This window comes from Oryctolagus cuniculus, chromosome 7 (genome assembly GCF_051225735.1).
Source record: "Oryctolagus cuniculus isolate XC-2025 breed Fujian yellow rabbit chromosome 7, ASM5122573v1, whole genome shotgun sequence".
NCBI lineage: Eukaryota > Metazoa > Chordata > Mammalia > Lagomorpha > Leporidae > Oryctolagus > Oryctolagus cuniculus.
The window spans coordinates 49,299,810-49,363,029 of record NC_142873.1 but is presented as its reverse complement, the minus strand read 5'-3'; the positions used below and the strand labels follow the sequence as shown (position 1 = coordinate 49,363,029).

The 63,220-nt window shown below is 49.8% G+C and overlaps 2 long non-coding RNA genes, 11 other non-coding genes and 1 pseudogene across 14 annotated transcripts; 6 read left to right on the top strand and 8 right to left on the bottom strand.

Moving 5' to 3' along the window:
• Nucleotides 1-9,504: 9,504 nt before the first annotated feature.
• Nucleotides 9,505-11,136, bottom strand: LOC149125546 (uncharacterized). Its single transcript, XR_016237091.1, has 2 exons — nucleotides 10,894-11,136; nucleotides 9,505-10,588 (listed from the first exon to the last, which is right to left on the bottom strand). It is a non-coding gene; the product is annotated as an uncharacterized LOC149125546 (long non-coding RNA).
• Nucleotides 11,091-11,162, top strand: TRNAH-GUG (transfer RNA histidin (anticodon GUG)). Its single transcript has one exon. It is a non-coding gene; the product is annotated as a tRNA-His (tRNA).
• Nucleotides 11,163-16,002: 4,840 nt separating this feature from the next.
• On the bottom strand, nucleotides 16,003-18,362 carry LOC138850406 (uncharacterized). 2 transcript variants are annotated; one of them, XR_016237090.1, is made up of 3 exons: nucleotides 18,125-18,359; nucleotides 17,360-17,703; nucleotides 16,003-16,665 (listed from the first exon to the last, which is right to left on the bottom strand). It is a non-coding gene; the product is annotated as an uncharacterized LOC138850406 (long non-coding RNA). The 2 variants fall into 2 exon arrangements; XR_011390125.2 differs by lacking the exon at nucleotides 16,003-16,665 and having other exon boundaries at nucleotides 16,886-17,703; nucleotides 18,125-18,362.
• Nucleotides 18,363-18,962: 600 nt separating this feature from the next.
• On the top strand, nucleotides 18,963-19,035 carry TRNAK-CUU (transfer RNA lysine (anticodon CUU)). The gene has a single exon. It is a non-coding gene; the product is annotated as a tRNA-Lys (tRNA).
• An 8,721-nt stretch (nucleotides 19,036-27,756) lies between these two features.
• Nucleotides 27,757-27,830, bottom strand: TRNAN-GUU (transfer RNA asparagine (anticodon GUU)). Its single transcript has one exon. It is a non-coding gene; the product is annotated as a tRNA-Asn (tRNA).
• Nucleotides 27,831-31,663: 3,833 nt separating this feature from the next.
• Nucleotides 31,664-31,827, bottom strand: LOC127493880 (U1 spliceosomal RNA). The gene has a single exon (XR_007924417.1). It is a non-coding gene; the product is annotated as a U1 spliceosomal RNA (small nuclear RNA).
• A 1,376-nt stretch (nucleotides 31,828-33,203) lies between these two features.
• On the top strand, nucleotides 33,204-33,367 carry LOC127493879 (U1 spliceosomal RNA). The gene has a single exon (XR_007924416.1). It is a non-coding gene; the product is annotated as a U1 spliceosomal RNA (small nuclear RNA).
• Nucleotides 33,368-36,069: 2,702 nt separating this feature from the next.
• TRNAQ-CUG (transfer RNA glutamine (anticodon CUG)) lies at nucleotides 36,070-36,141 on the bottom strand. The gene has a single exon. It is a non-coding gene; the product is annotated as a tRNA-Gln (tRNA).
• Nucleotides 36,142-37,057: 916 nt separating this feature from the next.
• Nucleotides 37,058-38,711, bottom strand: LOC100339494 (tubulin alpha-1C chain pseudogene; annotated as a pseudogene).
• Nucleotides 38,712-39,144: 433 nt separating this feature from the next.
• TRNAH-GUG (transfer RNA histidin (anticodon GUG)) lies at nucleotides 39,145-39,216 on the bottom strand. Its single transcript has one exon. It is a non-coding gene; the product is annotated as a tRNA-His (tRNA).
• Nucleotides 39,217-40,093: 877 nt separating this feature from the next.
• On the top strand, nucleotides 40,094-40,167 carry TRNAN-GUU (transfer RNA asparagine (anticodon GUU)). The gene has a single exon. It is a non-coding gene; the product is annotated as a tRNA-Asn (tRNA).
• Nucleotides 40,168-48,243: 8,076 nt separating this feature from the next.
• TRNAV-CAC (transfer RNA valine (anticodon CAC)) lies at nucleotides 48,244-48,316 on the bottom strand. Its single transcript has one exon. It is a non-coding gene; the product is annotated as a tRNA-Val (tRNA).
• A 4,975-nt stretch (nucleotides 48,317-53,291) lies between these two features.
• On the top strand, nucleotides 53,292-53,365 carry TRNAN-GUU (transfer RNA asparagine (anticodon GUU)). Its single transcript has one exon. It is a non-coding gene; the product is annotated as a tRNA-Asn (tRNA).
• Nucleotides 53,366-59,066: 5,701 nt separating this feature from the next.
• Nucleotides 59,067-59,230, top strand: LOC127493892 (U1 spliceosomal RNA). Its single transcript, XR_007924429.3, has one exon. It is a non-coding gene; the product is annotated as a U1 spliceosomal RNA (small nuclear RNA).
• The last annotated feature ends 3,990 nt before the right edge of the window (nucleotides 59,231-63,220 follow it).

Below are 63,220 nucleotides of genomic sequence, written 5' to 3'. Positions count from 1 at the left end.
ATGAATATACAGGGATTCATTATACTAATCTCTTTATATAAATGTTTGAAACTTTCCATACTAAAATTTGAAATGCAGAAGTTATTTTTGGTTCCTTTGAGATATAGAAGGTACTTCAAAATATTCATGGGAAAAATTAAAAATTAGCTTGGCGGAAGAAATTTGAAATCCCTGCAAAGTTTTTTTAATGTTATTTCTTTATTTTATTTATTTGGAAGGCAGAGGGACAGAAAAGGAGAAGGTGATTTTCATCTGCTTGTTCACTCCCCAGATGCTTGTAATAGCCAGGGCTGGGCCAGGCCAAGCCAAACCCAGCAGACTGGCACTCACCCTGGTCTCCTGTGTGAGTGGCTGGGGCCCAGGCAGCATGCTGGATCAGAAGTGGGGTGGGACTTGAAAGCAGGCACTCTGATGTGGGATGTGATATCCCAATGCCCACTCCTAGAGCTTTTTCATAATGCCATTTGCCATGAACTTTTTAAAGACCCTGTGTATGTATAATATATGCAAATATATTCATATGTATATTTATATTTAATATTCATTTATATAGCACATACTTACATAAATATATATGCACACACATGTATCTTCTTCATGTAGTCAGTTAGTATTAGAGAAATTTGATCATCTTTGTCAAAGCCCGTGGATGAAACACTACTGGAAATAAACCCGTAGTCAAAGAAACTGGGTTTATGTAGTGTGCCGTAGCAACGGAGAGAATGTCAGAACAGAATTTTCAAACAAACCAAAGCTTCAAGGAATTTACCACCAACAGAGCCTCATCAAAAGAACTGTTAAACAATTACTACAGAAAGAATCATTTAGAGCTCATAATGATGGATTAATATGGGAGAAAGAAATAGAAAAAAAATAAAGCATCTTATTTCTGAATCTAAAGAGGAGACAACAGAATTAAAAGAACAAAACAAAAGAAGATGAAAGAAATGAGAGGAAAAAAATTAAAAATGTCAGTTGAAACTCAAATATATTTATCATAATCTAAATTTAAAAAATAGGTCATTCTTACTGCCTTGTGTAGAATGATGTTAGAGATGGGAAGACAGGAAGATTTAGCCATTTAGGACCAGGTGGTATAGCAATGATGAGAAGTGGTGACTCTTGGGATAGATTTTGCAGGAAAAGTCTATAGGATTTGCTGATGCTTAGACTTTTCTCTTGAAGATTTATGAATTTGAAAGACAGAGTTACAAAGAGAGAAGGAGAGACAGAGATTCTTCATCTGCTAGATCACTCCCCAAATGGCTGCAACAACCAGAGCTAGGCCAGACTGAAGCCAGGAGCCGGGAACTCCATCTCGGTCTCCCACACGGGTGGCAGGGACCCAAGTACTTGGAGGCCATCTTCTGCTGCTTTTTCTTGGGTGCGTTCAGTGAGCTGGATCAGAAGTGGAGCATGCAGGACTCAAACCCACACTCATATGGCATCCCTGGCACCAGTGGTGGCTTAACCCTCTGTACCACAAAGCCAATCCCTATTTGTTTTTTGAAGATTTATTTATTTGAAAGGCAGAGTGATGAAAAGCAGAGAGAGAGAGAGAGAGAGAGAGATCTTCTATCCACTGGTTCACTCCCCAAGAGGTCATAGCAGTCAGGTCTGGGTCAGGCCAAAGCCAGGAGCCAGGAACCCCATCTGGGTCTCTGATATGGGTGCAGGGGCCCAAGTACTTGGGCCATCTCTTGCCTTCCCAGCCACAATAGCAGGAAGGTGGATTGTAGCAGAGTAGCAGGAATTCGGCACTCAGATCCCGGCCGCAAGTGATGGCTTAAGCAGCTGCCCCACAACACCGGCCCCTTCGGTTTTTGTTTTTAAAGAGTAACTCTTGGGCCCGCGCCACGGCTCACTAGGCCTGTGGCACTGGCACCCCGGGTTCTAGTCCAGGTTGGGACGCTGGATTCTGTCCTGGTTGCTCCTTTTCCAGTCTAGGTCTCTGCTGTGGCCCGGGAGTGCAGTGGAGGATGGCCCAAGTGCTTGGGCCCTGCACCCGCATGGGAGACCAGGAGGAAGCACCTGGCTCCTGGCCATTTGGGGTGTGAACCAACGGAAGGAAGACCTTTCTCTCTGTCTCTCTGTCTCTCTCTCTCTCACTGTCTAACTCTGCCTGTCCAAAAAAAAAAAAAAAAAAAAAAAAAAAGAGTAACCTTTGCTATGCATATCAGTGTTTGGGGTCTTTTGGTTGTTATTTTTATTAACTTAAATCTTTATTTGAGGAGGGGGAGAAAGAAAGGGAAAATACTCCCATTCTCTGGTTCTCTCTGCAAATGCTGGCAACAGCCAGGGCTGGGCCACATCAAAGCCAAGAATCCGGAAACTCAATCGGGGTCTTTCATGTGGGTGGCAGCGACCCAGGTGCCTGAGCCATCACCTGCTCTGCTACCTCCCAGGGTGTGTGTTAGTAGGAGACTGGAACCAGGAGTGAAACTGGGACACGAACCCTTGGTATGGGATGTTGGTATCCCAGCCCCGCGCTTAACCGCTGGTTTAACCTCTGGGCCAAATATCTGCCCCAGGCATTTTTTTCTCTGGCCTAATTTTTACAAATTTGGACAGCACCTATTTTTTAATAATAGATAACGTCTCTTGTGATTCTTTCTTTTACAAGACCTTACGCTAGTCTTTTTTATATAAGGCTGTGCCCTTTGATAGGAGTTTCTCTACCCCATAGAAGATGATCAGAAATACTTCGTTGGCATCACCCAAGCTGATTTGGAGCCCGAAGCAAGCCCTCTAGATCTTTCCTGTTCCATTTATAGACCTTCTCCCTTACCCCTCCGGAGTTATTTATATTGTAGTTTTAAGTTACTGCGTGCTCACTCAGCATCCCGAAGCTGGAGAGAAGCTGCAACCAGGACAGTTAGTGTAATAAACTCTCCAGTTTACTATATCAGCTCCTCATTTGTATGCCATTTGTAATATAAAATATACCAGTTGTGACTCAAGAGTAGAGTTGCATTTGCAAGTATTGAGGAGCTCAGACAAGGTTAACCCGTAAGAGGAACACAGCAAGAAGGGCCTACGCTGGTTTTTCAGTAAGGGAGAAGTCTTTTTTTTTTATTCTTTTTATTATTTAATAAATGTGAATTTACAAAGTGCAACTTTTGTATTGTTGTGGCTTTCCCCCCCTCAACCTCCCTCCCTCCCGTGGCCCTCCCCTCTCCCATGCCCTCTCCCATCCCTCCCTTCATAGAGTTTCATTTTCAATTACCTTCATATACAGAAGATCCACTTAGTATACACTAAGCAAGGATTTCAACAGGCTGCACTCACACAACCGCACAAGGTATAGGGTATTGTTTGACTAGTAGTATTGTTTTTAAGTTTCATAGTAAAACGCATTAAGGACAGAGATCCTACGTGGGGAGCCTGTACCCAGTGACTCCTGTTGTAGATTTAACAATTGGCACTCTTATTTATGGCGTCAGCAATCACCCGAGGCTCTTGCCATGAGCTGTCTAGGCTATGGAAGCCCCTTGAGTTCACCAACTCTGGACTTGTTTAGTCAAGGCCATATCACAGTGGAGGTTCCTTCCTCCCTTCGGAGAAAGGCGCCTAAGGGAGAAGTCTTAAAAATGGATTGGGAGAATTGTCAAGTGTCACAATAAAGCAGATTTACCTGGCCAAAGGTCATCACAATAGTAGTAGTTTGAATTCTATAACTCATTTTTCTTTCTCTTATTTAAAAAAAATATTTATTGGGACTGGCATTATGGTATAGTGGGTTAAGCCACAGACTGGGATGCTGGCATCCTATATGGGTGACTGTTTGAGTCTGGCTGCTCCACTTCCAGGCCAGCCTCCTACTAATGTGCCTGGGAAAGCAGCAGAAGATGACCCAATTACCCGGGTGTCTGCACTCACGTGGGAGACCCAGGCTCCTGGCTTTGGCCTGGCCCAGTCCTGGCTGTTGCAACCATCTGGGGAGTGAACCAGTGGATGGGAGATGTCTCTGTCTCACCCTCTCTCTGTGCAGCCCTGGCTTTCAAATAACTAAATACATCTTATATATATTTGAGAGGCAGAGACAGAGAGGGAGAGTTTGATTGTCTGTCTGCTAGTTCACTCCCCAAATGCCTGCAACAGCTGGGGCTGGGCCAGGCCAAAGAAGGAGGCTGCAAGGGAATCCAGGTCTCCCAAATGCGTGAGTCATTGGCTACCACCGCCTAGGGTACACACAGCAGAGAGCTGGATTGGAAGCAGCGGTGGGCCTTGAACCCAGGCGCTTGGATATGGGATGTGGACATCTCAAGTTGTGTCATCATCTCTGTAAATGCTGGGCCAAAGGCCCTCCCCCTCTTTTTGCTTTAACTGTCTTGAAATTCAGAGGAAAAGATGAAAGAAGTTTTTGCACAATAGAATGTAAAAAAAAAGTTTATCTTGGCAAATATACATATATGTATGTGTGTGTACATATATATATATATATACTGAAACCCATGTTTTTCATAACATGCATTTTACACAAACTTGTTGAAGGCCCCTTGCATACATGGGTTAAAATTTTTTTTGTACCAGCCCTCGGCATTGTGGCACAGTGGGTTAAACTGTCACCTGAGGTGCCAGGCACCCCTTGTGAGCGCTGGTTTGCATCTTGGCTGCTCCATTCCCGAGATCCAGCTCCCTGCAATGTGCCTGGGAAAGCAGTGGAAGGCAGCTCAAGTGCCTGGGTCCCTGCCAGGCTCCCGGCTTTGGCCTGGCCTAGGCCCAGCCTTTGGTGCCATTTGGGAAGTGAAGATCTGTCTCTCCTCTCTGTGACTCTGTCTTTTAAATATAATAAACCCTAAAAAAAATTGCGGGGGGTCATTTTCCATGAACTTTTTGAGGTGCTGTGTCATGTAGTGATCAGTTATAATATTTATATGAGCTTGGTTTTTGCTACTTATTTTATCTTTTCTGTGGTTTTTGAATTTTCTATTTCTATGTTAGTTGTCATTTGTTGTATTTGTTTTTGGTTACATGTGAGATGTTTATGCATTCTTCTGAAACTCACTTAAAATCCTTTTTTGGAAATGTTATGGTTAAAAGAAAAGCTAATTTGGTATTTCGAGAATGTGACACAAATGTTAAATCTTTTATTGTAATCCCATGAATCCCTGAAACTGCTCATTTTTCCCCCAGTTTATTTTCTGTTTTTGCACTGAGTAATTTGTATTGCTATGTCTCCCACTTCATTGATTCTATCCCATGTCTCTTCCATCCTGCTGTTGAGTCCATCCACTGAGGTACTGTTGTGGGCTACTACAGTTTTCAGCTCTAAAACTTCCATGTGGGGGCAGGCATTGGCACAATGGTCACGATGCCGGCAGTGGAGTGGAGAGTTGGCTCCTGCTTCCCGGTTCGGGGTCCCTGGGTTTCAGTCTATGCTTGGCTTTCTGTCCATATGCCTGCATGCTGGGAGGCAGGAGGTAATGGCTCAAGTGCTTGGGTCTCTTTCTTCCATGTGGGAAACCTGGATTGAGTTCCAGACTGCTGGCTTCAGCCCGGTGCAGCACCTGCTGTTGTGGGCTTTTGGGGAGTGAACCAGAGAGTGGAAGATCTCACTTTCTCTCTCTGCCTTTTAAATAAGTAAGTAAATAAATGCATAAATATTAAGAGAGAGAGAGAGAGAGAGAGAGAGAAGGAAGGAAGGAAGGACGGACGGACACTTGCATCTCGTATCAGAATGCCTGGATCTGAATCCTGGCTGTGCTCCTAATTCCAGCACCGTGGTTACTGTGCACCCTGGGAGGCAGCAGATGGTGGCTGAAGTGTTAGGGTCCCTGACACCCAGGTGGGAGACCCGGATTGAGTTTCCAGCTCCCAGCTGCAGCCTGGTCCAGCCCCAGATGTTGCCAGCATCTGGGGAGTGAACCAGTGGATGGGAGCTCTCCATGTGTCTCTCTCCTTTGTGTCTGTGCTGGGATAATTCTAGCATCCCTGTCAGCCAGGTGCTGTCTGCTTTCATCCAGTTTGGGATCTTCCTCGTAGGTACAGTGACTACTTTCTGATTGAAGCCTGGAGATTTGGGGCATTATGTATTAAGACTGCATCTTATTTGCATCTTCTGTTTAGGTTGGCTTTCCCTGGTACTGCTCTGGCAGTGAAAGAGTGTGCGTGTGGAGTGTGGGATACCTTTGTCACATCCTGAGGGCTTGGGGCAGAGGGAGGGAGCATCTTTCCCTGGTCCTCAGACTTGTTGCTCAATACAGAAATGAAGGACAAGTCCAATGGTGCAAAAGTGAAAGTTTATTTTCCGTAAGAGACGGAAGCTCCCCCAGGCAAAGGAGGAGCCCCAGAAGGTGGTCTCTGATGTTATTTTATGCATTTTTCATCTCAGATGTTGATCCTTTTCCCTGTTTAAGTTTAACGCAGCATGATGGGATGGACTCCCAAACATCGAGAGTTACAGCTTGTGCGGTGCTGTCCGTTGAGTTCTGAGGCCCCTGCTTGTCTGCCTCCTTCCCGCCACACTTCAGGGCCTCACATCTGTGACGTGTGGAATGAATGACCAGGGTTTTTAGCGGAGGAAGAGGCAAAAGTACATCTTCTCATTTTATTTATCATCTGCTGCCTTCCCAGGTGGTTTTCCACTAGATTGTGAGCTCCTTAACTATGTTTTTGTATCTTTAATATCAATTCTGGTGCATGATCTGTAAATGTTTGAATAAAGGAAAAAGGAAAACAGAACACAAAGTGAAGTAGGTGGATCGCACTCCTTCCCTGTCCACCCTCAGCTGTGCGGTGCCAGGTTAATCCCGGCCTGGGGCTTTGGCGAGATTCCTCCGATGCTTTGATACTGGAAAAAGCGGCTCCTCCCAGAGCTCACATGCGCCCTCCTAGCTTCTCGTGTGTTACCAAAATTTACCAGCAGGTGGCAGAATAACCAATGGAAAAGTGCTATTGACCTTTTAACAGGCCTTTTTTTGTCACAGAGAAAGAAATTCTGTAACTTTTATTCATCCACAAATATAATCCCGAGACGTAGCTTTGAAAGTCAGGTACTTTTTCCCCAAACCTTGGAGCACAGGTATCTGTGTAGTGGAAACAGGTTGAATAAAAGGGAGTAGGCTCTATAGGGTCCTTGGTGGACATGACAAAGTTCCGGAATTTTTATGAAAATAAGTCAAGCATTTAGTGACTCTCTAATTTCTAGCACTGAAATCCATGGTAGGGTGGCAGTTGGAGTGGAAAACTAATTCCTTCTATAAACAGTATTTTAATATTGATTCTTCAAAAGCAAAGCAAAACAACAAAATGAACGAATACCCTTCCATCCTTTATCTTACCATCTTTTTTTTGGGGGGTGGGGGTCAGGCCTGCTGACAAGCACATATTATCAATAACTCAATCTTAAAATCCCAATTTTCATTATCACAAATATTTTCTGGTATAAGTGTAAATGGAAAGGGTTGCTTTTAAAGGATTCTACCAGAATTCCTGAACGCGAATTGATGACACTGCCGGCCGGGAGGCTCTGGGTGGTTTTATCCCCCCGCCCCGCCCCCGCCAACGTCTCATCTTAACATTTTTCAAGAGTCCAGAAAAGTTGAAAGCACAATGCAATAAACGTCCAAGCGACTGTCGGCATTTGCCAGATTTGTCTTTCTCGCTCTTATGCAGCGACTTTGCCACACGTCGATGGGGATGTTTCTAAAGGGTTCTTTGGTGCAGCCTGCACGCCACGCACGGCAGGACCCGCCCTCCTGGTCGCCCGGCCGAGCACCCGGCACCGCACGCCCAGGGATTTTCTATGTTGTGGCCTACAGTTTGTAACGACATGCCGGGGGGGGGGGGGGGGGGCGGCTACCAGAGGCCCCGGATCTGCCGGCGGTTCTCGCACGACGCCCTTCGTCTTCCCTCAGGAAAACCTCCCGGGGTTTCGGCCAGGGCAGCCGGGCGCTGTGCTGGGGTCGCGCGAGGGCCGCCTGCGCCCCGAGCCTCTCTCCACGCAGGGGTTTCAGGGCGTGGGACTGTGACCCGTGAGACAACCCTCGCTCGGTTCGGAGAGCCAGCCTGCAGAATTCTTTCTACTCGGAGACACGAGTGGTTCTGGCGTAGAGGAAACCGAGCATTCGAGAGTCTCGAAAGCTCCGCCATCGGTGTGACGTGGTCTCCGGGCAGGGTAAGCAGAAACAGGGTGAGCAAGAATCATAGAGCAAGGACGGGGCAGCACTGTCACCTTCCCTGGTGGTCTAGTGGTTAGGATTCGGCGCTCTCACCGCCGCGGCCCGGGTTCGATTCCCGGTCAGGGAAAAGTTGTTTTTGCCCTTCATCGCAAGGGAAAATCCTTTCACAACTGTAACAACAAAATGAATCTACTGACAGAAGTTAATGAAACAGGAAAACGGAGTTAAGCTCTACGTGCGTTTTTATAAACACCTTTTTAGCGCTTTTCAGTGGAAGTGTTCTTCAGCAATGTATCGTCATTCAATATAATGCTTTAATTTTTGAAAAGTGAATACATTTACATTAGGAGGCAAATTTGCAAAGAGGTATAACTGATGATTGTCTTTCACCCCTACATCGGTTTTCTGTCTAACGAAGTGACTAGTGTTAAGTTTTTTAATTATAAATTATAAAGCTTCATGCAAATGAAAGTACATGCATGTATATATACATATGGATTTAAATATACTCTCTTTGTGCAAATGATGGCAATCTATTTGACTTGTGCACTTGCACAAAATTATTTAGCAACGTGTTTTAGAGTATTTACATGTTATACATGTATACATATATCCTTAGGATACACAGCATTCTATTTGCATGGTTATTCCATGATTAGTTTAGCTAGCTTCCTATTAATGGACATTTAGATTGTTTCTCATCTTTCGCTAACACAAACAACACATATGTGCAAATAATCTTGTACTTGTGTTATTGTGCATGTGTGTGAAATAAATGCTCAGGAATTGAAAAGGTGGTGTTCAAAAGCTATGCGAAATTGTGGATAAATATTACCGGTTTGCCCTTCATAGAATTCCTACCAATTTATACTCCCACCAGCAATGTACAATGTAAATATAACTTAAAAATCAAAATGGATGTAATTAACCCTATCACTGGACTTCTGTCCCCCACTCCCAAATCTTTAATTTCACAAATATGCTAATGACCATTTGCATAGCTATGTGTTTTTTGTACATCACTAGATATTTCCTTAGGATAAATTTTTACCTCATACCACATATCAAATAAAGAATTAAATGCAAGAATTGAAGGTTTTAAAAAGAAAACAGCGATTGTCTTAATTTTTGATTAAGAACAATTTCAACATAAAAGCAGAGAAAGGCATCATAAAAAATAAAAGTGGTATTCTACACAAAAACAGAAAACTTGTGCTCATACAAATCCCATAAGTAATATTAAAAGACAAATGATGAACAAGTAGGGATAATACACCCCGTAGAAAATAGGCAAAGCACGTGTGTTAGTCTCAAAACTTAAACAAATTATTTTAAGCTTATGACAAATGACCAACCTCAATAGTAATAAAATAAATGCAAATTCAAGTGAGACATCATATTTTTATCCTGCATTTTCATAAAGAAAAAAGGCGACAGACAATATCGTTGACCAGGGTAATTAGATAATATTCACTGAATAGTGAAAATCGGTGATCGCTCTCCAAATAGCAATTATTTTATGCATTCAAAACTTAAAAATGTGCACCTCTTTCAGTGCCAACTCTGCATTCGTCCTAAGGAAACACTCTAATGGTGAACGATGTTGTACAGGGAAAACTCCCATGGCAAAGGTTTAACTCGTCCGCTGGATTTCAGAGGCTTCTTTCTTTTTTTTTTCTTTTCTTTTTTTTTTTTTTTTTTTTCAGTATCCGATGGCTTCTTTCAAATAACAGAAGAAACTGGAATTGACTTTCCTTACACCTGTAAAACAAGGAACTACCCCAGACTTTTCTTTTCTTCTTTTTTCTTTTTTGATCAATTTTAATAAGTGAAGGTTTTATTTATTTATTTGAAAGGCAGAGTTACAGAAAGGGAGAGACAGATCTTGCATTCGCCGGTTTACTCTCCAAATGGTCACAACAGCCAGGACTGGGCCAAGTCGAAGCCTGGAGCCGAGCGCTTCGTCTGGGTCTCCCTCGTGGTTAGCAGGGGCCCAATCACTTGGGCCACCCTCTGCTGAGTCCCAGACTTTTCAATAGCTGAACTCTTAGCTTCTCGTTCTGTTCCTACTTCGACTTTGTGGGCTACATTTTGGGTGATATTTAACATGTAGCAAAAATAAATAATAAATGAATAAATAAATAAATTATAGAACATTGTAACCTTGTAAGAAAGCAACACCCCCGTGCGCGTTGGTGGTATAGTGGTGAGCATAGCTGCCTTCCAAGCAGTTGACCCGGGTTCGATTCCCGGCCAACGCAGTACTTCTTCTATTTTTCCTCCCTGCTTTGGTTAACGCCCACAATGCTGGAAGCCCAGAGAGGGGCCCTAAGCCGGCGGGGTCTCTCAGATCCAACCTTTTTTTTTCTTTTTCTGAACGAGCCTTTCAGATCTTTCGTAGTCGCACCCTCCAGCTACGCCGGTCGGCTGTGTTCGCCTGCTGGATTCCATTTGTTTTTCTGGATCTGCGGAGGCGGCTTTGATTTACTGAGGGGACGGGCTCAGGCAGTCCGCGCAAGCGCCTCAGCGCCACAGGGAGAGAGCGGGCGAGACCGAGGCGCCGAGAGGGGAGCAAGGAAAACGGATCAGAAAAACCGCCCTCACCCGCGTCCGCGGCTCGGCGGCTCCGAGCCTCAGTTCCCGAGCACTGGGTGCAGACGCAGAGGAAGCCCTTTCGGGGCCGCCTCCCGCACCCCTGCGCCTGGCAGCTCGCTCGCGTGGAGGGCAGGCGGAGGACGGCCGGGCCCTTGGTCTCCGGCTGTCTACTTACACTCAAACGAGAAAACCTGGGTGTGCCGCCTCCCCGAGCAGGACGACGACCCCGAAAGCCGAGTCCTGGTCGGAGCTTCGGCTCTGCTGAGCGCGGGCTTTCGGGAGTCACGCCATTGGCGCAAAGGCCGCAAGGCAGGCGATCCTGTTACAAAGGCATTGAAATCCAGCCGCTGCGCGTTGCCTTGCGGGTGGCGCGCCGTGATCGTATAGTGGTTAGTACTCTGCGTTGTGGCCGCAGCAACCTCGGTTCGAATCCGAGTCACGGCAGTGTGCAACTGACACCCCTATGGCGTCTGTTTTTGCAACCTTTATAAGTGACCTCAGAAGAGAGAGAAGCGGCTCCCACAATAGCTGCCTCCTCGGGCCAGGCGCAGGCTTCCGGCTGAGCCCGGGGAGACTGGATGGGGATCCTACCGTCGCACCGATCGGTAAAGCAGACGGGAGTGACTACAACAGAATAGCTCGGAAGTGTGCTACCTTAAAGTCAGAATAAACTGACTGCAGTCTGAATGCATTTTAAATTGCGGTCCCATTGTTATATTTTCTTATCCAGCTGCTCCCCATCAGATCTCATTTTTTTATTTTTTGTTTATCTCCAAATTCACTCACATGATCATCTGGGGAGACTTAAATTCTTCCAGCTCTGCACAGTAACTGTTTTTAGAAACTGTAAAGTAGTTACAAGGGAGAAGTTGCCCAGGAGTCAGATTTAAAAAACAAACAAAAGGGATCCATGTTAATTACGTGACCGCCAAGGCTAACCCAGCCAGCCCAGGCGGAGGCCTCGACCCAGGGAGCGGGCACCAAGGGCTTCACCCTGGCACGGGGGAGAAAGAATCCTTCGCTGGAGACTGTGGGTCTGGGAGAGCTGCTCGCCTCCCGAAACCGGGCGCAGGTTCCTGCAGCGCGTGGGGCCGGGCTCGGGGACACTTTGCTGCACCTCGCGACACTGAGGCTCATAGCCGGAAGCAATGTTTTTTCAGGTCGACAGGGCCCTGCTAATTCACCTTCAACAGGCTGGGCTCGGAACAAATCCGGGCGTTGCCTTATGTAACATCCTAGTGTCTTTGTCTCCCTTGTATGGCTACATACATTCTGATAGGAATTCCAAGGTTACCGGGTTGCTCTAGGGTGCGCACATAGCTACCGATTATGCCACCTTCTTCACTTGTTTGTTGTTATTTGTTCTGGAAGGATTCTCAACTTTTCCTTCGATCCAGGAGGACCCCTAACTTTCCCTTTGAAGGCCCCTACCTCATTCCCCTCTTTGATACTCGGACCCTTCATAATCTATAACATCATGACATATGTGACTTTTTTTTTAAATTATGTCCTTCATAATAGTTGTGATAATGTTGCAGGAAAACTCGTGAGAGGAGTCTGAGTTCGTGTCCTGATGTTGATGATGATTTGCGAGTCTGGACACAAAGGTGAGAGTAGAAGTAGAGAAGCTTTATCTAAGTAAGAAGAGAAGTTCCGAACAGTAGGATCAGAGGGGCTGCTGGAAAGTCTGAGACCAAGCTGCTGAGGCCTCGCAGTCTAGTGGTGTTTGTATGTCCTCAACACATTATCTCCAAGGAACAAAGGTAGTGGTTACATGTTAGTTACTGTGATGGTGCGGTTCGGGTGGGAGTCTTAATGGAGCCCTTTCTAGCTTGTTTCTATCTAAACCTAGATCTTGCCATCGCTGATGAGTAATAGTTACAAGGGATCCATCCTGTTCAGTTTGGTGTTGGGAAGGCACTGCAGTTTGTATGTGCTGGCAAGGAGCAGTGGTTTGGCATTAGTCTGGCCTGCTTTTAGTCCTGGGCTCCCTTCATGGTCCTAGTTCCAAGGGAGCCAGGCCCAGCAGAACTAGGCAGGCTTACAGAATCAAGACTACAGTGCCCACCACCAAATAAGTCACCAGGGTTCCAGGCACTTGGAGAAACTTGTCAAGCCTATGGCAAGGACCAGGGCCCTAACTATGACCATAGACAATAACAGAAGGTGATAGTGCATTACAGTAAGAAATATAAGCAATCCATAAGCAGCATAAACTATCAACCATTTTGAATAGGCTATTTATCTTGTGGGTTATGGTGCTGTCAGCTACCCAAGCTTCCACTGTGTGTAGATTGGTCAGCCTCCAGAGTGACCAAAGCAGGGCTGTAGTCTTTGGTGGTCTCTGGGGACAGGCTCAGTGGCTTTGGACAGTCAGTTTCCATGGTGCTGCCTGGTCCAAGAGGCCCTCTCAGTTGTGAGCTGTTGGCTTCACCCTGCTGGGCTGGACCCGGGGGGCCACGCTGGCCACCTTTAACTTAGTTCTTAAATAATATGGCTTAGTTTCTCTTAGAGGCAGTAGCCTGCTGACTCCAGAAGTGGCGTACACCGTGATCTCTATGCACAGTGGTGGACTGCCTGAAAATGAACAACTCCATCCCTACAAGCAGCCGGTTTTAGTTGGCAATGTCTGGATCTGATATCATCATTGAATTTTTTAAAAATCTGAATCAATATTTTTAGTTGTAATCCTTACTTTTCAGGTGAAAAGAGATTGAAGTGCTTTCTTAGCACCTCACTGTGGGTGCTTGTATATAGATTTTAGCATTCGTTATGAGAGTACCAAATATCATCTTTAGCCCCCATCTTTTTTTACTTGGGAGCCCTCTCTGGAGGGTATGGTTCTAGCAGAGTCATTTTGTTACAGTTACTGTCAGCCAATCACATATAAGAACCCCTTTAAGCCGCCTGGTAGCAGCCAAGAGATGTAGGAAGGATTGATCCTTATGTTAATGTCCCTTGAAGTTTAATGTATGACACTGGTGGTGTCAGGACCCCGCTTTCTAGATGTGCGAGTACTCTCATCATGGAGCCAGCGTGGTCAGGAGAAAGCTTAGCTGTGTCTCGGAGCCCTAGAGCTGAGGCATTTATGAGGGCCTGTTTAATTTGCTTGAAAGCCCTGTTACATCCATCCCCAAGACAGGGGCTCCCTTTTCCCCTCTTGGTGGCTTTATAAAAGAGTCTGATGATAATTAGGTGGGTGTTAAGGCCTGGCTGGTGTATGTGAGGACCGGAACTATCTGTCTCTGCACATGGGGTATCAGAAGAGACATCATCAGGGGGTATGAACCTCCTTGGGGAAGACACCTGTTCATTCCCATTACCTGGCTGTCCTGGGAGGAGGGCTGGCTTGAATAGGAGGCTGGTATCCAGTAGATGGCATCTTTAAAAAGGGAGTTACAGTCCTGCCTGCAATGTTACTTACCCCAGGCCATCCCCTCAATGGGGTGTGTGTGTGTGTGTGTGTGTTTACTTTGGAAGCTGGGCAGTGAAGGGCTTTTGTTAGCTTGGAGCCAACCTGGGAGCCCTTCAGCCCCAGGGTTGTTCCATTTTTAGTGACCCAGTTCTTAGTAGAGCTGACAGGGCTCTTTGGAAGCTGGCTTCTGTCACGACAGCTGTTTGCCAAGGTTCTGGCTTTCCACATCAAAAACCGGTGCCATTTGGGGTGGATTGGCCTTGTTGGGTCTTCTTGATGGCAGGTCACTGTGTACTAGCTGACTGGCCGCCCATCTTTACACTGTTCCTATTGTCCAGCTTGTTCCTTTTCCTCCTGGTCCTTGTTAAAGTAGGTCACGGGGCAGCCTTTGGATGTTAGCCAAGGGGGTGCTCAGGCCCATCCCTAATCTTTGGTGGCTTTGGCAAGAAATCTATAGTCAGAGACACGTTTTGACAACGTTTTTTTCCTGTGAGATAAGACAATGCCCATGAGGAGAGTTGTGTCTTCTTAGTTAAGATCAAAACATGATGACCACCTTACCCAACCTGTTTATAAATTTGAAGTCATTAGTAAAGCTTTTTATCTCTCCCTTAGTTTGGTTTGAAAAAGGGAGGTTGCCTGTCTACTGCGTCCATGGCAAAATAAATCTAAGCTATGAGATCATCCTGAAGAGGACAGAAAAGTGAGGCCACAAGTCAGGCCTCCTTAAGATCAAGTGAGCATCTGATAGCAACAACTTATGGAAACGTTTGCAAAGAAGGCCCAAGTCTTTTATACATTTTAAGATAAGAGTACATGTATTGGAAACATTTACCTTTGACATTTACTAACTTATTTATAATTGTAAATTATCTAAGAAATTAAAATATTAGATAAGCACAATTATTACCTTATGTCATGATCTTGCCAAAGAACCACTCTAAAAGCTAAATTGGACATTATGCCCTTACCTAATTAGTTTTTAGGATAATATTATACCTTTATGATTGTTGATTATAAATATCTAGCATAAGTATAACTTGTTTGAATACCATTTTGCTTATTAATATTTTCCAAAATTAATAAGCTTTGCGGGCTCTTGCCACATATTTAGAGAAGAATTCTGAATACTGGCTCAAATAGACCAGACAACATGGTAAGTTTTAAGGATTTTATTCAGTGCCAGAAATGCACAAGAGAGTGAGGGCTTTATTTGGGGGAGAAAGCGAAGTCTAGAGGCTAAGTTGGAGTCCATACTAAGCAGAGAGCAGGCCAGGAGCCAGACACGTGCAGCAAGCACGCAGGCAGGAAGGCAGGCCAGCGGCCACAGGCCCCGAAGGCCTGGGCAGCAAAGGCAACAACAAAGGCAGTTAGGGAGGGGCCCACCCTGCCCCAGGCCTTTCACCCGCTTCCAAAGGGGAGTGGTTACATAGCCTGATTGGCAGGTGGGCGTACAGGTGGGGTCAGGTAGGGGCATGAGATCACCCAGGGAGCATGGTAGAGGGCAGGTCTTCCAGCTCACAGATCTAATCAATTTATCCTATCTGCCTGCCTACATCAGTTTGATCAGCAAACCCAAGCACAAACATGTCAATGTCTTAAAATTTTTTTTTAGGTTTTTTAATCAGTAAATCTAAAACACCCCACCTATCAGAGATTTGTTTGAGTCATGTGAACCAAAAAGGCATTTTGGGTTAAGGCATTTTGGGCTAACTTAACAGTTCCAGTTTCTATGAGAGTTCTTTTTATCTATAAGCCAATGAAAATAGAGTCCTTAGCAGATTTTTTTTCACACAGGCACAACATATAACATGCACACTCATTTAACATGTACATAACATGCATCACAAGACAGGATGATAAAGCAGCTTTTTAAAAAGTCTTTAATTGCTTTTAAAAATCTACCATCAATTGATTAGAATTACTTTCTGTTTTTGGTAAAAGAAAACTGGGGGGAGGAGATAAAAAAAACTAACATTTTTTCTCAGCTGGAACCTGTCGTCCATTGTTAAATGTAGCTTTATCTGCTTACAGGGCTGAATACAATAGAAGTTGCTGAAAAAGTCCTTTGAAAGCAGAAGAGGAAACATCTAAACAAACACAGACCAACAATGTCCTAATTTTTCGTATTTTTCTTTTTCAGAGCTCTTGAATCTCTTAATCAAACTATTGATTTTAAAGTTGTCAGAAAATCTGCATTAAGAACATTTGTTAGAAACTCCCCCTCTTTTAAAATAAATCTGATTGTAAGTGGTTTTAGAGGAGAATACAAAGCTGTGGGCGACAGGAGACTTTATACAGACATGGTTAAATTATAAAACTCATGGGCTAACAAGAAGAGGCGCCTGTTGACACAGAATTTTAGAAAACACCTACAGGATTTTGTAAACATTTATCCTTTGTAGGCCCCTGGGCCTTTTTATTAAGATAGCCATCATGACTGATAACAACACAACTTCTGGACATTTGTATCAGTAGCATTTTGTATTATCATAACTTAAAGTTTAGCACCACTTCATATCTTGACAGTACCTGTAAAATAATCCAAACAGCCTAATTAGTTGGTATTGTCAAGATTAGAGCAGTAGCCTTTGACATTTCCAAGGGCCCAACTGGAAATATCAAAGTCCAAAGAATTCAGAACTTTGATTTTTAGGAAGCTTGTCAAAGATATCAGGAGGGCTTAAAATATCTGGTTAAAATAAGATTTCTTAACATTGTGAAATAATATCCATCTATTTAGTCAGGGTGATTTAACCAGTTATAGATCAGATTTATTCAGTTATAAATAAAGCAATTACTCAGATACTTTAAAATAAGTACATATACAAATAACCTTAACACTTTTAAAACTCAGCTCTTTTCGAACAGAACCAGAAGAGAGCTTTTAGGATCTGACTAGAAAATGACACAGAATAACCAGTTAAGAAGAAAATTACTAAAAAGAGATAGTGCCATTGTTTGCAAAATCGTTTTAAAATTTAAGATCGACAATTTTTAGATTTGTTAACATACTGATATTTTTATACATGTTAAAAGCCTCATCGCTTTAACAGATTAGACTTTAATTTTATGTCACTGTACCTTTGACATTAATGTTCAAAATTAGAAAACTTTGTAAACAATATTTTAAGAATTACAGTTAACTTTATCACACATAAAAGTTTTCTCAACATATTAACTTTTTTCCAAATCTTTTGTGACTTTTACACCTTTTGTAACTTACTTAAATCTTTAGGTATTTTTTGTCTTTCCGTTTTCAGTCCAGAGTAATCTCGCCATTGTACTTTAGGGCGAAAGGGTGTTACAAGCAATGGTTTTGTTTTTCACCCATCAAACATCTTAGGCACAGGGCACCTGGTCAGCCGTGAACTACTTGAGACGTCTCTGGAACAAACACCTGTTCAGGCAGCTGCAAGACAGGTCCCAGGGTTGACAGGTCCCAGGGTTGACAGGGCCCGGGAGACACGCCCACAGGAACGCCCATCGACACGCCCACCGACGGCTCAGCTCACATCCGGGTGACTTGAGTGTCGCCGCCCTGAGGGACAGCTGGCCTTCCTCCGCCCCCTGCCAGAAAAGGAGCCCGGTTAACGTTACTACAAACCAAAGAGAGACGGGGGGGAAGAGTTTAAACTGCCGGGGGCTCTGGTTTAAACCGGAACTAGACTTCGGCCGCTCTCTTCAGGTCGCCATTAACTCTGCCCGGCGCTTTTGCCAGCTCCCTTTTTTCTCCTTCCGCCCCGGGCGCTATTTTTTTCTCCCAGCGCGATGGGGGTGCGGCTCCGTCTCCCGTCCCCGGGACGGACAGTACTCTCCTTCCGCCTCTCAGGGGCAGCCTCACTAAAACCCAAGCCCACGAACTCGGGTCCAACCTCTTCACCTTTTTTACTAATTTATTTATAACCGTTCCGAGGGGCGCGCCCCTCCCTCGGCGGCGCCCTTCCTGCGCGCCTGCTCGGGTCGCTTTGTGCTGCCGGGGTCCGCTCACCCCGGCCCGCCGTCGCCGACGGGTCCATCGGCCCGGGGCGCCAGGCGAGGGCGCTTCTCTCGGCGCCCCGAGTGTCGTGCGCCGGCGACAGGGGAGGCGGAAGCGGCGTCTCCGAGTCCCCGACGCGAGCCCCCCGCCACGTCGCGGGGTTCTCGGGCAGAGACGCGACGCCGAGGCTCAGCTGGAAGCAGCGTTCATCCGGGCCCACCCCGGCCCGGCGAATCAGTCACAAAGCGGGGCATCGCCTTACAGGCGTGTCGAGTCTTTGTGTCCCTTATACGGTTCCGCGCTCTCCGATTGGGCTTTGAAGGCTCCAGGGCTGCCACAGGGTACCTGGGTACGGGTTATGCCACGGTGCTCTTTTCTGACGTTGTTCTGGGAGGGTCTCTACCTTTGAAAGGCCCTACCTCACCACGACCCCCGAGTAATGAACACGGCCCTTCATTCAGGCAACACAAACTTTTATTTAAAAACAAAGTTATTCCGGGAATGAATGGAGAGGCCTTCTTTCCCTCGTCCTCTCCCCTCGCACTCTTCCGCCTTCTCCTCGGCAGTCGGGGTCGGAAAAGCCGGGCTCTCGGAGCTGCTCGGTCCAGAACGAATTTGCAGAAACTTGGGGGTTTCGGCAGTCGTGATGCCGGCTCCTTGGCAAGCCTGCCTGGCTCCGCGCAGAGCCCGTCTCTCTGAACCCGGGCTACTCAGTGTCCGAAGGCTGCCGTTCAAAAGTTTTCTTTCCTCCACAAAATCCTGGATGTTTTCACAGCGAAACGTATGCAATTAAGCGTCGCTCCCCATTGGAACATAATGATATAGATGTAGGAAGGGCCCCATTCCCAAGGCCCGGCTAGCTCAGTCGGTAGAGCATGAGACTCTTAATCTCAGGGTCGTGGGTTCGAGCCCCACGTTGGGCGCTTCCTTTTTTCCCGAACATAATCGTCCATCCACACATTGGGTTTCAACTTTTGGTAAGCGATTCGAGAAATTTACTCCATTTTCCCCAAATTCATCCAAAGAGAGGAATTCGGCGTTTGTGAAGCTCAGGGTGCCTGACTCTCCTGACCTGAGTGACAGAGGCCGCGCAGCCCCGAGAGCTACCGCAGCCTCGCCTCCCGCCCGGACTCGGCTCCAGGACGCGTCCGGGTGGCAAGGCTCGTCCTCTGGTCGGTGGGCCGGGCTTCGAAGGCTCTCGTAGCCAGGAAAAGTGTCTTCCGCAAGGTGCCGAGGAGCCACGTTCCCTGGCCGCAAGGGCTGTTTAGGAAGGGCCTGGGGAAGGGGCTGAGCTGGCAGAGGAAGGTCGCGCGGGGCGCGGCGGGTCTGCGGGCTCAGTCGGGGCTGTCCGCCCAGTCGAGCGCTTTGTCTACCCTTTAGGAAGCCTCAGGTCGCTTGCCCAGCCCTCGTTCCCGCTGTGGGGATGCTGGCGCGGGAAAGTGGATTTTCAGGAACCCGTCGGCGGGTTCCCAGCAGCCGCGCGCGCTTTTCTTTAACGCCGCAAACAGCCCAGCCGCCTCCTCTCCCCAAGGACCACTTACTCGTGCTCTTTTAAAGTTTGTAAATTTACATTAGTCTCGCTTATAGATCCCACCAGCCGGCTGCAAAATGACCAACTCACGCGAGGCCAGCTCAAAATAATGGAATTTAAATTACTGAAATAACATTTTTCACCTAAAAGAATGGTTAAAAAAATTAAATTCAGTGTGTTGGAGAGGTTACTATACATTGTGTAATGAGAAAATAAATCGGTACAAGTTCTGCGGGCTGCTTTTTGAACACTGTGTGTCAAAAATTTAAATAAGCATCTTTTTAACCTCAGCAATCCACAAAAATAAATAAATAGATAGATAGATAGATAGATAAAATCCTGACATTTGCAGCAGAATGGATGCAACTGGAAACCACGATGTTGGGTGAAATTTAACCCAGACACAGGAAGACAAACAGCACATGTTCTCTCTCACATAGGGAAATTTTAAAAATAATAATACAGGCACGGTGGTTGTGCTGCATCAGGTTGGGTTGCACACAGAGTACCTGGGTTCAAGTCTTGGCTCTGCTTCCCATCCAGCGCCTTGTGAGTGCACCTGGGAGGTGGCAATGGGTGATGGCTCAAGCAGCTGGGGTCTTGCGTAGACCTGGGTGGAATTCTTGGCTCCTGGCTTCAGCCTGGTCCAGACCTGGCTGTTGCAGCCATCTTGGGGAGTAAGCCAGCAGCTGGAAGATTCTCTGTCTCTCTCTGTCTCTCTCTCTCTGTCTCTTTTCCAATATGGTACACTATATGTGATAGATTGAAAACAAGATCTTGCAGCTCCCATCAAGAATGCTTCTCCTCTGTTTGAATCTGGGATTGGCCGTGTGACTTGCCTTTGCCAAGTGTTGATGCCTTAGGAAAACTGACACAAGAGAAGCTTGAAAAATGCTTGCGCTTTGGGGCTTGCTGGCTTTGTGCCGCACTTGGAATCTCGAGAATACCCTTAACCTAGTTTGCAGGAAAGATCACAAGGGAAAAAAGATCCATGCATCCAACCTGCTCCTGCCAACCCACCTAGACTCCGGATGTGTATGTGAGGCTGGCCTAGGCCATCCAGCCCCCAAATGAGTCAGCTTGGATCCGAAGAGCTCCATACCACAGCGCTGGGCCCCCATGCATACATTCGTATGATACGCATTTTTTCATGAATTTTTGAAGTACTCCTGTAGAACATATTTCAGAACTTTAGGAACAAATGAAAGATCCTACAAGCTTTTGGAGGGTGAGATAAGGGGACAGTTTAATGCAGATTATTGAGAATCAGAATGGCATATCTTCTCTACAGTATTGCTAGCTTCCAGTCTGTAGCTGTCAAGAAGAACCCCATAAGTCAAAGTTGGGTTCAGTGTGTGTGTGTGTGTGTGTGTGTGCTTATTTTATCGCGGTCAGAGAGTAGCTGTCTTATATTGGTGTTCTGTGACTTTTTTTAGTTTTGGCAGAATATCATGGCTGACGTGGTAAAGTCACAACAGAACTATTTCATTATTTTAACTAAAATGCCTGAAAGGAGCCTCTTAGGAAGGAAGAAATTTTATTTTGTGTCGCTCCCCGTCTTCGTGGAGGAACGACACAGGACCCTGCGCTGTTCTTTCGTCTGCTCGGCCCTTCCCGGGTTTGCTGCTGGTTCTTCCCGGGTTGGCTACCGACCCTTGCACCTCCGTGGAAGGGCGGTTCCCCCTGGCCACTTTCCCCACTTCCGCGGGGGAGCGGCACACCGCCGGCCGGCTCTCTCGGGGGCTGCACAGGTGTTCCTTCAGATAGATGTTCCCCTTAGATGTTCCTGGTGCATGTTGTCTCTCTCCTCCTTTATAGTCCTTTTCCACCAATCCCAACTCTGCTACCCACACGCCGAGTACGCTGCTCTCCTGCAATCAGGAGCAGGTCCTACAGTTTATTGGTTGAACTGGAGGCAGCTGTGTAGAAGCTGTTTCCCTTCTCAGCGCCATATTGTGGGAGAGCAGATGCATAGAATAAGTCTTAATTCCAGTAACTTAGTCTAGTCCGAGTTGCTCCCAGTTGCTCCCCACAATTTTGACTTCCAGTTTGGGGACTTATAGTCTAAGTTTGGGTGGCCCCATTTGTCTGGAGTGTGGTGGAGCTTGGCAATAGCGCGGTGTGTGCAGAGCAGTGATCATGGAGTAATATCTTGACAGTAGGGACTCCATTTTGGAGCCGCTGACTCTTAAGACTCCATCTTGAGAAAGTACTCCCCCCCACCCCCCGTGAGACTCTGGTCTGAAACTATGATGTAAAGCACACAGACAATAGCAGTCCCCTACATCATACTTGGCAACCTGCATCACACTTGGCAAAGCATAGAAACCCCCTAGTATGATCGCTCAAGCTTAAAAACAGATTGGCTGCACCTGGGTTAATGATAAGATTGTAATTTGTCTTGTTGTGTCCGAATTTCCCCATTGAATGCATAAGGCACAGTTGTGGATGCAAAAGCAGAGGTTTATTTGTTACCAGCAGGCTGGGACCCCTACCTGTCACTCCCCCTCTTCATGGAGGAACGACACTAAACCCTGCCTAGGCTTCATATCCGAGTCACGGCACCATTATGTCGCTCCCCCTCTTCATGGAGGAACGACACAGGACCCTGCACTGTTCTTTTGTCTGCTCGGCCCTCCCCGGGATTGCTGCTGGTTCTTCCCGGGTTGGCTACTGTCCCTTCCACCTCCGTGGAAGGGCGGTTCCCCCTGCCACATTCCCCACTTCCGCAGGGGAGTGGCACACCGCCAGCCGGCTCTCTCGGGGGCTGCACAGGTGTTCCCCTTAGATGTTCCTGGTGCATGCCGTCTCTCTCCTCCTTTATAGTCCTCCTCTGCCAATCCTAACTCGGCTGCCCACACGCCGAGCACGCTGCTCTCCTGCAATCAGGAGCAAGTCCTACAGTTTATTGGCTGAACTGGAGGCAGCTGTGTAGAAGCTGTTTTCTTCTCTCCCAGCGCCATATTGTGGGAAAGCAGATGCATAGAATAAGTCTTAATTCCAGTAACTTAGTCTAGTCCGAATTGCTCCCCACACCTACCCACACACAGTCATTTAGCAGTGCACAGGCAAAAGGCCCCCTTCCACATACAAGAGAAGTTTTTATAGCCTTCCATAAACAAGAATGCATGTCACCTTATACATAGGTTACCTTCTTATTCTCTATATGGCAAGGTATTAGGACTTAACATGTTTATTGGTTCATTTAAATGTAAAGGCTATACGTTATGTGGCAGGAACTCCACACAAAGGAGATGGCACAGGGAGGAACTGGCGGGAAGCATTGGGCCATAAATTCCAGGGGAGCTGGGGGCGGGGGGGGGGCAGAAGGTCATAAATCCCAGTGGAGCATACTTTCTTTGTTCTCAAGGACCCGGCCTGCCTCCTTGGCTGGTCCAGGACGAGGCCTATCATGGCATTACAGCAGGCAAGCAAGTAAGAGTATAGAAGCGAAACCTTAGCAAGCTAGGGACTCCAACTCCTACAGTCTATGTTCCACAGAGGATTTAGGCCAATACCTGGATTAATCTCAAGATTATAATTGGAATTGTTAAGATTGTAACTGGTATTGTTAAGATTATATTTGATATTAGTTTTGCATAGGTTTTAGGTCAGCTTGACCCTGGTAACCATGTATTCCCCTCTAATCCTAGCAACCATATATTCCCTTCCCGATTTTGTGGGTTTTGCCTCTCTAAGCCCTGTTGCTTTGGGCTTCGGGGTTCTTTGGGGCAGGAGCCAGCTCTCAGCAATAAAGGGCCCTCAGATTTTATCAGTGTGTGGTTTCCTTCACACCCCCGTGTCTCTCTTTATATATGCTGGGTCTTAGTCCACCCGAACGAGGATGGACTGGGTCCGAAGAAAGGTAAGTGTGCCCCAGCCTCCCGATCCCGGAAACAATCAGACGCAGCGGGGAGTCAAGTCAAGCAAGAACTCCGTTTATTGGCACATGGCAAAGCCTTTTAAAGCACAAGACCGCAGGATTACTGGGGCAGGGCATAAGGACCAACCAATTACTTAAAAGGTCATTTTACGGGGTGACTTTTTACAGGACCAGCCATATGTCTGTACACTTATCATCAGTTGTCACCTCTCCTGATGCTGTGCGGCCAATCAGCTTTGGTGGTAAACGACTTTGGGCACCGCCCACCTGTGGGGAGCAACTGAGACTAGACTAAGTTACTGGAATTAAGACTTATTCTATGCATCTGCTCTCCCACAATATGGCGCTGAGAGAAAGGGACCAAACAACCTCTACGCAGCTGCCTCATCAGTTTGATAAGCTGCAGGAGCTGATCCTGCTCCTGATTGGAGGAGAGCAGCGTGCTCGGCGTGTGGGCAGCAGAGTTGGGATTGGTGGAAGAGGACTATAAAGGAGGAGAGAGACAATACGCACCAGGAACACCTGAGGAACATCTGAGCAGCCCCCAAGAGAGCAGGCCAGCGGTGTGCCGCTCCTCCGCGGAAGCGGGGAAAGCCGCAGGGATAGGGGGTGCCGGGGGGTGCTGCCCCTCCACGGAGGTGGAGGGGCCGGCAGCTAACCCGGGATGGCGTCGTTCCTCCACGAGTGAGGCCGGCAGCTAACCCGGGAAGAGCCGGGCAGAAAGAACAGCGCAGAGTCTGATGTCGTTCCTCCGCGAATGGGGGAGCGACACCCACCTTACTTCCTTTGGGCGCCATCTTTGAATTGCCACCTATGCCTAATTTCCCTTCAGCCACCATCTTTGAATTGCCTCCTGTGCCTAATTTCCCCACAATATAGCCACAGGGACTCCATCCCAGGGTCTCCGTCCTAACACCGTAATCCAGTCTCATCACTTTCCAAGACTACCACTTCAGACCCACAAGAACTCCATTAAAATTTTGTCCTTAATTAATTAACACATGCTTCTGAGGACCAAGACTTTAACATATGGGCCCTTAGGAGACACTCAAATTGTTTTCTAAACCATAACTTTGTTGCATTTTGGTGTCAGGTTTTTCTCTTTTCAACAGTTGTCATCTCCATCTTTTAAAATAAATTTTAATTATAATTTAATTTGAAAAGCAGAGAGAGATGGAGGGAGCCAGAGAGATGTTCTGTCTGCTGGTTCACCCCCTACATACTGCTAACAGCCTGGCTGGGCCGGGCCATAGCCAGGAGCCAGAACTGAATCGAAGTCTCAGGTAGGTGCTAGGGACCCAGATACTTGAGCCGTCACTGCTGTCGGAAGTGGAAGAGGAGCTAGGAATGCGAATGAGCCCTTCCAGTGTGGCAGGTGAGCGTTCCAACTGAGGATTTAGCTACAGCAACAGAGCCTGCCCCAAACAGGATGTTCAGAAAGGTTTTGCATTTCATGGTTTCTTTCATTTGAGAATGATGGTGATCTTTAGACCTGTGTGCTGTCTGAACTGGAGATCTGTATGTTTGTACGTATGTACATATTTGGTTCAATATTTGTTTCCTTGGATCTTCATAAATCCTAGGTTAAACTTTTCATCAATCATTGTTTGCCAGGATCTTTTTTTTTTCTTATTTTCTTGTGAGAGCCTTCCAAGTTCATTAAAACAAAGTTTTGTAACTGGCAGATACTTTTCACATCATAGCTGGGTTCTCTTCCACAGAAATACTGGTCACAGGCCTGAAATCTCCAGTGCAGGATTCTTGAAAGAGTTTCTGTTTTGGTGGGATGGGGGATTAGCAGCTGTGAGCTTCTAAGTCAGGCAGACAAACCGGAGCAAAAACCAAGGGAAGAAGGAAAGGAAAGAAATGCCTGTGGGACTTCTGGCTCGGGGATCTTCAGTCTGCAGGGACTGAGACAACTGGTGCTCTCCGGGGACAGGCTGCGAACGGGTGGTCATGGCCTACCCTGTGGCTTTCTCAGCCCATGGCTGTTTGGATTACAGCAGGAGATTTTAGCCCAATTTGTCACAAGTTTAAATCTCCCACTTATAAAGTGGGTGGTTACTTTGTTATCATACATGTAATGAAGCCGTGCAATAAGCATGACAATTTTCACCTTCTTATACTCCCTAGATTTTCTTCTCTCCCCACCCCCACATTCCAATCCCTCCAGCAGGAAAAGATCAAAGAACCACTTCCGCGTGACTGTCCTCAAGTCTTGGCAATCTGGTCACTAGGAAGGAGGTTTCAGACTCCTGAGGAATATCCATGCTATTACCACTTGCTTGACTGAAAGGTCCATGTGTCCCCTCCCCCACACGCAGTTCACGTTGAAGCCCACACACCCCTGATGACGGCAGTAGGAGTTAGGACTAAGCAGGTTTAGATGAGGGGCGGGAGTGGAACCTCTGATGGGATTAGTGTCCTGAGAAGAGGAAGAGACTCCAGAGCCCCCCCTCTCCACCAGGTGAGGGTGAGTGAGAGGACCCTTGGAGTCCGGAGGAGCCCTCGCCAAGAACTGACTCTGCCAGCACCTTGCTGTTGGCTTCCCCGCCTCCAGGACCGTGAGGAATAAATCTGTTCAGCCAGCTCGTCTGTGGTCTCTGATTATTGTGGCCTCAGCTGGTTAAGACACTATGCAGGCCTCTAAGGGGATCCAAAGAAGACTTGAGTCCACGTCAATCTACTTCAGAATCCATCTCCTATTTATATTTTCTTTTTCTTTCTTTTTTCTAAAGACTATTTAAAGGTGAGTGGGCAAGACAAAAACAGGGTCTTCCAGCAGGGGAGAGATTGGACCCGCAATTTCTATTGTCTGTGATGAATTTTCTTTAGCTTCTTGCTCACCAGACAAGGTGTCATAGCAAATGCCACCTCTCAGATTAGACCAAATAATTCCACAAGAGCAGTAGAATAGCCATAAGTATTAAGTTCACCAAGTAACATCCTGAGAATACAATCTCTCCTCTTTTTGTCACAGGAAAATAAGGAAAAGATCCACTATTTATAAAGTCTCAATTAAAAAAAATTGCAGTCTCCCTTCTCCAATGTTTATTTGGCTCAGGACCCGCTCTGGAGGTCCCACTCTGGAGAGGGAGTTTGGGTTCCTCAGCAGGTACAGCCTGGGCTCTGTTGTCACAGAGGCACCAGGGTGGCCTCTGTCAGCGCCTCTATGGACGGACGGGTGAATCCAACCTGTCTCTCTCATGAATCACCTTCCTAGAATTCTCAGGGCTCAGGAGAAAAGCCACAGAACCAGTTCCTAGAGAGCAGTGTTTGAGACCAATAACATTGGGCAATAGCATTCCCTAAGTAAAAACAAGGGATCTAGATGTACTGCTAGCAAATGTCAGATGATGTTGCCAAGAAAAGAGAACTCTCTTAGAATGTGGGAATTAACTAGATACAGTTTCTCTGGGTGTTATCTAGACGTAAATTCGCAAAATTAGGAATGCACAAATACTTTGATCAGGCCAGCCCACTTCCAGGAATCTTTTTTAGGGAAATCTTTGCCCAGCTGATGAAGGGTCTTTCTCTAAAGATGGTCTCAGGTTTTATTTATAATAACAAACACCAGAAACAATCCCATGCCCATCAGCTAAGGAAAGTTTAACTATATAATGGCTTATCCATACCGTGCAAAGACACACAGTTGTTTAAAAGGCTGCAATAAATAACGAAGATGGTGATGCTGTTGCCAACAACGAGAATGGTGGTTAAAGTTTCATGAGCATTTGTTAAGTGTTCAAGAGTTTTATGTGCGTTTCTCCTTAGATAGGAGATTAACTCATTTGGAACGTCTTCCTGTTAGCTGCCTTTTACAGATGAAGAAATCGAGGCACAGAGAGAATTCAGCGGCTGAGTCAAAGGGAGAGTTTCAACCCAGAGCTTGAGGCTTTGTCCAAGCGAGGACTGGGCTCTTGGGGTCGGACTTCTCAGGATTTTCAGGCTTACAGGAATAGGCATTTGTAGAAGTCACAGTTTTGGGAAGCGAGAGGATATGCAAAGTGGCTCCCTGGTAAGAGGTGAGCTCTGGGGCCCCAGACCTGGACTCTGTTGAAAGCAGCATTGGCTGAAGAATTCCTCTCTTGAGGACTTTCTTCTCCGAGGAACTCGTTTGGGTATGCGATGTAAAGCCGACGGAGGGCCAGAGGGCTCTGAAGATTAAAGTGCTTAAACATATAACCTTGAAGTGACTACAATGGATAATGGACTCCAAATAAAAGGAGCCGTCCCTGGGTGGGCTCGAACCACCAACCTTTCGGTTAACAGCCGAACGCGCTAACCGATTGCGCCACAGAGACTCAACAGCTTTCGGCGCCGGACTCATTTCCTGGTCCCAAAGCAGCTGCTTTCTAACCTCTGGTCTGCTGGCCGGAGACTCGGAGCGCTCCGGACACTCGGAATGCGCGCCACGCGGGGGCCCAGAGTCGTGTGGCTGGGCTCCCGTGGACCTCACATCCCGCTGCAACCAGCCGGGGAGTGCTCAGGGCAACCCCCTGATCCACGGCCCTCCACCCCGCCTGGTCCGCGGCTCCTCGGCGGCTCGCAGCGGACAGAGGGCGCGCGCAGCCGCTCCGGCTGAAGCCGCGCCCCTGGCCCACAACCGCTGTGCCCCGACTGCGCAGCTCTGGGGCCTCCAGGAGCAGGTGGCGCTAGGCAGGGATCTGGGGCTCGCTTGCCGTTGCAACCCCTCGCCCCTCGCACGCCGGGCGTTTAGGAGGCGCGCAATAAATGCTTGGCGAGGAGAGGCGCCGCTGGGTTTAGGCGCGCTCCAGAATGGAACTTCAGGCTTCGGTGGCTGCGAGGAACTCCCGCGTGGAAAGACCGGCGCTGATCCGCAAAGCCTCCGTTCTTGCATTGGCGAAGCTGTTCAGGTTTCCGCACAAGTCCCAACTTTGTATCCCTGCATCCTGGAGCCGGGCTCACATGCCACCCGGCACCGTGCTGCAGCCCCAGCCCAGGGCTTCGGTCCTCAGGCAGGGAGGGAGAAGTAGCAGAAGGTGGGAGTGGGGACCACCGGGTGGGACCGGAAAAAGAGGGGGCTGTGAAGGCCCGCGGACAACGGAGCATGCCTCCAGTCGGTATTCCTTGCATAATTTCGCCACCTCTCCCATGCCTGCTCTTTGTCACGACGCGTCAGTGTGTGCGCGAGGTGCTTCCTCTGGAATCCGAAGACGGTCGTCTCTTAGGAGACGTCACCCTTCGCAGTCGGAGACTTCTGGAGCGCAGACCTCGGAGCAGGCGCGCGGCGCGGGGCGCACAGAGCCTGCTCCTCGCAAGGGGAGGGAGGGCCGGGATCACGGCAAACCGCCACCCCCAAGGGACTCCTGCTGGACGCCGGCCACCCTTCTCACGTCTCCTGCCCCCTGTGACTAACCATTGTAGTTGCACTGTCCGGACAGCGGCAGCAGGTATCGAGAAAGAATCCGAACAAACCGTTGCAGTAATAATACTAGCATACTGGATGCACACTGAGTCATGCTCATTGATCCACACAGGAAAATGCTCACCACACTTGTAGCTTTGATTCTGTGTAGAATAAGAGATTCCCAGGGCGTTGGAGCTGTTCTGCTGATTTGTCAATGAAACTCAGCTGTTTTATTTCTGTATTTGTCAATATTCATGTTCCTTTGGACCTCGATTGCGTATTTTTCCAAGAGCCCTGAGAAGAATAAAGAATGCACTAGGCTGAGGCTCCTGGGCTCGAGGTGAAGAAGGGAGGGGCGGAGACACACACGGAGCCGTTGGCCCCGCCAGGGCTGTCACCTGAGCCCCTGGGGAAATCTCCCACGCCTGTCGTGGGCAGTTGGGAAATTCCGGTGTCAGGACCACGGAGCTGGATCCCGGCAAAGTCTGGGTGGGACCTCTGGAAGTCGGTGGAAAAAGACGTTTATCCACCCTGCCCTTTCTTTCTGGGTAGGAGGAGCAGGGGAGAGGCTGCCCTACGGGGCCCAGGAGAGGGCGTCCAGCCCGGCCCTGCTTTCGCCCCGTAGCCTCTGTCCTCGGCCCGGGTCACTCTAGCGTGCAGACGGAAGGCGATCAGAGGCCTGGACCGTGGCTCAGGGCCGACAGCCCCCGGCGCGAGGAAATCCATCAACCCTTGCAGACCTAGCTCCTCCTCGGCCCCGCGCAGGTTGCCTTGAGCCTCGCTTAGGAAGTTCACATTTGGGCGCCTGGCCTCGTGCTGCTGGGGAGAAGTGGAGCTTCTGGCCCTGCTACACCTTGCGGGCACGGATTACTGCTCGCTCGCTTTCTAAGGCCGCCGTCCTGGACGTCGATGGATTGGCTTTCTCTGGATCCCCGTGGTGGCCACAAGACGGCGCACGATCCTTCCCCTGCTAGCGAGTCCCGTACCCCCTCTCCCCCTCCAGGAGCCAGGATTTGTCTCGGTGTAGCAGGTGAGGAGTGACGACAGCCAGTAGTCCCGGTTTCCCCAGAGGAGCCGAGCACCGGATTTCTTATTTTGCATCACCAGGATTCGAGGTCGTCTTGGGTCCGGGCCCAGGGGCTGGGTCCTGTAACTTGAGCCGCTCAGCTCTGGTTCTGCCTCACTCTTTTCCTTTTCAGACCGCGGGAGGCTCACAAAGTTGGCTGGACCTGAAAGTCATGGATTTCCTTTGTGATTCTGAGGGTTCTGCCAGGGACTTGAACTCCATCATCCCCAGAAGGGTACTCAGGCTTCAGAAGATTGCCAAAGGAGTGGGAGAAAAGAACAGGCATGCATGTGGGACCAGACTGGGCTTTGCAGGCCACTTCCACAGAGCTGAAGAGAAGGGGAGATTTGGAGGGAAGAAAACTCTGCTTGTGGACTTTCAGCATCTTTTCTTCCAGTTACTGATAGCGTAGGGGAGCACAGTTGCCAAAGTGAATTTTGTGGGTTCTTCCCCTTAGTTTAGTATGGAAATAAAAAGCAAGACACAATTTGCAGAGAAGAGGATACTTTTATTTGATTGGCAAGCAACAAAAATCTTCTGATTCAAGAGGAGACCAGGCAGAGTGCCCGAAGGAGACACTGGCTTACAGGAATTGCCCAGGGTTTTTAAAGCATTACTATCTGTTCCTTAGGTCATTCTATGGGGGGTGCCCATTGCATGGGAATTTGGCAGATGGTATGTTGATTGGCTTGGGGCTCATGGAGATAGCGGGGGTCTGTTGGAGACAGCCTAAAACTCATTAGGGGCTCAGCCCCTCCTCTACTAGCTCTGGGTGGAAGATTGCAAGTAACTTAAAAATGTGATTTAAAACTGCAAGGTCACACATGCAGCACAAGGGGATATAGTGGGAGAGATGCCAGCAGGTATGGAAACAAGCTTTTCAGCCACAGCAGGCAGCCTGCTTGTGTGGACTTCAGAAAGCTCACTTCCTCGTCGGGACGCCCTCCACAGCAGTGCTTCTGAGCAGAAACTCCTTTGACAGCTGTGTCGAGCCGAGTGTACTGGTCTTATCTCAAAGTCCCTAGATGGATGGGGCGGTGTGGGATGTCCCTTGGAGGACTGCTTCAGTGCTTTTTGGCTGACAGCATTCTGAAGAGCTAGGTAACGTCTCACACGCTTTGAATGAGCAGGCAGCACAGGTGCGGGTGTTCCTGGGTTGAGGAATCAAGTGGTGCAGGAGAGAACATTTGGCTTCCCTCCCCCAAAGCCCTTCCACCTGCAGCATATGCTATCAAAGGCTGTGCTAAAGTGGACACCGAGACTGCCGTGTGTCCTGTTTGGGCTCCTCGGGACAGGAACCGCTGACTAGGGATGGTTGAGCCTGACAACAAAGAAGAAAGAAAGGCAAAGAAAGCCACCAGCCCCCCGCCTTGGTACTCACAGCCCACTGTGATTAGCACGGTTATAGGGACTGTTGCAGAAAGAACAGCATTCAGCAGCTTTCTTCCTTCATTCGGGAGTGTGTACAGCTGCGCATCCTGTGTATGGATGGCCCATCTACCCCCAGCCAGTGCGGAATGTGATTCAGTTGAGAAAGAAAAACCCACAGTGCCCGGAACCGCAGGAGAGACCTTTACTGCGTCCCGTGGAGAAAGCCAACCTCCCTCCTACGGCTAGTTCCGTACTCGCCAAGCACATGCGGAATGCTCTGCTTACTACCTCACAAGTACACGGAAAACCTGCTTTTGAACATCAAAGATCAGGGGAGAGCGCGAACGCAGTCCCCCACTACCACAAATTATGCAGTCGAGTTTCCCACATTTGGGGAAATCGCAGGGGTCAGCACTCCCGCAGTGCAATGGGAGAGCCTCGCCCTGGGAAAACCACCTGCTTGATCATGGTGTCTCCCCTGCCAGGTAAGTATGAGTTGTTGACATTCCGCCCCAGCACAGCCTCACACGCCCCACACTCTTCACACGCGCTCACTTTGCGCCCCTCAACCTCCCCCGCCCCGGGCCCTCTTCGCCCTCACGCACGCACAGCGCACGTACGTGCCACCAGCGGTCCCGTGCTTTCTCCCACAGCACGGGAAAGCGGTCGTGAATCTGCAGCTGGTCCCGGACCAGCAGCCCCTGCGTTGCTCTATCTGCATAGCCCCGCCCCGTCCGGGACGCCATCGGAGGCGCCCCGCCCTCCCCCGCGCCTTGTCGCCGGCCGACCAGCGCGCCCTCCGCCGGTGCGCAGAGTGACAGCTGTGCCCGCCCCGTCCCTCCCACTCCCACCTGTGCGGGCGCCGACTGCGCCCGTTCTTATCCTGCGTCAGGCCTGGGACCTTTTGTCCGAGGCCCGAGCACCCTCCTCGAAAGCATCGCTCTCGATGCCCGGACATTTAAGGGTCATCCAGGATTATCTTCATGCGGGAACTCCAAATGAAAAGTGGACTTAGTGGATGCCGATCGGACGTCGAAGCCAGCAGCAGACAGAACCCGTCTTTATGAAGCTGGAGAAGACGCCCGGGGGCCTCACACAGTCATCCTGACGAAGCCATATTTTCATGGCATTCCCTAATAAAGATCCCAAGTGAATCGGGTCCATCCTGAGAGCGTTTTGATGGACAGGTAGGGGATACCATTACACTGGGGCTTGCAGGGACTTCCGGATCACAAAGACCTAAACTAGCTACCTACTTACATCATATTAACCCGTGAGCTGAGCCTATAGTTCAATTGGGGACTCCCACCTGGGTGTCGGGGACACAAGTACTTCAGCTTCGCTGCAGCCTCTCAGGGTGCACATTAGCAAATTAGCTGAAGTATAATCCTGGATGACCCTTAAATGTCCGGGCATCGAGAGCGATGCTTTCGAGGAGGGTGCTCGGGCCTCGGACAAAAGGTCCCAGGCCTGACGCAGGATAAGAACGGGCGCAGTCGGCGCCCGCACAGGTGGGAGTGGGAGGGACGGGGCGGGCACAGCTGTCACTCTGCGCACCGGCGGAGGGCGCGCTGGTCGGCCGGCGACAAGGCGCGGGGGAGGGCGGGGCGCCTCCGATGGCGTCCCGGACGGGGCGGGGCTATGCAGATAGAGCAACGCAGGGGCTGCTGGTCCGGGACCAGCTGCAGATTCACGACCGCTTTCCCGTGCTGTGGGAGAAAGCACGGGACCGCTGGTGGCACGTACGTGCGCTGTGCGTGCGTGAGGGCGAAGAGGGCCCGGGGCGGGGGAGGTTGAGGGGCGCAAAGTGAGCGCGTGTGAAGAGTGTGGGGCGTGTGAGGCTGTGCTGGGGCGGAATGTCAACAACTCATACTTACCTGGCAGGGGAGACACCATGATCAAGCAGGTGGTTTTCCCAGGGCGAGGCTCTCCCATTGCACTGCGGGAGTGCTGACCCCTGCGATTTCCCCAAATGTGGGAAACTCGACTGCATAATTTGTGGTAGTGGGGGACTGCGTTCGCGCTCTCCCCTGATCTTTGATGTTCAAAAGCAGGTTTTCCGTGTACTTGTGAGGTAGTAAGCAGAGCATTCCGCATGTGCTTGGCGAGTACGGAACTAGCCGTAGGAGGGAGGTTGGCTTTCTCCACGGGACGCAGTAAAGGTCTCTCCTGCGGTTCCGGGCACTGTGGGTTTTTCTTTCTCAACTGAATCACATTCCGCACTGGCTGGGGGTAGATGGGCCATCCATACACAGGATGCGCAGCTGTACACACTCCCGAATGAAGGAAGAAAGCTGCTGAATGCTGTTCTTTCTGCAACAGTCCCTATAACCGTGCTAATCACAGTGGGCTGTGAGTACCAAGGCGGGGGGCTGGTGGCTTTCTTTGCCTTTCTTTCTTCTTTGTTGTCAGGCTCAACCATCCCTAGTCAGCGGTTCCTGTCCCGAGGAGCCCAAACAGGACACACGGCAGTCTCGGTGTCCACTTTAGCACAGCCTTTGATAGCATATGCTGCAGGTGGAAGGGCTTTGGGGGAGGGAAGCCAAATGTTCTCTCCTGCACCACTTGATTCCTCAACCCAGGAACACCCGCACCTGTGCTGCCTGCTCATTCAAAGCGTGTGAGACGTTACCTAGCTCTTCAGAATGCTGTCAGCCAAAAAGCACTGAAGCAGTCCTCCAAGGGACATCCCACACCGCCCCATCCATCTAGGGACTTTGAGATAAGACCAGTACACTCGGCTCGACACAGCTGTCAAAGGAGTTTCTGCTCAGAAGCACTGCTGTGGAGGGCGTCCCGACGAGGAAGTGAGCTTTCTGAAGTCCACACAAGCAGGCTGCCTGCTGTGGCTGAAAAGCTTGTTTCCATACCTGCTGGCATCTCTCCCACTATATCCCCTTGTGCTGCATGTGTGACCTTGCAGTTTTAAATCACATTTTTAAGTTACTTGCAATCTTCCACCCAGAGCTAGTAGAGGAGGGGCTGAGCCCCTAATGAGTTTTAGGCTGTCTCCAACAGACCCCCGCTATCTCCATGAGCCCCAAGCCAATCAACATACCATCTGCCAAATTCCCATGCAATGGGCACCCCCCATAGAATGACCTAAGGAACAGATAGTAATGCTTTAAAAACCCTGGGCAATTCCTGTAAGCCAGTGTCTCCTTCGGGCACTCTGCCTGGTCTCCTCTTGAATCAGAAGATTTTTGTTGCTTGCCAATCAAATAAAAGTATCCTCTTCTCTGCAAATTGTGTCTTGCTTTTTATTTCCATACTAAACTAAGGGGAAGAACCCACAAAATTCACTTTGGCAACTGTGCTCCCCTACGCTATCAGTAACTGGAAGAAAAGATGCTGAAAGTCCACAAGCAGAGTTTTCTTCCCTCCAAATCTCCCCTTCTCTTCAGCTCTGTGGAAGTGGCCTGCAAAGCCCAGTCTGGTCCCACATGCATGCCTGTTCTTTTCTCCCACTCCTTTGGCAATCTTCTGAAGCCTGAGTACCCTTCTGGGGATGATGGAGTTCAAGTCCCTGGCAGAACCCTCAGAATCACAAAGGAAATCCATGACTTTCAGGTCCAGCCAACTTTGTGAGCCTCCCGCGGTCTGAAAAGGAAAAGAGTGAGGCAGAACCAGAGCTGAGCGGCTCAAGTTACAGGACCCAGCCCCTGGGCCCGGACCCAAGACGACCTCGAATCCTGGTGATGCAAAATAAGAAATCCGGTGCTCGGCTCCTCTGGGGAAACCGGGACTACTGGCTGTCGTCACTCCTCACCTGCTACACCGAGACAAATCCTGGCTCCTGGAGTGGCGGGGGGAGGGGGGGGACTCGCTAGCAGGGGAAGGACCGTGCGCCGCCTCGTGGCCACCACGGGGATCCCGAGAAAACCAACCCAGCGACGAGCGCGCTGTAATCCGAGACCGCAGGGTGCTGTGGGCCACGAGCTCCACTTCTCCCCAGTAGCACGAGGCCAGGCGCCCGAATGTGAACTTCCTAAGCGAGGCTCAAGGCGACCTGCGCGGGGCCGAGGAGGAGCTAGGTCTGCAGGGGTTGATGGATTTCCTCGCGCCGGGGGCTGTCGGCCCTGAGCCACGGTCCAGGCCTCTGACCGTCGTCCGTCTGCACGCTCGAGTGACGTGGGTGGAGGACAGAAGCTGCGGGGCGGAGGCAGGGCCGGGCTGGACGCCCTCTCCTGGGCCCCGTAGGGCAGCCTCTCCCTGCTCCTCCCGCCCAAGAAGAACGCAGAAAGAAAGGGCGACCTGAATAAAAAAGTCTTTCCACCCACTCCAGGAGGTCACGCTCAGACTTTGCTGGGATCCAGGATCCAGCTCCGTGGTCCAGACACCGGGGTTTCCCATCTGTCCCCGATAGCCGTGGGTGATTTCCCCAGGGGCTCAGGTTTCATCCCAGGCGGGCCCAAGGGCACCTGTGTGCCTCCGCCCCTTTGTTCATGGCGAGGGCAGGAGCCCCAGCCTCGCCCAGGACGGAGATTGCCCCAGTCTCGGTCATTTCCCTGGGGACCGGGCCGTTGTAAAGAATCCGTTTCTGGAGCCCAGACTCCTGAGGGGGCGGGAGAGCCTTCGCGGGACGATCCTGGGAGGTCCCAGGTGCAAACCGAGGACAGGAAGCACTGAGGCCCAGAACAGTCTGTTCCCTCCAGAGCCTCCTTCCTGTCTCCTAAAACGAAGCATGGAGGGGATGCCGCACAGTAAAAACGCCATCTCTTTAAGTTAAAGAGAAAGGTCCCACCGAGATTTGAACTCGGATCGCTGGATTCAGAGTCCAGAGTGCTCACCATTACACCATGGAACCAGCTCATGACAGGCTTTTGATCTCTCCTATCCACGTAAATAACAAGTGCAGGTCATCCAAAAATGACATGTTTATTCAGTAATTAGCTTCTCAGAGGAAACACCTGTGAGGTATCCAAGGTAGCGAAGGCAGGCAAGATTTTAAATGGCCAAACGAAGAGGGCTTCTTCCTTCCATTGCTTTCTGACAACTGCACTTTGCCACAAGAATCAGTGACAAGGGTGGGGTGACGTGGGATTTCATCTTAATTGAAGCCCTTGCCTTTTACTTAGAAAGCATTTTAAGTACTGGCACATAGACGGTGCGCAAAACGATCAAGTTTATTTAAATGGTAAATAAACACGCACACATGGACACAGTTGGAGAGGGCCAATGGGAGAAGGGAGTGTGGGAAGGGAAGTGGAGAGAGGGTGCACCCTCAGCTCCTTTTACAACGTGATGTGGTCACCTGGGAGGGTTATGAAGCTCCATAAAATTCCACGTGGAGCTTACTGTATATCTTCATATGGAGACCCTTCCTTGGGTCCCAGATGAAAACAAGGGGTCCTGGGAAAGGGGGCGTTCTGACAGCTTAGAATTACGTGGGGTTTGTGACCTCCAGCTCAGCTAACTACCTTATCCCATATCCGAGTCAGCCCCGGGTGGACGGGCCCTTGCCGGCAGGTGTCCTCCGGAAGCGTGCTCTGGGCGCAGCTGCCCTGGCTTTTCTGCAGGGCTGTGCTCTGGCAGAGCCTGGGTGAGCGTCCATTCTCAGCCGGGGGGTGCACGAGATGCCTGTTCCCATAGTCACCCAGCTGTGCTCATTTATCTTAGGTTTTTTTTTTTTTTTTCATTTAACACGCAAACACCAGTTTTATTGACAGGTTAGGGCCACAATGGACAATCTCAGAACAGGGTGAGCAGTGGCAGCAGACTAGTTAATATTCCTCATCTTCATCCTCTCGCTCAGCACTGTCTGCTCCGGCTTCTTCATAATCCTTCTCCTGGGCAGCCATGTCCTCACGGACCTCAGAACTCTCCTTCCTCCATGCCCTCTCCCATGTACCAGTGAACAAAGCCACACTTGGCATACATCAGGTCAAACTTGTGGTCTAGGTGAGCCCAGGCCTCGGCTATGGCTGTGGTGTTGCTCAGCATGCACACAGCTGGCTGGGCCCTGGCCAGGTCTCCACTGGGCACCAAAGTAAGAAGCTGGTAATCCATGCCAACCTTGCAACCAATGGGGCACCAATCCACAAATGGGATGTTGCACGTGGTCTTGATGGTGGTGATGACAGCACTGACATCTTTGGGAACCACATTGCCAAGGTACAGCAGGCAGCAAGCTGTGGATTTACCATGATGAGAGTCACATTTCACCAGCTGGTTGGCTGGCTCAGAGCAAGTGCTGGTGATCTCTGCTACAAAAAGCGGTTCATGGTAGGCTGCCTCAGTAGAAATGATGGGCAAATGTGGCCAGAGGGAAGTGGATGCGGGGACAGGGCACCAGGCTGGTCTGGAATTCTGTCGGATCAACACTCAGGGCTCTGTCAAACCACAGGGAGCCATGATGGAGGACACAATCTAGCAGATAAGGTGGTTCGGGTCAGTGTGGCTCTTCCTGGAGGCCAGAATCTGAAGCCGCCTCAGCAGACCACATGGCAGGTGGAAGGAAGGAGGGAGAGATCTGCTTGGACTGTGAACCGAGCCTAGGCTTCTCATGTTTGGACCTGCACTATGTTCATGTTGGGAAAAGTCACAAGAAAGATTTGTAAAGGAAGCAAAGGAAGGTCTGAGATCCTCATAGAGCCCCCCCCCTCCCCTCCATCGGAAGACAGCAAAGGATTCACAGAGCAAAGGGTCACACGGGGGATTTAGCTCAGGAAAGATGACAAAGCTTTGGCCTCAAATAAAATTCCTTGCCTTGAAAGAAGGCCTCACTGGAAGTACACTCTATACAATTGAGTGGCAAACCTCTAGAGGGAAGCCTCAGAAATTCATCCTAGTTCTTGGACGTCCATTTGGTGTGAACATAGGGGAAAGTTTGCTTGCTCACTTGCTGAACTACTCTCTTTGCCTCCATCTCTTGAAACCTTTTAAATCCTTTCCCTCAACCTTGGGGCAAAGACACCAGTTCTTTTCCCAAATGGGCGTTCAGATCCCAGGGACCACCGGGGAGCTGGGCCACCAGCCGTGGACCTGGGTTCCTCCAGCAGGGCTGTGTGAGATGTGCTTCCCTCCACTTCCATCACTTTTGAGTCTGAAAAAGGCCAAGGATGGAATTGCATTTTTCAATTCTTAACCCTGACAGTGACCCACATAAGGGAGAATCAATGAAATTTTCCCTCTCAGGTTGCTTCTCTTCACCACCCTGGCATCAGCCAGCCCAGGGGGCCGGTCCAGGACAAACCGTTCACTGGCTTCTAGGTGCTCTGGTGTCTAAGCCTGCGTGCTGCCCTCGGCCTTTGCTCAGGGGCCGCCCTGTTGCCTCTTGCTCTGTGGTTTACAGTTAGCCTGGAACAGCATCGTACTGCTCTGGACATGCAGCCCTCTCCTCTGTAATAAACCACGGTAGCTGGAATTCACCGTCATGTCCAGTCTGAGAGGCTGGAGTCCTCTGTAACTGGAGCCATTGGTGTCAGCTTAGGGATCCCTTCCACCACCTCATTGTATGGAATCTGCATTCAGACTCCTTTGCCGATTGAGTTCTGCATGGAAAGTCTACGACTTAGTAGGTGGTGGGTTCTGTTGCCAAAATCCCCCCAGCTGAGTACTGAAGATTTGTTTGCTTTAGGCTGTGTGGTTTCTGAGTCAGGTCCTACTGCCAACAAAATTGGGGACTGGGAAGGGTCGTGAAGTTTAGACATTCCCGGTTCTATTTTCTTTTACAATCCACAGTTGGAGTGTAATTGTCTCAGATATCTCAGAGCTCCTTTACCCTAAAAGCTGCAAAAGGGATGGATGTGGCCCCACCATGCCCGACCTCTTTGGATGAGCAAAAAGACAATCACCGCCAGCCGCACACTGCCGTGACTCGGATTCGAACCGAGGTTGCTGCGGCCACAACGCAGAGTACTAACCACTATACGATCACGGCACGCCGCTGAAACTGCGGGCAGACGGATAGTTCTTGTTGGGCTTTTAACCCCTACGTGGTGCTGTTCTATTTACGTCCTTGAGCGTCACAGCTGGTTGGGTTTTTCTTCACCTCCTCGCCGTTTTTCCTCTTTCCTCACCCATTCTGCGACCATCATCAACATTTCTTCCTCCAAGATCTACCTGCCCTGTGGGCTGCACAAGTCTCCTGGGAAGTGCCCGCGCTCACGTCCGGGGTCTCGTTCTCTCCCCTTCGTGGTGTCCTGGGCCCCACTCGCGGCCCCACCCGCCGCCCCTACAGCCCCAGAGGAGCATGCGGAAAATCCGCCGGAATTCCGCGATGAAAAGCTGCTCCCTTCGCACGGCCCTTCGGGACTTCCATCCCCGGGGGGCTCCCAAGACCTGAGCGCTGAAGACCCCGCCGCCTGGAGTTCTCGGGTCCCCCGGGGCGCCCTTGACGGCCAAACCCTGTTCCCGGCGAAGGACCCGAGAGCGGCCGTCACCGCGACCCTGTCCCCGGGGAGCCCCGTGCTGGACACGCGAGGCTTCCGAGCGCCCGCGGGCGGCAGGGGCGGTGGGGCCTAGGGTCTTCCCGGCGTGGAGGCGGCGCCGACGCGGGCGCTCCGCGGCCTCGGGCCCACTCGCTCCGGCGGGACGCGGACCCGGGCGTCTGCGGGGAGCGGGCTCCTGCGGCGGGCGGGCGAAGGCCACGCGGCTGCCCGCGACTGCACGACCTCTCTAAGCACAGGTTGCCTGCGTGGTGCCCAGTGCGGCTCCCGCTCGCCTCTCGGGGTGGCCGGGCTCTGGAGCTCGCAGCGTTGTCCCGCCAAGGCCGGCAGCCGCCGGGAAGACACGGTCCCTGTGCGATCGAGAGCCGAGTCTCTGTGGCGCAATCGGTTAGCGCGTTCGGCTGTTAACCGAAAGGTTGGTGGTTCGAGCCCACCCAGGGACGGCCGCCGTTGCTTTTTACCAGGATCACTCGGATGAGGACACTCCTGCCTCTTCTTGTCTATTGTTCCCACAAAGGCCACCTGCCCTTGTCACTCCACTCCTAGACCACCTACTGGGAGCTCAGGAGTCCTGAAACACACCGAGGAGGAACCCAGTCCTGGTGCCATAATAATCCCAAATCTTCCTTTTACGAGCCTGGACGAGAAATCCTCAAGTCTGTCTGTAATACTGCAGCATCAGTAGTATTCCGCTTCCAAGAGTGTGTCTACAATGTGATTGTTTTATCAATGATGTCCCTGGTGGGATCATTATCATAAGCATTCTCCCTGTTCTATTTTTTTTTAAATAAGAGACTGTGCACTATTTATTTAACTCCTCTCAAAAATCTTTTGAAATCTGGTTTCATGAGAACAGTGCTGCAGTTGTCATTGTATTGTGCACATCTTTCACCCTTGTGTGTCCACAGTGTAGCATTGCCTGTGCAATTGCTCCCTTATGCCATATATGCAGTGCTTCGAATATCACAAACTCACCAAACTGATCTCTTACAGGAGTGGCACTAAATCATATTCCAATTGGTATCCCAACTCTATCAATGTCCCTCTTGTAACTTATCTGCCAGCAGGACAAGCTATACAGGGATCTCTGATACTCCAACAAGGGGAGTTCGGCCTCCTCCCTGCTCCATAGCTTAACTAACAAGATGACCCAATAGAAGGACATGGCAGGCACTATACACAGGTGTTCTGTTGCGTGTGTTGACCTGCTAAACCCGTAAGATATCCTAAAGCCCTCCAATAACTAACTGTAGCTGCTGTGTGTACAGGTGACCTAGCCAGGCAGAGCGACCTCATTGAGGGCTTAGCTGTGCTACTCATCCAAGGAGGAGAAAATCTTATACTCTCAGATACCTGTTCTCCTCCTCTTTCCTTTTAATCTTCAGAGATCTTGCTTTGGCTTCCACAGGAAGTGATGAGAAGCCAATGCGTCTTCTCTGCTATACCATGGTCAGTGAGCATGCAGATAACTCTCTCCATAGTATTCCTTGCCAGATGTTTGCTGGGGCTCTGCCCAGCCCATCTGTCCATGTGACACTGGAGCCAAAGGAACCTGCACCCGACAGGCAGACCTGGGCCCTAGTGCTATGGGCTCATGATCCCTTTGTTCTTCTGTTTCTCCCATGCGCAGAAACAGAGCTCTTGACTCCTGCATGCTGAACCTGGGTCCTGGACCAAGGCTTTTGTTCTTTCTTTAATTTTTGCATCGTGATTTCTCCCACCAGGGGCATCGCTAGGGGTTTCTAGGTGTTATGTTTTCAAGTGAACTTCTGGGATGATCTCTGTTAGGTGATGATTGACAGAGATGCATTCTCTGTTTGATGGCGCATGACAGGAAAACTAGTCTGTGAGTCTGTATTTATTGTCTATTATTCTGGAGAGGCTGGTATTTCCTGGCATTTGAGCCTGCAGCAGTGAGAAGATGTTCACATCTCCTCTTTCCAGTGTGTGGTGAAATTATTATGGGCCTATAGCTGTCAAGCCAGAGCTTTTTTTTTTTTTTTTTTAAGATTTACTTATTTATTTGAAAAGCAGAGTTACAGAGACAGAGAGAGGGAGAGAGAGAAAAATCTTCCATCTGCTGATTCTCCCCCTCAAATGACCTCAAGAGCTGGGACTGGGCCAGGCTGAAGCCAGGAGCTTCTTTTGGGTCTCTCACATGGGTGCAGGGGCCCAAGGACCTAGGCCATCCTCCACTGCTTTCCCAGGTGCATTAGCAGAGAGCTGGATTGGAACTGGAGTGACTGGGATTCAAATTGGCACCCATAGGGAACGGGAGCATTGCAGGCAGTGGCTCAGCCTGCTATACCACAATGCCCACCCCTTATTCTGAACAATTATTGGTATCTGTGAATGTACTTGCTCACACCAAGTGTCCATATGAGCCTAATCAAATCTTGCAATGGAGCCATGGAAAGAGACTGTGTGGAAGCCTAGCCTAGTCTCAGGCCCATAAAAGCCAGGTACTCATGCTTCCCAGTCTCAGTGCCCATGAAATGACAGCGTCCAGGGGACCCCTCGTTATCCTGTCCTGCTAACCTCTCTTTCCATTTGCTGTGCCACTAACAAGAATCACTCACATTTGTTTTGTCAAGGTTAAAGTGAGGAAAACAGATTCTCTACTGCATCCAACTGGTAGACCTGCAGCCTATTGCTATTGGCTCATGTTCTGCTACTGAGAGTAGAGAGCTGAATTCCGTCCAGATTAGTGCAGAGGGGACTGGCAGGGCTAAGGGGAGAGTGGGGTTGGGGGGGGGGGGGGGCTGTTCAGCGCCAGCATCTGACTAACCAGGCCAGTGGTGTCTGCTCCCCAGAAAGCCTGGAATTTAGGCTTCTGTCCTCCCAGAGGGGCTGGGAGACGCAGGCTCAGCCCTGAGCCGACTGCATAGTGAAGGAGTGCTTTCAGGTCCTTGAGGAAGGTGCTGCCGAGTCCCTGGTCTTCTGGCCCCTCAGAGAATACAACTGTGCTTTGGAAAAAACAACAGAGTTGGCCTAAACAGACAGCAGTGTTGTTTTCTTGTGCAGGGATTTTAAAGGGACTTTGGGTCAGTCTAGGGACATGGCGTTGGCAGCCAGAAGCCATGTTGGAGATTTGTCATCTCTCAGGCGGAGGTTTGTTCAGAGCCATTGTCTCAGAGCTCAGCAGTTCTCACTTGCCATCCCTCCCTTGTTTGGGCCAGGATTTCCAGCACTCCGTTAGATGTCCAGACTACGGGTCATGTTCAGTGGCCTTAAGCTGCCCAGGCAGCTCTCTCTAGGCCTGAACAAAAGTGCAAAGGCCACCATAAGATTAGGAGTGGGTACCACATTAGGTATCCATTGCCTATTCCAAATGTTTTAGACAAAAATGTTTTAAGAGTTTGTCAAAAAGGAAAGTGACTTGGGGAAGTAGAGTAAAAGTCAAACATGTATTCAGAAAGTATGATGTTTATGGATTTAAAAAAATTCCCCAGGGCTGGTGCTGTGGCATAACAGTAAAGCCACCTTCTGTGGCACTGGCATCCTATATGGGCACCTATTTGTGTCTTGGCTTCTCCACTTCCAAGCCAGCTCCCTGCTAATGTGCCTGGAAAAAGCAGTGGAGGATGGCCCAAGTCCTTGGGTTCCTGTACCTATGTGGGAGACCTGGAAGAAGCTCTTGGTTGCTGGCTTTGGCCTGGGCCAACCCTGACCATGCAGCTATCTGGGGAGTGAACCAGCAGATAGAGGATCTCTCTCTGTCTCTCCCTTTCTCTTTGTAGCTCTGACTTTCAAATAAATAAATAAATCTTTAAAAAAAAAAAGTGTGAATGCAAAAGTCTATAAGTGACCATGACGAGTAGATACTGGGGTGAGAAGTCAAAAGACACAAAGTACCCTTGTGTTAAATGAAGCCACTCCATGTGTCCCTGGGACACGTTTACTGTTGTGGGAAATTTATTAGTGATAGCGATTGAGAGTGTTACTGAAAGTTCTGTGTATGTGTCAGCATGGCTGGGCCAGAGGGAACCTCGATATTGAGTGAAACATTATGCGTGGGTGTTCCTTGGAGGACGTTTCTGACTCAGTAGACAGTAAAGCAGATTCCCCCTCCCCAGTTGTGAGGGAGCCTCACCCAGTTCCTTGAGCGTTTGCCTAGAATAAAAGGCTGAGTTCTCTCTCTTGACTCTGTGAACCGGGACACTGCTCTTGTGCGGCTGAGCTGCCTTGGCCTGGAACTACAGCAGTAGGTTTCCTGGTCTGCAGCTGGTCACGTCAGGCCTCGGTCTGCAGATTCACCTGAGCCCGTGCCTAGAGCAACTCTCCTCCTGTGTGTGTGAGAAATGCACCCCTCTGGATTTGTTCTCTGGGGAACCCAGAACAACACACAGTACAGCAGTTTTGGTTTTGAGTCTTTTCAAAAACGAAGAGGAAAAAGGAAGCTGGAGACGTCTCAAAGAACAGTACAGGATCTGTTCAAGTTTGGATCGGTCAAGAAAGAAGGTTTATTCCAGCTCCCAGTTTTGGAGCTTCAGGACTGACGATCAGGCAGCTCCAGTGAGCTGACATTGGGTGACATTATTCCTGTGGCACAGCGGGGTAAGCTACAGAGCACAGGTTCCAGTCCTGGCTGTGCCACTTCTGACCTGGCTCCCTGCTAATCTGCCTGCAAAAGCCACGCTGTTGGAGACCAGGAAGGAGTTTCCGTCTGCTCCTTGCTTCAGCCTGAACCAGACCTGCAGCCATTTAGAGGGTGAAATCAGTGGATGGAATCTCTCTCCCTTCTCTCTCTCTCTCTCTCTCTCTCTCTCTCTCTCTCTCATACACACACAGTCTCTCTCTAGCTCTGCCTTTCAAAAAAATAAATCTTTTTTTAAAAAAATCAAAGTCCTCTTAGACATAGGACAATTTAAAAATGCACGGTTTTAAGATAAGATGTAAGAACTGTTTTTATTGAAACTGTCTCCAGTAAAATCAGAGATGTTGGGGAAAAACTGTTGCCTTGATGTTTTCTGAACTAAGACAAGGACAGAAAAGGAGAAGTAGGGGCAGTGTTTGGTGCAGAAGCTGAGAAACCACTTGGGATGCCCGCATCCCTCATTGAGTGCCTAGATTTGAGTCCCATCTCCTGGGGTGGAGTCCCACCTCCCCTGGTGTGCCAGTTTCCTGATAATGTTCATTCTTCTGAAGAGCTATAAATTAAACTTCTCAGACTCCCTCTAGATTGATTGCTAGATAGAAATTAGGATCTACAAGCTACATTCACTCAAGAAAACTGGCAGCAGGGAGGAGAGGCAGCTTTCTTACTGCTGTTGCTGCTGGCAAAACTTTGATGAACCATGGATGGTCATTGGCTCTTGTGATTGGCTTCCAGTTACTTTACTGAGGGTAAGAGGCTCCGGCCTTGGTCCCAATTTCCTGAGCTTTTGATGGCAGGAAAAGGAACAAGGTTACCAAATTCCACATAGGGTGCTTGTCTTCCAAGGCTGAAATAAGTATTTTTCCAGTGATGTATTGCATTAATCCATAAATCCCTTTCTATCCAGAACAGAAAGCTGGGTTAAAAGTGGAGCAGCCGGGACTCGAACTGGCACCCAGATGGGATGCCAGCACTGCAAGTGGCGGCTTTACCTGCTACACCACCACACTTGCCCCTCTAAGTTTTTTATCAGTATTATGTCTTCAAAGCAATTCAGATCTTTTTCTATTCAGTGCATAAAAGCATAGCATGATTATACAATCACTTATCTATCTAGTCCATAGTTATAGGAATCTAGACCTCTCCAACCTTGAAGAATGAATGAACAATAGTAAAATGGTTGTATCCATGCAGATATCAATCAGCATAGTAACCTAAAGCCCTCCTTTCTCTCTTGGTCGATGAGGTCCCAGAGCTGTGTTGGAAGGAGGCTCAGAGGCCCCAAAATACAGGAAAATTTGATTCAGTAGATGCTGGACTTGTGTTGACTTTGACGCTCAGGCACTTACTAGTGTGTGAGCCACTGACTGCCTCAGAAATTAGTAAGCAAACCCCGAAAACATGTGACTGTGTTGGATCGGCTGCTGTTCTGGGTTTTCAGTCAATGCAACTTGGCTTTCAAGGCTCCTGCGGGAAGCAGCCCCGAGGAAGCAGAACGTGTTCTTCAGGGGGATTTTCAGCAGTCATGTCTCCAGGACCCCCTAGGAGCACGAAGGCTTCTAGGTTTACAGGGGCACGGGCCAGGGGCAGACTGGGGTTATGGAGCTCCGCTGGAAATGCACACCTTGGGGAGTTGGCTCCAGCTGGCATCTGCTTCCCTCTGAGTCAGAACACCAGAAAAACTATGACCTCTCTGGAACTGGAACGCTCGAATCACTGCTTTCAGGTTGATCCCATCAGTTTCCCTCGCTCCCTCCCTCCCTCCCTCCCTCCCTGCCTTCCTAAGATTTACTTATTTATTTGAAAGGCAGAGTTGCAGAGTGAGCGGGCGAGCCAGAGAGATCTTCAATCTGCTGGTTCACCCCCCAAATGGCACAACAGCCTGCCTGGAACTCTGTCCCAGTGTCCCACATGGGTGGCAGGGGCAAAAGTACTTGGGCCATCATCTGCTGCCCTCTGAGTCACATAGTAGGGATACTGAATTGGAAGTGCAACAGCCAAGACATAAACCTGTGCCCATTTGGGATGCTGGCATCCCAGGCAGTGGCTTAACCCACGGCACCACAACGCCAGCCCCATCAGTTTCCATTTCTACAAAGGATTAAGGAAAACGAACACCAGGCCTAATATAAATGTTGCACATCAGACCCAGAAGTAATGAGTGTATTTAAAGGCTATGTGGGATTTTTTGCACCTAGAAGTATTATTGATTCTGGTAGAATTTTCCCCTCTTCCAAAGGTTCATTTTCTGGTCAAAGCATGTAATTTGCTTTCTTTCCACACTGCAAGCAGTATTTATGACTGCTGCTGGAGTCCATTACTCAGATAATCCTGCTCCCTATGTAGCAATTCATGAGCTAGGAATATACCTATGGTCAGCTAAGGAAATGGGGGAAAGAAAAGTTCCACTTTGCATTTTGGAATAGAAGGTGCTGGCAAATGTGTCTACCAATGCCTGGGTTTACGTTGGGGTCCAGTTAGGATACTGGAGGGAGTAGAGCTTGGCCTAAAGTAAAACTCCCACCCTCCAGATACCCCTGGGGTGGGGGAGCTAAGCCCTTGTGTGTTTCTGCATTATAGAACATCCAGAACTAAAACGTTGTCAGAACACCTGTGCTCTTAGTGAATCCACGAAGTCCCTGTTGATCTGTGATTTCCATGCTGGGCCTTGGGCAAAAGCTTAAACTCCAGGAAAACGTGTAGAGCTGCCCAGGACAGACACCCAAGGGTGCTGCACCTTAAGAGGCCACCACTGTAAGGGTCAGGAAAGGCGAGGCTTAGGGACCAAATCTATACTAACCAGGAAGGAAGCTGTGAGGAGAGGAGGGCCCCTGGGCCTTTGGCTTGGATAAAAGGCAGAGGCCTGGGGATTTGGCCTCCAAGGCTGGCCACCCAAGCCCTTCCAAGCAGCACCATCTAAGACCAGGGCACTAAAGCTCTCCTGGGAGAGAAGGCAAAGCTCTGGCTATGGTGGCTCCACACCAGTGAAGACAGCACCGAGAACTCCAGGGACAAAGTAGAAGAGAGGGTGGGCAAGGGGTTGGGAGCCATCAGGACCCACTCAGCACATGCTGGAGCTCTAGTTATTAAAACTGTTGGCTGCCTGAACCTTCAGAGGGGGTGTGAGACCCTCACAGTGTCCTGAGGATTCTCTGGGGTAGGGGTGGGTTAATGTAAATATATACTTTCAACCAGGGTGCCTGAGGAATATTGACAGTATCAGCTTGGTTTGAGATCCAGATGCTGATTTAAATTCAGTTTTTCTCTACGAATCAGTGGGTTCTGCCGCTGTGTTCCCATAGGATGGGAAGCCAAGCAGGCCCCTCCTCAGCTCCCTTCTGGAGCTCACAAACCAGAAAGCACTGGTTCAGTGTCAGCCTAGGCAGAGGATTGAGGCCTGTGGAGAAGATTCACTGTAAGAAACCCTGAGGGGCCTACACTGTGGCCTGCGGCACTGACAATCCATATAGGCTCTAGTTTGAGTCCAAACTGCTCCACTTTCTATCCAGCTCCCTGCTAGTACGCCTGAGAAAGCAGCGGAGTATGGCCAAGTCCTTGGGCCCCTGCACCCACATGGGAGACCTGGAAAAAGCTCCTGGCTCCTGGCTGTGGATTGGCTCAGCTCCAGCCATTGTGGCCATTTGGGGAATGAACCAGCAGATGGAAGACTTCTCTAAGTGTCTCTACCTCTCTCCAACTCTGTATTTCAAATAAAAATTAAAAAAAAAAAAAACAAAAAACAAAAAACTCTGAAAGCATTTCACTGTTGTAAATCTAAGGAGTTGGGATGGCAGGAAAGGGGTGACAATGGCTACCACCAGCAGAGAAGAGAAATGGTGTCTGGTTGGCGTGAGCTGCCCGTGAGCTGCCCGGAAACAGACACCCTAAGGCCGCCCTTGTTCTCCTGGCTTCAGGAAAAGTCTGTTTCCGCCCGGTTTCGAACCGGGGACCTTTCGCGTGTGAGGCGAACGTGATAACCACTACACTACGGAAACCAATTGCAATGCTAGATGGCAAAATATGTCCCTGAAAGCGATGTAGAAGAAGCGGGAGCCCTGATGGCTTCAGATTAGACAATGTCGTGACTTTTCCGACCCCTTCCCTCCACCTGTCACTTCTCCCATTCACAAGAGATCACAACCCCCGCGCGTTTCCACGAACACGTCAGGGTCCTTGCTGGACGAGAGAGGGGAGTGTCCGTTCTCCTGCAGGAGCAGAACGGGCGCGGCTTCTGGGGAACCCGCACTCCCTGCGGCCCCGCACGCCTGCGCCTCGCAACGCCCCCGCGCATCGCGGAAGGAGCCGCTGGAGCTCCTCCGCGGGACGCCCCGGAAGCTGCCAGGTGCCAGCCACGCCCACAGGAGCCGCGCAGCCAGGGCCCCGCCACGGTCCCTGGGCCCGGGGCAGGCCAGGCAGAGGCTGAAGCGGAGGACAGAGCCGACGGAGGCGCGCAAGGACAGCCCAGTGCCACTCCCGGGGGGCGCGAGGGACATGGGTCTGCTCGCCTTGGTCCGCGCCGCTTACTTGAACTCCGTCACCAGGAGGAAGGAGCGGGTGACAGCAAGGCCGGTCCTGGAGCCACAGGAACACACGCGCTCCTGGCGGGTTAGATGTGGAGTCGAGGAACGCCTCGGCGTCAGAGTCCTCGTGTTTGGGATTGTTCTGAGCGTGGGGAGGATGGGGACCGAGCTCCAGCCGAGATGGAAACACTCAGGGGCGAGAGGGTTTGGGGGATGGGCTCGTGGTGGTCTCTGGGGACCTCAAGGCCTTTCTTGAGAGAGATTCACTCGGGCGTCTGTATCCATGATTGCGTGTGCGTTATCGTCGGAGCTCGTAACAGCTCAACTCTCATTTTCTTGTCGCCCGTGCGCCTCCGGGTCTCGCTCGCTCCGGCCACCCCCGGGTGTACTAGCGGCTGCGCACATATCCCCCGAGGCCCACTGTCTTCTCCCCAAAGCTGCGAAGTTTCTGAGCATAGCCGGGAGGCAGCCCCTGGCTGCACACGCACTTGAGAGCTTTGGCCAGCGTACTGCCTGCGGGGAGGGGCGCTGGTGCGTCAGGTGCGGTTCGCCCTTTGGCGAGAATCTGGAGGAGACGGCCTCCCAGGGCTTCCCAGAAGGGAGAGTAGGCGCAGGAGTGGTTAGGTGCTGTAGCAGCACTTAGATGAGCTTTGCAAATGCCAGGAAACCAATCAAACGAAAGACACAGCTTATCCCTGCTGGTCTTGTGGCTAGCATTTGGCGCTTTCACAGCTGCAGCCTGGGTTCGATTCCCGGATATGGAAACGTTGTTTCGTAATTTCCTGTCGGCTCAGCGGTAGGAGATCAGTCTTCGGACGCCTGAAACTCTCTTGAAGGGGAGTAGTCTGTAGTCTGGACCCTGGCTTGGCTAGGTCACACCGCTCTGCGGGATGCACATCAGCACAGGCTCTCTCTCGACTTGCTGGACACCCATTCTGCACCCCCCCCCCCCCCCCCCCGCCTTTTCGCCTCTACATTTAACTCTCCCGCAGGAGACAGCAGGAAAGTTAATGGAAAATCTTTCTTAAAGGATCTGAAGTTGCTGGGGACTGAACAAAACAGGCAGACTCCTGGAAGAATGGAGCCGCTGTTCCAGTTTCACAGATGTGGCTGAGAGCAGAGCTAGGTTGTCTGCTCATTTCGAGTTGCTGGACAAGGTCGAGGCCACCACAGCAGCTGGAAAGTCAAGGGGGCTGGAGGAAATCTCAGAGAGGAAAAAGACAGGAAGGCAGTTCCAGGCATGTGTGGAGCTTGTGCGAGTTTGGGTGGCTCCAGGCAGTCCTGCTACAGCTAAAGGGACCCAGAGAGACCTCAGCTGCCATCTGCGGAAGGGGAGATGGGCACAAGCACGTGAGCCTCTCCTACCCATGGGGAGACTGGGTTGAGCCAGGTTTTGGCATGGCCCAGCCCCAGCTGTTGTGCCCATTTAAGGAGTGAATTATTGGATAGGAGTCCTCTCTCTATGCCTCTCATTTTCTCTCTGTCTCATTTTCTCTCACCAAGGCACCTCCCACACCAGGGTGTGGGGGAAGTGTCTTCGTGATACCTCCCTGAATCAGCCTGCTAGCCTAGAGGTCTGGTAAGCCTGGGGCTTCCTGTGTTTCAGAGATGTCCAGCTTTATGTTGGATTGCCAAAGACAAGTCAGTGGACAGGAAAAGTTCATCTTTAGAAAAAGAAATCCAACAGCCCTGCTCCCAACTTCTGCTGCAGGTGAGTTAGCCAGACCCCCACCAGCTCCTCCTCAGCCTCAGTTTACCCTCCATGCTGCTCCTCGAGAGAAAATAAAGGTCTTTGTCAGGTCCCGGGATGAGAGCCGTAGCTCAAACATGCACATTCACAGCCTTGTTACAGCAAAGAGAAGACATTTGCAGGAAAATTCTCCTAAATCCATCTCATAGGAGGGTGGGGCCACAGGGAGAGCCCTACAGTGTGAGAGCCACCAGGGTCCTTGGACAATAACAAGACTGTGAGAAGATCATGGTGAAAAGGGGCTAAGGACTAAACCCACATGACCTAGAGGTCAAAAGCCTGAGCTAGACACCAACATGGTTCTGCTACATCACAGATTGTCAGGGAAGACGGAGGGAGGGCTTCCACCTGGAGGAAGCTGGACAAGTTCTACAGGGTGAGCATGACTTTGGCTGGGACAGGAACACGCTTTGCCCGGTGAGTCTTGTCAATGTTCTTGTACACATAGAAGGCCAGGTGGGGGAAAGAAGTGAGCAGAAGCAGAAAGTGGAACCTGCCAACTAAAGAGTAAGGCATAGATCTGGGCTGATGCCCTGTGCCCAGGGGAAAGCAACATTCTGCAGTTATTTCTCCTTAGGGCATTCCAGGGATATCTTCAGGAACTAACCAAAAATTCTTTAATGAAAAGTGAAAAAATGCTCATTTCTCATTCCTTAGGTGTTTCCTGTCAACCAGTCTTCTTAGGGAAGGATTTTGGGTTTGCTTTTGATGTGTTCCATCTGTTGCAGGGGAGGCAAATGCAAACCCAGAAGCTATTCCCTAAAGGTTTGGTTTTCTTGCTGTTGGGTTCTCGTTGGGAGAAGAAGACCTACAAGCTCTCTGTGTAGTTTCTTCTTGAGAAGACTCATTGAAGGCAAAGATTTTCAAGTTGTGATCCTGCTCCAGGCTCGAGTTGTGAAATCAAGACTGTAAGCACTTACTACTGAGATTATACTGAAATAATAGGGCTGGTTGCTTCTAGCAAAGGTTCTTGTTTCTTCGATTTTTTAAAAAAGACTTGCTTATTTTATTTGTGAGGTAGAGCTACAGGGGTGGGGTGGAGGAGGGAGAGACCGTGAGAGAGTTGTTCCATGCCCTGGCTCACTCCCCAAATGGCCACAAAGACCTGAGCTGGTCCAGTCTGAAGCCAGGAGCCAGGAGTTTCCTCTGGGTTGGCCAAGTGGGTGCAGGGGCCCAAGTAATTGGCCATCTTCCACTGCCTTCCCAGGCATATCAGCAGGTAGCTGGACTAGAAGTGCAGTTGCCCATGGTCAAAGCTGCCTTCATATGGGATGTGGGCCCACAACACCAGCCCCTGCGTTTTTACTCAGTTTACTGTCCATGCTACAGGTCACAGAGAATTGTGTGCTTCTCACTACATTTTGAGGACAGAGGTCTAGGAGAAAGTCTGCTCTATCTTTTTCTCTTCTCTTTTTTCCCCCTGCTTACAAATATCATCACTGAAAGAGGAAGAATTCTATCAATGTCTCTTGTTAGGACTCTTCTATGAAGAAGGTTCATGCTTGGGATACTTCTAGGCTGGTGACCTGAGCACATTCACATTCCTTGTCATCTCTAGCCAAAGGCTAGAAGCCCCTGGGTACTTTGAAAACTACTAATGCTCCAAACACACCTGAAGCCACTTCAAACTGAGATTGCTAGGAACAGAAACCAGCCATTCGTGGTGGTTATAGGATCACCACGTGATTACAACATGATAGCACGATTAGAAGCTACTGCATACACCTGGTCTAATTCCCACCCTTCTCTGTTCCTTGTCTCTCCCATGATGGGTGTCTTGCCCATGCAAGCAGAACATCTTTAGTCTTCCTCTGCACAGTCTCACATGTGTCACTCTCTGTCATAATCGGACCTTCTGTGGCAAGGATTTATCCATTTCTATGTAGATCTTTAAAAGGTGGCCCCTGCGTTCCCTTTTCCCCAAGCCTTATTTACTACAAAATCAACTAGCTGGGCTTTCAGATACCTGCACCTGTCAATCATAGGTAAATGCTCTGCACAGGGTTCCTGGGTGCTGTAGGATTGGCAGAAACTCCCAGGGACTTCCAGCTCTCTGAGCCATCAGGCAAAATGACTCCAGTAAGCTGACAATTCTCCCCCTCATTAGGGACTTTGGGAACAAAAACAAACCATGGGCCTGAGAGAGCAAAAGAAAGCCTAGGTGATGGAGGCCTCTACCTAATGGATCTCATGCAGAGCTGGATACTGAGGTGGGCTTGCAACAGCAGGAGTTCAGGAAATGCTGTATCTGGTGCACAAGGGACAGGCTGAAGATAGTTTGAGACTTTTAAATATTTCCACTAAGCTGAAGATATTTTTGTGTTTCATTTTTCTCCTCAGTCAGAGTCTAGCACAATGAGGAGATAGGATATTATAATTTGAATACAGTAAATTTGTATTTTATCAAAGACCAACATGAATCATCCTTGCTTCATCTTTTAGCACATTTTATTCACCAGTTTGGAAAAAAAAAGTATTTTGCTCATTTCTTTCTAAAAGACTACTGACTCCTGAGGCGGTGGTGTGAAGGCCGTGCGGCTGTCCCCGTGGCTGCCCGACCTCCCAACGCACCGCGCGGCTCCGGCTCGCCTCTCCGTGGAGTCCCGGGCGCTGGAACGCGGAGCATCGCTCTGCAAGGCCGGCAGCAGCCCAGGACAGGCGGGCCGGGGAAGGGGCGGTCCATGTGCTTCTGGGCGTGGAGTCTCTGTGGCGCAATCGGTTAGCGCGTTCGGCTGTTAACCGAAAGGTTGGTGGTTCGAGCCCACCCAGGGACGGCTGCCCTCACTTTTAACCCACTTGTTAAATCAGTCAAAATACCCTCATTTCTGACACCTTCAGAGGCGCCCTTCCCCTGCATCCCCAACAGGGCACCAAATATTAGGCAAAGAGGCACAGAATAGAGAGGAGGCAGCCAGACCGAATTTGTTTCAGAGAAAAGAAATCCCAGAGGTCGGTTGGTCGACCAACTGCCTGCAAATACAGGATGGACCACGTGGCAGAAGGCCCCGACCCCCAGGGGCTGGACCTTTTGAAGGAGGACTGGGGCTGGGTGTGGGGGTAGGGAACAGCAAGCAAAGGGGATTCAAGGAACTGGGCGAGGCTTTGGGAACCTGGAAAAGAATGCAGGGTGGAATATGAAGGCAATACGGTGTGAGAACCAATGGAGGTGCCAGGGCAAGAAATACATACCAAAGTTTCTCTCTTTTGGGCAGTGAGGGAGAATGGCTGAGCCTTTATGTCCTTGTTCCATCAGTTGGGCCATGTGGTCACCTGGTTTCCAGCCATGGCGGCGGCTGCGGGGGGGGGGGGGGAAGGGTGGGGCTGGGGCTACCGCCTAGGATGCTGTCCGGGTATAGATCACACCATAGATAAGACTGCGCCATTTTACTAACAGACTGTAGGGCATTGCGGAAAGTTCAGAGTTGCCCTCTATGCACTAAACGTCAACACTTTGAAAGTCACCCACTAAGCTCCTCAGATGCAACTTCCCCGAGGGATTTTGGTCAGACTCGTGTGGTCTTGTGTCTGCCTTTGCGGAATGGAACAGGCGCAGCAATGAACTAAGCCCCGGTGAGGTGAGGAGACGCCCATGAGGAGATGGCAGTGTCCCGCCCCGCGTGTGAGACTGGCCCGGTCCTCTCTGCTTGGGCAGCATAGTTTCGTCTTGGTGGAATTTGAAAATTGTCTTTCTAGCACCAAGTGGGGCTAACACAAACGACAAAATGCGGTAAGCGTGGCTGATGGACAGTCTCCAGGAGGCTCTCGCTGGGTGCACAACTAAGGCTGCTTTGTGCTACTTCACGAACCACCTAAGGTCCCTAGGCGGGACCGAGAGGCCGGAAGCAGGCTATGGGAAGGGCGCGACCCTCGGGGACCCTGAGGGGCGGCGCCCATGCAGATGAGGCCGCGCGGGGGCTGCTGCTCCGGCACCGGCTGCTGATCCACGCACGAGTCCCACGCTGTGGAAATCCTCCTGGCCTGTTGCGGGACCCTCTCTGGGATCTGCGGATCTGCGCAAGGAGAGCCTGGGGAGGAGAGGAAGTCACCGCGTGTGTACACCGCTAGTTGTGCGCAGCTGTGCTGGGGTGGAGCCCATGATCAGGTAGATGTCCTCCCAGAGCACCCCCGGCACTGGACTGCGGCTGTGTTGACCCCTGCGATTTCCCCACCTGTGGGACTGCAGAGTTCGTGGTAGTGGGTTTTGCATGTTTCTTTTCCTAAGGAAGAATAGGTGTACAACATTTCTATAAGTACAGCAGAACTCTTCAAAATCTTGTTCTATGCCAACATGAAAGTTCAACAATAAGTTCTTTAAAATTGAATCCAGCTGATTCAGGCTGCTTGTTAGCTTCCATTAGCCCCAAACAAAGCATGCATTGAGTCCTGTGGAGTGCTTTCCTGTCTTCTCATGCTTTCTGAACCCTGTCTTGTGGCAGCCCAGTTTCTTCTCCCTGTCAGTGATTCCTGCCCTGAGGTGCCCTGAGGTCCCCCACCTGGCCACACCAGTAGTCTCAGTGTCTACTTCAACACACCCGTTATTGAAGGCATTTCTTACTGGTGGCCAAGGGGAGGGCACTTGCAGGAGAGTTGCAGGGGTTCTTTTCCTCAGCTTAGTAGAGAAATAAAAAGCCAAGAAACAGTTGGCAGAGAGCCAGAAACTTTTATTCGAAAAGAAACTTGTATTTCATTGGCAAGTGACAGAGAAGGCCTCTGGTCCGAGAGGAGAGCAGCGGAGTGCCTGAGCTGGACACTGGCTTTGAGGACATGTCCCAAGTTTTAAGCCATTACTGCCTGTTCATTAGGTTATCCTATTGGGGGCGCCCATGGGACAGGGCTTTCACATACTGTATGTTGACTGGCGTGGGGCTCATGAAGATAGCGGGGGTCTCCTGGAGACAGCCAGTCTCTTTAGGGGCCCAGTCCCCTCCTCTGCTAGCTCTGGGTGGAAGACTATAACTATCTTGAAGGTGTGATTTAAAAAGCCAAGGGTCACACAAGATAGCCAGGATCTCCTTAGAGCCAGTCTAACTCTCCCGAGGGGCTCAGTGCCTTCCCCTGCCTGTTCTGGGTGAAAGAGTGCACTCACCCTGGAGGTGTGATTTAAAGCCCCAGGATCACACATGCAGCACAAGCAGCTATCAGTAGGGGAGATGCCGGTTGGTCTGGAGACAACCTTTCCAGCCACAGCTGGCAGCCTGCCTGTGAAGGAGGTTCTAGCTACACCTGAGGGGCCCACAGACCCCAGCCCCACTGGACAGCCTCAGGTTTCAGCCTTACAACCTAAGACTTCTACATCAGTGGAAGCCAAAGTCATGGGGTAGAAGCCATTGCTCACTAGTGAATAGTTGGGGTGGCAGTCACAGGAGACACTCCCATATGCACCACTGCATTCTCCAACCAGGGTGAGTGGCACCAGTATTGGTTGCCACTCAGTGTATGCTCAGGGGAAGTCCCCTGAGGCTTCAAAGTATCACCCGCTTTGCCCAAGCTGCCTTCTCCACTCCTGCCCCGAGTGGCAAATTCTCTACGAAGCAGATAAAACCTGAGTCCCAAACACGCCCTGTGCACAGTCTCTTGGCAAGAACAGTCGCCAACCTTTCTGCTTCCAATAAAGGAACCTGTCTGTTGAGGTTGGTTTCCATCTCGTTTTTCCGTCTCTCCTTTCTGGGAGTCAAAAAGGCCAACACCCCAAGCTATTCCAGACCTAACAACCACAATCTGATATTTAAAATGCTATATAGTTTTTTTCCCTGAATTGTAAATTTTCCCCCTACTGTGGCCCCATTTTTAATAAAGATAATCCCAGTGACAAACTTAGGTTTGGGACAGTGAGTTACAAAAGATGCCGAAGTCCCAGGGGCAATATTATGGCGTCTTTGTTTCTGAAGGCCGGCGGCTGCATGGGGCATGTGTTCTCCAAACCATGCAGCCCTGACTGAGCTCAGGGGTAAGCTTGTAAAGGCAAAAACCACATCTAGTTGGAAATGAATTACAGAACTTGTGTTTTAGCCAAGCAGATGTTACAGAAGCTAGAGAAGCAGGATCCGCTTATCTCGGGGGCATCTCACACATTTCCTGACCTTATGTAACCAAGCCTTACAGATAACATTCTTACAAGATCAGTTTTTCAATAGATGGCAGTCGTGTGCCTGGTTAGGGAAAACAGAGGATACCAAGACAAGGACAAAAAGGAGTGACTCTGGTCAGGCCATGGCTCACTGGCACTTCAACTAGGTCTAGTTTAATGCATGGTCTGGTTATTGAGCGCAGCTAGGATAGCAGTTGGCTATATAAGCTCCTTCTAAGCTGGCCTTGCTGGGACTTTTAATGAGGAGTCTTCTTTAAATGCCTCTCTATGGTGGGAAGACACAGGCAGGTCTGGCTGTGCAAGTCTGCCTTCAACGTCTCTCCTGTTGGCTGAGTTCCTCTCTTCCTGTCGTCCTCACAATGGTTGTATTGGTCCTGGGCCTTCCTGTCACCAGGCTGGGAACCTGTGAGACCCGCGCCAAGGGCAGGGTTCTTCCAGGGGCTTTCTTGGTTCAATCAAGTCAACTTCCGTTCTTCAAAACTGGCCAAGCCTGGGCCCGTGAGCTTTCCTGAATACGACATTCTAGCCAAAGACCAGGTCGAGAAACAGTATTTCCAGTGAGTCTTCTCACAAAGAGAACACATGTCTGCTGACACAGAAACAACGATTTTGGGGCCGCTTGCATTGCCGGCGTCCATATGGGTGCTGGTCTAGGTGCCCTCTGCTCCATTTATGATCCAGGTCTCTACTTGTGGCCTGCGAATAGCAGGGGAAGATTGCCCAAGAACGTGGGCCCAGCCGCCTAGGTCACAACCCATTTGAAGCAGCTATGCCGCATCGTTCCACTCGGGAGAGGAAGGCGCTGACGCGGGCAGGAAGTGGGATGGGCGAAGGGCGCTGCCTGAAAAACGCAGAGGGGACAGCGACCATGCAGCTGGGGCCAGCGGGGTCAGCTGCTCAGGCTCCGGGTAAGGAAGTACGCCCAAGTCCCGGGCGACAAAAAGGTCACATCACAGCCTGTTTCAGGAAACTCGCTGGGATCTGAGGATCAGTGCAAGGAGAGCCCAGGAAGCAGGAGGAACTCACTGTGTGTGTGCACAGAGAGTTGTGTGAGGCTGTGCTGGGACAGAAGGGGCAGAATTCATACTTACCTGGCAGGGGAGACACCATGATCACGCAGGTGGTTCTGTAGGTAGGAAGTCACATATGAGCTTATGTGTGTGTGACAAAGGCCTAAAGAGTTGACATGTAGGTCCAGCATATGCATCTCAAAGTCACCCCAATAACCTGCCAGGGGCAGCCCAGTATTTGCATCCTGCCCTGCTCCCTCTACCCAGTAACCTGCCAGGTGGGGGTCCCCGCCCCTTCTGCCTGATCACCTTCCAGGTGCAGCCCAGTATGTGCACTTCAAACATCCTAGGGATCTTCCAGAGGGTCCCGCCCATCCTTCCTCTAAGCAGGGCAATGGCAGCCAGGCTTCCTGCTGTTTCTGAGAACTTCAGAAGGAAAACTCAGATAGGAACTTTTCGCATTTACATCCAAAAAGTCCTTTGTTCCAGGAAGAGCAGAGGCAGCAAGGCAAGGCCCATCCCCTTCAGAGCCCCTGGCCTCAACCCTCTGCCTGGCAGCTGAGCCACCCGCCTGGCCTGCCCAGGTGTACTCTCTCCACTCAACCATGTAACCTCACTCTCCCCCAGTCTGAGGGACTGACTGGGCTCTCTCTCTCAGGGTCTGTCTGGAGAGGTGCCCATCCATTCTTACTTTGGCCCTGCCCTAATAAACCTTGCTGTTTTGCTTTCCGCTTACTCTCTGTCTCACGCCTGATTTCTTGCTTGGGCCCAGACAAGAAGCCTGCCAATCTCTGGTAACAGTGCTCCCAGGGCGAGGCTCGTCCATTTCACTGCGGCAGTGCTAACCCCTGCGACTTCCCCATATGGGGGAAACTCGACTGCAGAATGTGTGGTAGTGGGGACTGTGTGCTCGCTCTCCCCTGATTTTTCTCCAGTTCAAAGAGTAGATGCTCCTCAGGCTTATCAAAGCAGGTGTAATGCATGGAGAAGGATCGGGTCTCCGCGCGGCGCCCGCATGGGTGGGGGAGGGAGGGACGGGACGGGCACAGCTGTCACTCAGCTGGACGAGGGCGCGTTGGTGGTTCTGCTGCAAGGCGCGGGGTGGGCGGGGCGCCTGCGGTGGCGTCCCGGACGGGGCGGGGCTATGTAGATAGAGCAACGCAACGCAGGGGCTGCTGGTCGGGGACCTGCTGTAGATTCACGACCGCTTTCCCGTGCTGTGGGAGAAAGCACGGGACCGCTGGCGGCACATACGTGCGCTGTGCGTGCATGAGGGCGAAGATGGCCCGGGGCGGGGGAGGTTGAGGGGCGCAAAGTGAGCGCGTGTGGAGAGTGCGGGGCGTGTGATGCTGTGCTGGGGCGGAATGTCAACAACTCATACTTACCTGGCAGGGGGGACACCATGATCCGCCAGGTGGTTTTCCCAGGGCGACGCTCTCCAATTGTACTGCGGAAGTGCTGATTCCTGCAATTTCCCCACATACGGGAAACTCAACTGCAGAATTTGTAGTAGTAGAGTACTGCATTCGCGCTCAGCCCTGGCTGTTCCTCGTTGAAGAGCAGGTGGCTATTAGCTTAGGGGAGTACTGACTGCCATTAATGAGCAAGTACTTGAAACTCTGCTCGGTTCCACAACCCTGCTTATTGCATCTACACTGATAATTTTAATCTAGCCTCATTAACTGGTAAATCTTTTTCCTCTTTGTATCTACTCCCTTTGGACTCATACAGGCAGCCCTCACACTTTCTTTCCACGGAAATTCGCAAAAGCTTGCAGTGCTACTCATTGTATTTTCACTTACTCATAGCTCACTATTCTTTGTACTTTTCCCTCTAGGCCTTGCTGCAATTTACATCTCATTTGCAGCCCAGAGCCATGATCCGTGGTGGTGCCAGGTCCTGAAGGGGAGCAGTAGGCCCCTCTAAGACAATTATTCAGGGGACATCCTTACAGGTTTTACAGGAAAATGCAAATAAACCGCCTCAAACAAGGAAAGAAGGGCTGCTTCTCATGTAACAGGAAGCTCAGTGGTGGTTAGGGTTTCAAAATCTACAGCCTCACCACATTCTCTTCCTATGATCCCATAGGAACATCCCATAGGAGCCACTGCCTCCTGCTTTTGTATACACTTTCAAGACAGTGAACCTCAACCGATCCAGAAACCACAACTACTTTTTATGGATTGGCCTCCTACCCCAAAACTTACCCTGCTTAATATAATCTCTCTCATCTCTTATCTATAACCACTGTAAGTTCAATATAAACAATTTATAGGTTTTCCTTTTCTAATTTTTTCTTTTTCTTTCTTTCTTTCTTTCTTTCTTTTTTTTTTTTTTTTTTACAAAAATGGCTCTTAGTCCAGTGGACTTATTTCCAACGATCAGCCTTAATCCTGGGGGCTGGGGAATTTGTCCAAGGACCCAGTCCTTTTCTTGCTAAGGCTCAAAGAATCCTTGGTCTCAAGTGTTTTGGTCTAACAGTATCACTACAAATATGCTAAAAGTAGAACAATAGCACCATCTCATAAAGACTTAAATCAGTGTACTTTAGCAAACTGGATCTTTGCTACCTTAGTGCTTTCTTGTGTACACACACACACACTGCTCCTTCCTACTCACATATCAGTTCAGGCATTTGCACTGACCTGATTATTCAACCAAAAAAAAAAAAAAAAAAAAAAAAAGACATGACTTGAGCCATCTTGTAGCCCTCAATTTCTGTCCCATTTGCCTCCCTAGCTTTCTACTTCTCCTCCTCAGATTCTTACTTATTCTTGTCCTCCTGGAGGGTGTCCTCTTTCAAGTCCGTGGCCTTGTCTATCAGGGCAAAGGGAAAAACTGAGAATTGTGCTAATATGGACAGTATGACTGCTGATTGAAATCAACTCAAATAATTGAACTGATCGTCTCTCTCAGGGTGTGTTGTGGTAAACTCCTTAGAAAAGTTCATCTTGAACATTTAGCTTTCCTCCAAAGAGAAATCTGAAGTGACAACTTCCAGAGGATGTAGAGTAAGCTCAAAACTGAAGCTCTGGCATTCACCAGGGATGAGGTGAAATAGCAGTAAAAGTTGCTGGGAGCCAGCTTCTAAGTGTGTAAAACAACCAAAGGGAAGTGATGTCTCTGTTGAGTTTGCAGATGGAGTTTACAAAAGCTGGCTTGCTTCCTTTCTTTCCTTTTTAGAGATTTATTTATTTATTTGAAAGTCAGCATTACAAAAGGAGAGGGATCTTCCATCCACTGGTTCACTCCCTAATGGCGACAACAGCCAGGGCTGGGCCAAGCCAAAGCCAGGAGCCAGAAGCCAGGAGCTTCTTCCAGGTCTCCCATGGGTTCACAGGGGCCAAAGCACTGGGTCATCTTGTGCTGTTTTTCCCAGGCCATTAGCAGAGAGTGGAGCAGCCAGGATGGGTCGGGCACCCTTATGGGATGCCAACATTGCAGACAGCGGCTTTATCAGTTAAGCCACAACTCATTCTTGAGAGAGATAAGGAACAGTTACAGGAGGGCAGTTGGCCTGCCAGTCTAGCCTTGAAATCATTTAACTACAAGATGTTTCCATGATCCCAAAAATGTGTACTGTGACAGGATTTCCCTTGTCATGTCCCCAGTGTCTGAAGTCTCCCCAGGTTTACAGATCTAAAGGAGTTTGGAAGAGCAGAGGATAAAAAAGGTATAAGCCAAGGTTCTAGCAAGTTTCAGAGCATGACAAGAAGACTTCTTGGTTGCCAAAACTTTGACCCCCCCCCCTTTTTTTTTAAAGATTTATTTATTGAGGCCAGTGCTGTGGCATAGTGGATAAAGCTGCCACCTGCAGTGCCGGCATCTCATATGGGCACCAGTTCTAGTCCTGGCTGCTCTTTTTCCAATCCAGCTCTCTGTTATGGCCTGGGAAAATGGTAGAAGTTGGCTCATATCCGTGGGTCCATGCACACATGTGGGAGACCTGGAAGAAGCTCCTGGCTCCTGACTTTGGATGAGTTCAGTTCCAGCTGTGGCGGCCATCTGGGGAGTGAACCAGCGGATGGAAGACTTTCTCTCTCTCTCTCTCTCTCTCTCTCTCTCTCTCCCCTCCCTCTCTCTGTAACTCTGCCTTTCAAAAGATTTATTTTTATTTGTTTTGAAAGGCAGAGTTACAGAGAGGAAGAAGCAGAGAGAGGGTTCACTCCCCAGATGGCCGCAGTGGCCGAAGCTGCACCAAGCCGAATCAGGAGCCAGGAGCCTCCTTTATGTCTCCCATATGGGTGCAGAGGCCCAAGCACTGCAGGCAGCGGCTTTACCAGCTATGCCACAGCACTGCTCCCCCCACACTCCCCAAACATGTTAACTCAGAAATTGGTGGCATAGCCCTATTGGAATCAAAGCCTTCTTTTGAATCTTTTCAGGTAGATTCCCTGCATTGTTGGATTTTGCTGCCATCCCACCAATAATCACATCCTCTTTGCCAGTATCATCTAAAGCAGATAACAAAAAGCCCTAGTGGCTAGAGTGTTGGCAGACATTAAAAAAATATTTTTATTTGCACTGGAAATGAAAAGTGAAATTTGTCCTCAAAGTCATTTTCTTATATGGTCAGAATTGGATTCTTAGGGAGTTTTGGTGTGCTCAAAGTCCATTTCAAACTCTTGCTTGGTTCAGTAAACTTAGATCTATTCCATGAGGTTTTTTTTTTTTTTTTTTTTTTTGTCCAAGGATGCAACTTCTATTTCTCATAATTCTTGCATTATCAAGCACAACCCTTCTGAAGAGTACATAGAAGTCTGTGAGAAAAAATAGATTCTACTCAATTTCCAAGAGGACATTTTTCACCTCTGAGGCAGCCTCTCCACTCCAGTGTCCCCAGCTCTTCCTGAATGCAGTGCTGCCCATATGTCCAAATCTAGGGCATTATGCAAAATTCAACTGCCTTGTACATCAGAAGCAGCATCTTAACAAAGGGTTAAGACAGTGTATCAGCAAAATGAGCGCTTAGCAGTCTGCAGGCCCTGGCTTAGAGGCTATTGCCTTCCCTTGAAATATAAGGCCCAGGATTTTCACATCCTGTATAAAGAACCCCACAGCTCCCTCAGCTCTCTCAATTCTAGAACAAAGCATCAATGAAAAGCTTGTAGCCTTCAGTGTCTGGAGCACCTGCAAGGTGCAGGAGCTGGAGAGCTTGCACAGGTCTGAGGCAAGAGACAGTGTTCCTGCAAGCCAAGAGCAGTGAGGCCCTTCAGTCCCCCACATTTCCTTTCCCTTGTTACACTGCCTTGTCAAGGCATTTCCTCTCAAGCTTCAGCTCTTTTTGCTACCTTCCTCTCAGAAACAGGTGATTCCTTTGATTCTTCACTTTCCTTTTACTACGTGATCAGATTTTAAGTCTAATAGTTTATTCAGGTAGGTATTTATGTTTTAGGTGAGGGGGCTTAAATGATTTATTTATTCATTTGAAAGCCAGAGTGATAGAGAGGAAGGGAGAAACAGAGAGAAATAAAGAAATCTTCCATTCTCTGGGTCACTCTCCAGATGGTGGCAACAGCTGGGGCTGGACC